The 71,774-nt window shown below is 44.0% G+C and overlaps 7 protein-coding genes across 7 annotated transcripts in view; 6 read left to right on the top strand and 1 right to left on the bottom strand.

Annotated features, from left to right (window-relative positions):
* Positions 1-479, top strand: part of LOC138350467 (pancreatic triacylglycerol lipase-like) — a 6,990-nt gene extending 6,511 nt beyond the window's left edge. The window contains exon 9 of the mRNA XM_069301394.1: positions 1-479. This exon is cut by the window's left edge and continues 11 nt beyond it. Within this exon, the coding sequence (XP_069157495.1) occupies positions 1-47 (47 nt within the window). The 3' untranslated portion in view covers positions 48-479.
* A 15,175-nt stretch (positions 480-15,654) lies between these two features.
* LOC138351780 (uncharacterized) lies at positions 15,655-16,068 on the top strand. Its single transcript, XM_069303784.1, has one exon. The coding sequence runs from the start codon at positions 15,655-15,657 to the stop codon at positions 16,066-16,068; it is 414 nt and encodes a 137-aa protein (XP_069159885.1).
* Positions 16,069-17,216: 1,148 nt separating this feature from the next.
* Positions 17,217-18,893, top strand: LOC138351765 (Kruppel-like factor 18). Its single transcript, XM_069303782.1, has one exon. It carries the CDS (start codon positions 17,217-17,219, stop codon positions 18,891-18,893), a length of 1,677 nt encoding a protein of 558 aa, XP_069159883.1.
* Positions 18,894-27,391: 8,498 nt separating this feature from the next.
* On the top strand, positions 27,392-31,695 carry LOC138350461 (pro-resilin-like). Its single transcript, XM_069301375.1, has 4 exons — positions 27,392-27,434; positions 28,286-28,534; positions 30,461-30,604; positions 31,188-31,695. Exons 1-4 carry the CDS (start codon positions 27,423-27,425, stop codon positions 31,248-31,250), a joined length of 468 nt encoding a protein of 155 aa, XP_069157476.1. The 5' UTR covers positions 27,392-27,422; the 3' UTR covers positions 31,251-31,695.
* Positions 31,696-42,501: 10,806 nt separating this feature from the next.
* On the top strand, positions 42,502-47,645 carry LOC123753204 (uncharacterized). The gene is made up of 4 exons (XM_045735194.2): positions 42,502-42,540; positions 43,730-44,950; positions 45,909-46,046; positions 46,430-47,645. Exons 1-4 carry the CDS (start codon positions 42,529-42,531, stop codon positions 46,499-46,501), a joined length of 1,443 nt encoding a protein of 480 aa, XP_045591150.2. The 5' UTR covers positions 42,502-42,528; the 3' UTR covers positions 46,502-47,645.
* A 527-nt stretch (positions 47,646-48,172) lies between these two features.
* On the bottom strand, positions 48,173-55,185 carry LOC138350459 (cuticle protein 19-like). The gene is made up of 4 exons (XM_069301370.1): positions 55,116-55,185; positions 50,883-51,119; positions 49,854-50,009; positions 48,173-49,339 (listed from the first exon to the last, which is right to left on the bottom strand). The coding sequence occupies exons 1-4, from the start codon at positions 55,173-55,175 to the stop codon at positions 49,283-49,285; spliced, it is 510 nt and encodes a 169-aa protein (XP_069157471.1). The 5' UTR covers positions 55,176-55,185; the 3' UTR covers positions 48,173-49,282.
* Positions 55,186-66,314: 11,129 nt separating this feature from the next.
* Positions 66,315-67,106, top strand: LOC123753203 (mucin-21-like). Its single transcript, XM_045735193.2, has one exon. The coding sequence runs from the start codon at positions 66,315-66,317 to the stop codon at positions 67,104-67,106; it is 792 nt and encodes a 263-aa protein (XP_045591149.2).
* Positions 67,107-71,774: the final 4,668 nt, after the last annotated feature.

The raw sequence follows: 71,774 nt of genomic DNA, 5'->3' as shown, positions 1-71,774 counted from the left end.
CGTACTTCCTGACCACCAACAGCGACCCGCCCTACGCTCAGGGGTAGATCGACGCCTCGCTCCTAGACGATAGATAAACAAGACTGTTGGAGCCACCAGTGATCGGGAGTGTCAAGCCCTGGCCCCCTCCAGCCACTGTTAACCATCGTCACGTCGCAGTCATTATCCTTCTTCGAGTACAATTTCATCATCCTTCCCAGTCATACACATTCTTCTCATAAATTATCAAAGTCCCCTGCAAGCCATTTTCCGTGTTATGATCTCTATAATAATTCTCTTTTGCCTTCATTCGGCTTCCAGTCCCTATAATCTACACATACATTTATCGCACTCTCTCTTTGTTACTGTAATCATCCCTCCTAGTTACTTTATTTCTCCATTCTTCCAATTATTTTCAGCTATCTACGTCAATCTTCTGCCTCCATTTAAACACTATACAAAATGTTGTTTTAAAGGATAATAAACACAAATGTTAATTGTATCCTCGTTTCTTACCTTGACGGCTTGAGACTCTATAGACGTTTGTGAAGCATCTCCAGTATGGATATTGGCGGACAACTACAGAAAATTAGTTTGGGCTGGACTTTCGCAGTCATTTGGACAGGACTTTCCAAGTCATTCAGGCTGGATTTTCCCAGGCACTTGGGCTGGACTTTGCAAGTCGTTTTGGTTGGGCTTTTTCAGCCGTTTGAGATAGGATTGCCTAAGTTTTAGTCTAGATATAAGTATCTTTCGCTCATTATCTCAGGTTAAGTACCGTTAGATCTGGTCAACAAATAGATAGGAGAGATCGAGAAAAACCTCGCTCTCGACTAGAGAGATCTCGACAATAGGAAATTAAATTATCATCTCGTTTAAAAAAATATCAATCATAGTCTATCATATAAAGTAACGTTTTCTATTATTTTTGCAATATTAGAAAATGGAAAGCTAAAGAATTTAAGGTAAACTATATATTACACTAAAACTCAATCCTATACCAGAATTTATCTGAGGTGCTACTTTCTCTCATGTTGCCTCGACGGGGACAGAAGGCCGGCGGCTTACCAACTATCCCACCTTGTCCCTGAAGATTTTTTCCAACTGGATTTGCTATCACTATGGCCTCTGGTGCGTATAAAATCAGTCTCTGACTCAGGTAAAAAAAAAACTCTATGGAATTCAGAGAAGTCAATTTTAGGAATCTAGTTAGCAGTGGTGGTAGGCCTATGCCAACGTAATATTAGAAGTACCTACGTAATAAATTGCCAGGAGAAAGCTGGACAGGTTGCCATATCCCCGCTTCCTCTGTTAATCTAACAGGAAAGAGGTATTTGGTGGCAAGTTGACTGTTGTGGGTGGCATCGTGAGGAATGGTCAGCAATGCTCATGCTGCGTTCTGAAAGTAAAGTCCAGTGATTGATCTATATCATTGAAGTTTGCATATTACTCATATGTATTTCTTCATGATGATCTACACACCTGTTTGCTAAGAAATGTACTTGAACATCACACTAGGATCTCAGTTTGATTCAGTAGCGTGTTTAGAAATTGTACCCACCAGCGACAGAGGAAAGAATTCCTTTTAAGGTGAGAGAAGGGGACCCTTTTGAGGGACTTTCTCAGGGACATTCTTCAGCAACAGAGGAAAGGACCCCTACTAAACGACAGGGCCAAGAGACCCTCCCAATAAGAGACAGGGAGGAATGTCCCCCCTCCTGAAGGACACACACACACACACACACACACACACACACACACACACACACACACACACACACACACACACACACACACACACACACACACACACACACACACGACGGAGTAGTTATGGTACTAAACAAAGCCCTACTCGAGGTGTCCTGAACAGATGCCAGCTGAGGAGGAGGCGTTATTTTCAGTATCCTGTAGAGGTCAATAAACCGTTCAGTGTCACCTGGTCACAAACAGACGCTCACCAAACAAAACAAACAAATACACTCGCATACGTGTATATACAGTATTAAAGAAAGAGACAAACAGACAGACAAACACAGAAGCAAAAAGCAAATAGTAAGTAAGACACACACAAGGACACTGACACATAAGGAAAAACAAAACAGAAACTAAGTACTGATGGCAAGATAACGAAGGTATTAACAGGAAGAGTATTTACAGTTTCCGTTAAAAGGTGTCACTTGCTAACGTAACTGCTTGCAAATACAGGGTAATGGTCCGTAACTCATTAACGACAGTCCGTTGTCGTTTATGTTAGCTCGGTATTTAGAGGGGAGGTGGAATGGGCTTTGGAGGGGCTTGGAGGGGGTTGGGGGGTTTAATGGACAAGATAATTTTCATTTTTTTAGCAAATGAAGGGAATGACTGCGTTAAACTTTGTGACTAAAAATGGATCCTTATTATGGTCCTGCAGCATCTGCTTCTCCCAAGTCAAGCCATCCTAACCACTTGGGCTGGACGGTAGAGCGACGGTTTCGCTTCATGCAGGTCGGCGTTCAATCCCCCGACCGCCCAAGCGGTTGGCGACCATTTTTTCCCTTTCCCCTTCACGATTCCCCCGTCTCATCCCACCCTTTTCCAGGGCCGTATAGTCGTAATGGCTTGGCGCTTTCCTTAAAAAATTCCCTTTTCTTCTCTCAAGTGAACCGGGTCCATCGCAACTACCACTAACTCAAGTGGACGAACACTCAAAGCTGATTCACCCCCAAGTGGACGAAAACTCAGAGCTGATTCACCCCAAGTAGACGAAAACTCAAAGCTGATTCACCCCAAGTAGACGAAAACTCAAAGCTGATTCACCCCCAAGTGGACGGTTCATTCACTACAGTCTTACCCAAGTGTAAGTGTCTCTATTCAGAGACACTTACACGTCCAAGTGGACGCGTCGTTTACGACTCCCCATTAGACTCACTTCGTAATTTTACGAGTGACGTTTAATGGCTCGTTGTGTCACAACACAAAGCCGTAAAACACACATTTTGCATTGAGATTCTCGAGTTTAACTGAAAGGTTATACTCGACCCCAGAGGCCAGGAGAGAGGGTGTACTCGACCCCAGGGAAGGGAGAGAGAGTGTACTCGACCCCAGGGAAGTGAGAGAGGGTGTACTCGACCCCAGGACCAGGAGAGAGGGTGTACTCGACCCCTGGGGCCAGGAGAGAGGGTGTACTCGACCCCAGGGGCCAGGAGAGAGGGTGTACTCGACCCCAGGGCCAGGAGAGAGGGTGTACTCGACCCCAGGGCCAGGAGAGAGTGTGTACTAGACCCCAGGGCCAGGAGAGAGAGTGTACTCGACCCCAGGGCCAAGAGAGAGAGTGTACTCGACCCCAGGGCCAGGAGAGAGGGTGTACTCGACCCCAGGGCCAGGAGAGAGGGTGTACTCGACCCCAGGGAGCCCCAGATACCGCTGGAAGGCTGTATTTAAACCTAAGAGCCAGATGGTAGGTCATACTCGACTCGAGGGCCAGCTGGGAAGCTGTACTCGACATTCGGGTCAGCTGGCTACCGTTATGTGACATGCAGTATTATTAAAATATCGGATCAAATGATAAAACAATGATGACGGCACATTTTAAACTGTTTTGTAGGTGGGGCTGGGAGTTGTATTCACCTAGTTGTGCTTGAGAGGGTTGAGCTCTGCTCTTTCGGCCCGCCTCTCAACTGTCAATCAACTGTTTCTAACTACTACTACTACTACTATTTTTTTTCCACACACGCACACACCCCAGGAAGCAGCTTCAAGTGTAGATATGATAGATCCCAGTAGGCTCAGGAACCTGTATACTAGTTAATTGACAGTTGAGAGGCGGGACCAAAGAGCCAGAGCTCAACCCCCGCAAGCATAATTAGGTAAGTAAACACTCACACATACACACACAAACGCACACACACATCTCTTTAGACTTCCCAAAAGCCTTAAACACAAACAGTTCAGCCCAAAAGGCTACGGTGAAGATCTTGAGAAACATAACCAGGAAGAAAACACTGAGGTGGGTGAGAAGGTACCTAACAGACTGGAGTAAGAGTCACAGTGAGAGGGTGAGAAGTGGGTCACACACAGTGTAACTAATGGAGTCTCCCCTCCTCCCAGGAAATAATTTCTTGGACTAAGGCTATATTTAATCTTTGTCTATGACCTAACTTTCTTGGGTTGAACCATACATACCAATACTTTCACACGACTCAAAATAAATGGCGAGGTTACCTTGAGGTGCTTCCGGGGCTTAGTGTCCCCGCGGCCCGGTCGTCGACCAGGCCTCCTGGCGAACCCAAAACTCCAAAACTATTTATGAACTTATTAGTTTAGGAACTGAATATTACGACAATGAAAATATGACAATACGAGAGAGGACATAACAGATAAATAAAATATTTAATATAAATGACAAAGTGGAAAAAAAATATATTGCAATGACGGAGGAAACTATCAAGGGAAATCGCCAAGCCCTTACGACTATATAGCACTTGGAAAGGGTCAAGATAAGGATTTGGGATGGGACGGGGGAAGGAATGGTGCCCAACTACTTGGGCGGTCGGGGATTGAATGGCGACCTGCATTAAGCGAGACCGTCGCTCTACCGTCTAGTACAAGTGGTTGGCAAATTACAACAAACAAGAGTAGAGTGGAAATGTAAACTAGACACACATATATGGGTCACCAGAGTAGTAGGAAAATGCAATGAAACAGACATGAAAGAGATAGTTGAATCCTCCTCCAAATACAAGCTTTAAAGGTATGGGAAAATCGGGTTCCTAGAGCTGAAACTCAAGCATATATTCACCAATAGCTGAGTACACTCGCACGGAAGCCATTCACCTCCCCCCCCACCCCTAGCATCAGACTCATCTTAGCAGTACTCATGTTCTCTAAGTCACTATTAAGATGCTGCGGATGCGAGACGTCAGGTTAAGATGCTCTGCTGTCAAATGTTTACGGCCTCTTGAGTAGGTTCATAAACTCTCAGTGGTCATCCCCCCCGACCCTCTGATCCATCCTCCGACCCCAGAGCAATGGCCAGACCCCCCAACCTGTCTTCAGACCAGGCTCGTTCAAGCAGCGACCTTTCCCCCAAAGACGCATTTATCAATTTTTACGTAATGGTCATTAACAATAAGTTCGTTCTCATATATTAAATTAATACCATATATAAAAGTTCTATGCTGAGTTAAGTGTTGGTTTGGCGTAGTTTAGGTTAGGTTAGGTTAGGTGTTTAGGTTCTGTTGATGATTACTAGTATCTGTAGTCGGGCGTAGCACGTATCTGTAGTCGGGCGTAGCACGTATCTGTAGTCGGGCGTAGCACGTATACAGAGCTGAGATTCGAACAGAGGTCGTCAGCGAAGAATTGTTTGAGAAATGATCGAACATCAGCTGTGAGTCGTGTGTTAACCGTTTTCCATTCATAAACAGGTGTTTTGGCGGCTTGATTGACGAGCGTTTAATCTTTGTTGATGAGGACGGGCTGCTGAGCCATGGTCCGACCCTGTGAGCCATGGTCCGTCCCTGTGAGCCATGGTGCGTCCCTGTGAGCCATGGTCCGACCCTCTGAACCAGGGTCCGTCCCTGTGAGCCATGGTCCGTCCCTGTGAGCCATGGTCCGACCCTGTGAGCCATGGTCCGTCCCTGTGAGCCATGGTCCGTCCCTGTGAGCCATGGTCCGACACTCTGAGCCAAGGTCCGACCCTCTGAACCAGGGTCCGACCATCTGAGCCATGGTCCGACCCCTCTGAGCTATGGTCTGACCCTCTGAGCCAGGGTCCGACCCTCTGAGCTATGGTTTCATGGTTCAACGCAGTTTCATCTCCTTGTTGTCTAAAGATCATGTCAGTGAAGGCTTGAGAAGCTGGTGTGTGTAAGTTACGGTGGTGTTCAATGGACATCCTGAGGAGTGAAGTGAGTCAACAATCACAGTGCGTGAGGGTTTGTGTAATTGTGGTTGTTTGTTATTGATCCTGGTTTAGAGGGAGAGAGAGAGAGAGAGAGAGAGAGAGAGAGAGAGAGAGAGAGAGAGAGAGAGAGAGAGAGAGAGAGAGAGAGAGAGAGAGAGAGAGAGAGAGAGAGAGAGAGAGAGAGAGAGAGAGAGAATATTTAACAGACAATAAACAAGCCCACGCGTGCACGCACGTGTACATTTATATACACGAGCGAACACTAAATTAAAAGAAAGATAAACAAAGCAACAGACACTCTACGAACCCAGTCACGTCTCGCTGGACTGGCCAGCAGGTGCCTGTGGGATGTGTGTGTGTGTGTGTGTTTCTCTTTGTTTGTTGTTTACCTTATAAAAGTTAATGGAGTTTGCAGGACCAGTCTCGAGCCCCCAGGGCTCCCTCCTTTCCCAATGGCGGTTGTTTGACGTACTGACGCCCCGACTCATTTGTTTCGTGCTAGTTAAACGTTGTTTCGTGTCAGTTAAACGTGTTTATGGCCGCCGTTCACTGAAAAGGTGTTTTGTCTTCCGCGTTGTTCATCTGCGCGTCTATAGCTTCCTTGCTAGTCGTCCAGGCACATGATTGTTCATACTCACAATAAGTGCATGAAATATACCAGTAGCGTACGTGTCTCTGGGACCCTCTCTCTCTTATTGTGGGTGATCGTGGTTAGGTCGGTAGACCTCCAGGGGTCGTGAGTTACAGGCCTTGATGGTACATGTGAATGAAATAAGAAATACATACATACATACATACATACATACATACATACATACATACATACATACATACATACATACATACATACATACATACATACATACATATGTGTGTAAATCACGATAATGAACACGTGATGAAAAATGTGACAATGTCAGACCACGGAGGAAGAATTGAAACAGGAATTTCCTTAAGTAATTTCGTATATTAATACATCTTCGGAATTCCTTCTGAAGCACTAACTTGCTTAGTCCACAAGTGAAGTTTAACAAACTTTAGACACCCACCAGTGGGCCTCGAATCCAATAAGCACAACTACCTTCCAGTAGCTGCCATAACCAGTACGCCTTAGTCCACTACACCAACATTAAGGGTCTGATGTTGGTGTAGGTCTATATAATATGTAGTGAAGATAGACTCGTATATTTCATTCACAACTCTGGGTTTTTATACACGATAAGAATAGCCTGTTATATCTCATTCACAGGCAGAGAGCCAGCACCCTCCCCCCACACACACATACACACACACACACACACACACATACACACACACACACACACATACACACACACACACACACATACACACACACACACATACACACACACACACACACACACACACACACACACACATACACACACACACACACACATACACACACACACACACACATACACACACACACACATACACACACACACACACACATACTTCTGTCAGTTCTCTACCAGGTATTGGTCCGCTGGGAGAGGTATACGTGACTGTCTCGACCCCTCGCTGACCCCAAACGCTGACCCCAGATCAAGAAGGGGGCTTATATGGTGACTATTTACCTAACCATAACCCTCCCCTCCCCCACACACACACAGACCCAAATAGACCAGACCTCTGAAAGCTTCGAAGACATGCTCTTTGTATCTTATCGTTGTCTCAGTTCTTAATGCAGCCTCCGATATTAATTACCACGATCTTAGAGCGTGTTATTCAGCAGCTTCCATGAAATGGTCCCATTAACAGGTCCCCAGCAACAGGTCCCACCAACAGGTCCCAATCAACACGTCCCATTAACAGGTCCCAATCAACACGTCCCATCAACAGGTCCCAATCAACAGGTCCCATCAACAGGTCCCTTCAACAGGTCCCATCAACATGTCCCCGTCAACAGGTCCTATCAACAGATCCCATCAACAGGTCCCAATCAACAGGTCCCATCAACAGGTCCCTTCAACAGGTCCCATCAACATGTCCCCGTCAACAGGTCCTATCAACAGATCTCATCAACAGGTCCCATCAACAGGTTCCATCAACAGGTCCCACCAACAGGTCCCATCAACAGGTCCCATCAACAGGTCCCATCAACACATATGACCATCTTGGTTATAGCATCTTGACACGTATCTTCAATATCTACAAATCAATGCCATTACTTCCTCAGGTATGCGTACACTTCAACTATTTTATTATCTCATGTTAAATAAAGACTTATCAAAACGTAATTTGATAAGAATCATCAAGTGAAGCAGAATGCATTTTAAGTAACTGTCTTGTAAATTTGGAGATTTTGCTGTTTGTGTCGGCGAAGCAGCTTCGAGTCGCGATTCATCAAGTACTGAAGGGTTCATTTACGAAACCTGTACATCTTACATCAATCATGGCGGCTTAGTCTGCACTTTATGAGCTCCGGAGCCCTATGAGGTTGTCAGTGACAACCTTGAGTCGAGGTCGATCTCACATGGTTTCCCAAGTCGTGAACGGTTTACTAAATACAAAGTCGCTATGATTGCGAAAAGATGCACAGTAAGCTCATTATCTCACTCACTAGCTCATAATCTCACTGTGGAGCTCATTATCTCACTATACAGCTCATAATCTCACTATACAGCTCATAATCTCACTATACAGCTCATAATCTCACTGTACAGCTCATCATCTCACTGTACAGCTCATCATCTCACTATACAACTCATAATCTCACTGTACAGCTCATCATCTCACTGTACTGCTCATCATCTCACTGTAAGCTCATAATCTCACTGAATAGCTCATAATCTCACTATACAGCTCATAATCTCACTGTACAGCTCATAATCTCACTGTACAACACATAATCTCACTATACAGCTCATAATCTCACTGTACAGCTCATAATCTCACTGTACACCTCATAATCTCACTGTACAGCTCATCATCTCATTGTAAGCTCATAATCTCACTGTAAGCTCATAATCTCACTGTACACCTCATAATCTCACTGTACAGCTCATCCTCTCATTGTAAGCTCATAATCTCACTGTAAGCTCATAATTTCACTGTACAACTCATAATCTCACTGTACTGCCCATAATCACACACACACATTGGGGGCCTGATAACTGAGTGGACAGCGCCCTGGCCTAGCGTCTTAGGGTCCGCGTTCGATCCCGGCTGATGGCAGAAACAAAATGGGCAGAGTTTCTTTCACCCGGATGCCCCTGTAACCTAGCTGTAAATAGGTACCTGGGAGTTAGACAGCTGTTACGGGCTGCTTCCTAGGTGTGTGTGTGTGTGTGTGTGTGTGTGTGTGTGTGTGTGTGTGTGTGTGTGTGTGTGTGTGTGTGTGTGTGTGTGTGTGTGTGTGTGTGTGTGTGTGTGGAGAAAAAAAGAGTTAGGAACAGTTGATTGATTGACATTTGAGAGACGGGCCGAAAGAGCAGAGCTCAACCTCTCGCAAGCATAGCTAGGTGAATACAACTAGGTGAATACACTCAACACCTTCAGAAATCCCATAATAACATTGCAGTTGAATTCGTGACAGAGTATAGTTTGAACTGGCCAGTAACTCTTGGTCGTTTGTTCTTCAGCCTCTACCTCCATTCCGGGTACCTTGAATTGGGTAGAGAGAGGGAGGGAGTGGAAGGGGAGGGAAGGATGGGGAGGGGAGAGGGAGGAGCTAGAGGGGAGGGAGGGAGGGAGGGGGTAGAAGGTGTTACCTAAGAAGCTAACTTTCCCTTGTAGGAGAGTGTCAAGGAAACCAACCGCCTACTCCTGCCTGATTCTCCTTAGGCGCAAGAAGATGGAGACAAGAAACGTTGTGAGAATACACCTAGTCCATTCCTCTCTCTCTCTCCCTCTCTCTCTCTCTCTCTCTCTCTCTCTCTCTCTCTCTCTCTCTCTCTCTCTCTCTCTCTCTCTCTCTCTCTCTCTCTCTCTCTCTCTCTCTCTCTCTCTCTCTCTCTCTCTCTCTCTCTCTCTCTCTCTCACATACACACACACACACTGAATGACTTGGCGATTACCAGGGATGATATATGTGGAAGCAAACTGGATACGGTTGAGGCTGTTGAACCAGACAGAATCTCATCACGGACCTGAAGCCCTTGTGTTACAACTCGCTGCAAATCGATGGAATTTGCAGTGAATTTGGAGGAACGGAAGCAGTAAAATTCAAACGCATGTGCTTTTATTCTGTGCAAGAGATGGAGAGAAGATGCTAGTTGCACCCCTGGGTTCAGATATGCCAAATTTGGCTTCAACATTTTTTTAACATCATTCCATAACCGGGACACAGAAATTAGGGTATAAAATTGTTGGAAACTGTTTATTTCTGAACTGCTAGAAAACCTTCGACACGGAACCTGCAAGAGCCCACAAACACACACATTCCTACACGCCCACACTAGGGTAATAGTCGAAGTAGCAATAGTATTTTTATTAGTTTTATTATGATTATGGTAATTATTATTATTATTATTATTATTATTATTATTATTATTATTATTATTATTATTCAGGCGATGAGTCACAATAACGTGGCTGAGGTATGTTGACCAGACCAAACACTAGAAATTGAAGGGACGACGACGTTTCGGTCCGTCCTGGACCATTCTCAAGTCGATTGTGATGAGGAGGTAGGGACAAACATTTGACAAACAGGGACAAAGACAGGGACAAACAAACTGTATTACATATTACTATCTCCTTCGGTGGTTATAATAGGAGCTGCCTAGTATGGGCCAATAGGCCTGCTGCAGTTCTCATTACTACTATCCCCTACACCTGACTTTCCTCCTCAGCTCTCTCTTGCCTATTTATTGCCTGTCCCTACCTCCTCATCACAATCGACTTGAGAATGGTCCAGGACGGACCGAAACGTCGTCGTCCCTTCAATTTCTAGTGTGTGGTCTGGTCAACATTATTATTATTATTATTATTGACATCAGTTGGAGCCGTGATGAGGATTCGAACCCACGTACACACTCCAGACGACTAGACCACGACATGGTATAAGGATTGCAACCTGGAGTTCGACTGAACACACAAGAGTTTGTGATTACTCTGTATTATTATTATGTATATTTATTATTCTTATCATTGATATTATTAACATTTGTATTACAATTTAAAATAATAATACATTAAAGTCAATGAGTTTCTCCTTTTTATATTACTTAATTATAATTATTATGCCTCGTAACTCACTAAAAAAACAGCAATATTTAAGAGAGATGATTGAAAAGAAAATTAATACGAAACTGGCGACCCTGGGTTGATTGATCGCTGAAGCAAGATATTTACTTATTATCGAAACAGCTTTCGGAATATTTCTTATGTGAGGCAAAGTAAATGGTATAATATGTGTGTGGAAGTTGGAAGTCTTATAGATGAATGTGTCTGTGTTTACTAGTTGTGTTTACTAGTTGTGTTTTTGCGGGGGTTGAGCTTTGCTCTTTCGGCCCGCCTCTCAACTGTCAATCAACTGTTTACTAACTACTTTTTTTTCCCGCACCACACACACACACACACCCCAGGAAGCAGCCCGTGACAGCTGACTAACTCCCAGGTACCTATTTACTGCTAGGTAACAGGGGCACTTAGGGTGAAAGAAACTTTGCCCATTTGTTTCTGCCTCGTGCGGGAATCGAACTCGCGCCACAGAATTACGAGTCCTGCGCGCTATCCACCAGGCTACGAGGCCCCTACTAGCCTCTGTGTGTGTGTGTTTGTGTGGCCTTGTTGTATGCTTGTGTGGTTGTGGGAGTGTGTGGTGTACTTACAGAGTTGTGCTTGCGGGGGTTGAGCTCTGGCTCTTTGGTCCCGCCTCTAAATTTCAATTATTCAAGGTCAAGAATCTTAGTGGGAAGAGGTCAATAATCTTACTGAAGATAGGTCAAGAATCTTAGTGAAGATAGGTCAAGAATCTTAGTGAAGATAGATCAAGAATCTTAGTGAGGAGTGGTCAAGAATCTTAGTGGGAAGAGGTCAATAATCTTACTGAAGATAGGTTAAGAATCTTAGTGAAGATAGGTCAAGAATCTTAGTGAAGATAGGTCAAGAATCTTAGTGAGGAGAGGTCAAGAATCTTAGTGAAGATAGATCAAGAATCTTAGTGAAGAGTGGTCAAGAATCTTAGTGAGGAGAGGTCAATAAAATAAGGTCGAAGGTCGACCCTATCTCTGTGACCCGAATATGCAATCTTAGAGACAAACTCCAAGCTTGGTATCTGTCACATATATTGTGTGTGTACTCAACTATTTATACTCACCTATTTGTGCTTGCGGGGGTTGAACTCTGGCTCTTTGGTCCCGCCTCTCAACTGTCAATCTACTGGTGTACAGGTTCCTGAGCCTACTGGGCTCTATCATATCTAGATTTGAAACTGTGTTTGGTGTCAGCCTCCACCACATCACTGCCTAATGCATTCCGTCTGTTAACTACTCAGCTGACACGGAAAAAGTTCTTTCTAACGTCTCTGTGGCTCATTTGGGTACTCAGTTTCCACCTGTGTCCACTTGTTCACGTACCACCCGTGTTAAACAGTTTAACCTTATCTACCCTGTAAACTCCTCTGAGAATTTTATAGGTAGTGATCATGTCTTCCCTTACTCTTGTCTTCCATTGTCGTGAGGTTCATTTCACGCAGCCTGTCCTCGTAGCTTATGCCTCTTAGTTCTGGGACTAACCTAGTGGCATACCTCTGAACTTTTTCAAGCTTCGCCTTATGCTTGAAAAGGTACGGGCTCCATGTTGGGGCCGCATGCTCCAGGAATGGTTTTACATATGTGGTATACAGGGGAGTCGGTCGGCCGAGCGGACAGCACGCTGGACTTGTGATCCTGTGGTCCTGGGTTCGATCCCAGGCGCCGGCGAGAAACAATGGGCAGAGTTTCTTTCACCCTATGCCCCTGTTACATAGCTGTAAAATAGATACCTGGGTGTTAGTCAGCTGTCACGGGCTGCTTCCTGGGGGTGGAGGCCTGGTCGAGGACCGGGCCGCGGGGACACTAAAGCCCCGAAATCATCTCAAGATAACCTCAAGATACAAGATTCTGAATGATTCCTTACACAGGTTTCTGTAGGCTGTTCTGATGTTAGCCAGTCTGGCATATGCTGCAGATGTTATTCTCTTGATGTGGCCTTCAGGAGACAGGTTTGGCGTGGTATCCACTCCTATCTCTTTCTCTCTGTCCGTTTCATGAAGTACTCCATCTCTCATTCTGTATTCTGTGTCTAGTCTCCTGTTTCCACTGCCTAGTTTCATTACCTTACATTTCCTCGGATTGAACTTTAGTAGCCATTTGTTGGACCATTCATTCAGTCAAGGTCATCATGTAACCTCCTACTATCTTCCTCCGTCTTAATCCTCCTCATAATTTTTGCATCATCAACAAACAATGAGAGGAACTATTCTATACCCTCTGGGAGATCATTTACATATATTAGAAACGCCACATAGTATTCACCTAGTTCTTCTTGCGGGGGTTGAGGCCCGCCTCTCAACTGTCAATCAATCAACTGTTACTAACTACTAACTAACTAATTCCCCCCCCCCTACCCACACACACACTAAAGTTGTATGGTTGTACCCAGATGAGCCACAGAGACGTTAGAAAGAATTTTTTCAGTGTCAGAGTAGTTAATAAATGGAATGCACTAGGAAGTGATGTGGTGGAGGCTGACTCCATACACAGTTTCAAATGTAGATATGATAGAGCCCAGTAGGCTCAGGAATCTGTACACCAGTTGATTGACAGTTGAGAGGCGGGACCAAAGAGCCAAAGCTCAACCCCCGCAAGCACAATTAGGTGACAATTAGGTGAGTACAGGAAGCCGCTCCGAAACAGGTGTCTAACTCCCAGGTACCTAGTTATTGCTAGGTAACAGGGGCATCAGGGTGAAAGAAACTTTGCCCATTTGTTTCTGCCTGGTCCGGGAATCGAACGCGGGCCACAGAATTACGAGTCCTGCGCGCTATCCACCAGGCTACCAGGCCCCCATGTGTTATTTTGTTATGTGTGTGTGTGTGTGTGTGTGTGTGTGTGTGTGTGTGTGTGTGTGTGTGTGTGTGTGTGTGTGTGTGTGTGTGTGTGTGTGTTTGTATGTGTCTGTGTATCTGCTTGTCTGTCTGTCTGCCTGTCCATCTATCTGTTCTCACTAATATGGGTTTGAAAAAGAAGTTTAGTGCTATGGTTCTTTTCTCCCGTTTTTGTCATATTTGCTTTTTAAATTGTGTATTGAGCTTGTTTTGTTAAGCCATTCTATTTATTTATTAATCTTACCTAAAAAATATATATTTTTGACATCTGAATATTGCATATTCATCTACCTGATCAAATTCTCATTAGAATCTGTATATTGTCTCATCTCTCTAGTTCTATCTTTCCTTCAGTATGGTGAGTGAGGTCCATTTCTGTCAGTCCAGTTCCGCCGAGCTGTCAGCTTAGCATAGAAACAAGCTTTGTTGTATATCCTTGAATCTTTTCTCGTTTTCTTGAATCTCTCTTGAGATGAGAGCTGCGTGCCGGGGCAGCATATGCTTAAGGGTAATCTCACAAAGGCTGTATATAGCACTCGGAAGGCCAAGTTCTTGATGGGTATGAGAATGTTGTCCAGTTTGGCTTCTGCCGGGGATGTTGGTCTCCAAATATGTGCCGCTGGTGATGTGCCAGGCTCTCTACCACCATTACTACCAATAAGTCTCTTCTGCTTATCCCTGATATCCCAGAGGGAATGTTCGATATCCCTGAGGGAATGTTCGATATTCCTGAGGGAATGTTCGATATCCCTGAGGGAATGTTCGATATTCCTGAGGGAATGTTCGATATCCCTGAGGGAATGTTCGATATCCCAGAGGGAATGTTCGATATCCCTGAGGGAATGTTCGATATCCCTGAGGGAATGTTCGATATTCCTGAGGGAATGTTCGATATTCCTGAGGGAATGTTCGATATCCCTGAGGGAATGTTCGATATCCCTGAGGGAATGTTCGATATCCCTGAGGGAATGTTCGATATCCCTGAGGGAATGTACACCCGTTGCTACAGTAACGACGTTGAGAGATGAGTTCGGGATCTTTGTCATGGCAGGGAGACTGCTCCGAGGTGGTGGGAAGCTCTCTGTTGGGTATGTTGTTGGCGTGTGGAGAAAAACAATGCGGTCGTCGTGATGTGGTAATTATAGAAGGTAACATGACAAGCGCGAAGGATCGCTGGATTGTTTCAAGCGGAGTATAGACACACATATTAAAGAGTTTGGCTGGATATAAATAGGAGATGCCTCGCATGGTGCAACTTACCACCTGCAGAGTCCATTATTATTTTTTTTACGGTTTAATGATCTAGGAGGACTGGTGCTTGAATGAACTGAGACAAAGCAGCACTTGCGACGAAGCAGATAAAATAAACTGCTATTTAGATGACATAATGAGATGAGTAGAAGAATACTATGGGGTGAGCTAACTTAATATTAATCTTTAAGTTTAGGAAGACGAAGTTAAAGGAGGCCTCGAAGCCGCTTGATTACACAGATAGAGGTAATTAGTGAGGGAGGATGATGGGCCGATAATTGGGATCCTCAACCCTTCCTCACTTTTTTTTATCTTGAGCTGGACCTTGTTTAGTGAGATTTGATCCCTCTCTTTGGTCACCCCTCGACACACCTACACACCTCCTAGACACACCTACACATCTACACATGCCTACACGCCTCCTCTACACACCTACACGCCTCCTCGACACACCTACACGCCTCCTCGACACACCTACATGCCTCCTCGACACACCTACACGCCTCCCCTACACACCTACACACCTCTACACACCTGCACGCCTCCCCTACACACCTACACGCCTCCTCTACACACCTGCACGCCTCCCCTACACACCTACACGCCTCCTCTACACACCTGCACGCCTCCCCTACACACCAACATGCCTCCTCTACACACCTACACGCCTCCTCGACACACCTACACGCCCCCTCTACACACCTGCACGCCTCCCCTACACACCTACACGCCTCCCCTACACGCCTCCTCGACACACCTGCACGCCTCCCCTACACGCTTCGACACACCTGCACGCCTCCCCTACACACCTACACGCCTCCCCTACACCCTCCGCCAGGAGTCTGGTTACCGAGGAAGGTCTCCCGGGAGCGCTCGAGCGAGAGCAGGATGAATCTGAACAATATAACCACAGGCTGGCGGTACCATATTGGTGCACCAGATAGAAAAACCAATATTTCCGGCTCCCATAAAAATATTAGCCAGGCAGGCTAAATTTTGTACCATTTGAACCACAAATGCTTTTTTCACGTATGCAAATATAGAAAATTTTACTTACAAAACATGTATTTTTTTCCATATATTATCCTTTATATAAATACTTATACAATCTAGATATAACTTCTGTATATTTCACTCAAAATAACACTTTCAGAGCCACAATATAAACAGATGTTCATGACACTTCAGTCCTTTATTAAAACATCCGTAAATATCATTATAGATATGATGAATACGTCATAACAGCTGCAAAAAAAGCTCGATACAGCACCATCATACCTCACTGTTCCCGATACATGTGTATCACTATTTCTCTCCATTCCAGCATCTTAACTAGAAGTAATTGTGATTCATTTGGATATAAATAATAAAGGGAACCAGGTAACAAAAGCTGCCGGCGAACTCGTCTATAAGGAGCTAGTCGAACTGTCACTAGTACACAGGTGTTGTGGGGAAAGAGGCGTTGATCATTCTCGTATCTATGTGTCTGTCTGTCTGTCTGTCTGTCTGTCTGTCTGTCTGTCTGTCTGTCTGTCTGTCTGTCTGTCTGTCTGTCTGTCTGTCTGTCTGTCTGTCTGTCTGTCTGTCTGTCTGTCTCTCTCTCTCTCTCTCTCTCTCTCTCTCTCTCTCTCTCTCTCTCTCTCTCTCTCTCTCTCTCTCTCTCTCTCTCTCTCTCTCACACACAACCAATTTGGGGAGGACGGTAGACTAAAGGAGATAGACAAACAGACAGACAGACAGACAGACAGACAGACAGACAGACAGACAGACAGACAGACAGACAGACAGACAGACAGACAGTGCTATAATCTTGTCTTCTCCAAGACAACAGATGTGATACTGTGTTAGCCACGCGGCCTCTGGGACACCCACCGTACACAGCGACCTTGTCCAACAGTATGTCAACCCGGGGAGCGAACCCGCTGTATATGTACACTGTCGAAATATGTACACTGTCGAAATATGTACACTGTCGAAATATGTACACTGTCGAAATATGTACACTGTCAACCCATTGTGGGCGAGGACCCACCATAGCTGATGGTGCTATATGGTAGTCTGCAGGCCTGCAGCACTTGTCATGCAGCACTTGCCATGCAGCACTTGCCATGCAGCACTGGTCATGCAGCACTTGCCATGCAGCACTTGTCATGCAGCACTTGTCATGCAGCACTTGTCATGCAGCACTTGTCATGCAGCACTGGTCATGCAGCACTTGTCATGCAACACTTGTCATGCAGCACTTGTCATGCAGCACTTGTCATGCAGCACTTGTCATGCAGCACTTGTCATGCAACACTTGTCATGCAGCACTTGTCATGCAGCACTTGTCATGCAGCACTTGCCATGCAGCACTTGCCATGCAGCACTTGTCATGCAGCACTGGTCATGCAGCACTTGTCATGCAGCACTTGTCATGCAGCACTTGTCATGCAGCACTTGTCATGCAGCACTGGTCATGCAGCACTTGTCATGCAGCACTTGTCATGCAGCACTTGTCATGCAGCACTTGTCATGCAGCACTTGTCATGCAACACTTGTCATGCAACACTTGTCATGCAGCACTTGTCATGCAGCACTTGTCAAGCAGCACTTGTCATGCAGCACTTGTCATGCAGCACTTGCCATGCAGCACTTGCCATGCAGCACTTGTCATGCAGCACTGGTCATGCAGCACTTGTCATGCAGCACTTGTCATGCAGCACTTGTCATGCAGCACTTGTCATGCAGCACTTGTCATGCAGCACTTGTCATGCAGCACTTGTCATGCAGCACTTGTCATGCAGCACTTGTCATGCAGCACTTGTCATGCAGCACTTGTCAAGCAGCACTTGTCATGCAGCACTGGTCATGCAGCACTTGTCAAGCAGCACTTGTCATGCAGCACTTGTCATGCAGCACTTGTCATGCAGCACTTGTCATGCAGCACTTGTCATGCAGCACTGGTCATGCAGCACTTGCCATGCAGCACTTGCCATGCAGCACTTGCCATGCAGCACTGGTCATGCAGCACTTGTCATGCAGCACTTGTCATGCAGCACTTGTCATGCAGCACTTGTCATGCAGCACTTGTCAAGCAGCACTTGTCATGCAGCACTTGTCATGCAGCACTGGTCATGCAGCACTTGTCATGCAGCACTTGTCATGCAGCACTTGTCATGCAGCACTTGTCATGCAGCACTGGTCATGCAGCACTTGTCATGCAGCACTTGTCATGCAGTACTGGTCATGCAGCACTTGTCAAGCAGCACTGGTCATGCAGCACTTGTCATGCAGCACTGGTCATGCAGCACTGGTCATGCAGCACTTGTCATGCAGCACTGGTCATGCAGCACTGGTCATGCAGCACTTGTCAAGCAGCACTGGTCATGCAGCACTTGTCATGCAGCACTTGTCATGCAGCACTGGTCATGCAGCACTTGTCAAGCAGCACTGGTCATGCAGCACTTGTCATGCAGCACTGGTCATGCAGCACTGGTCGTGCAGCACTTGTCATGCAGCACTGGTCATGCAGCACTGGTCGTGCAGCACTGGTCATGCAGCACTTGTCAAGCAGCACTGGTCATGCAGCACTTGTCATGCAGCACTGGTCATGCAGCACTGGTCGTGCAGCACTTGTCATGCAGCACTGGTCATGCAGCACTGGTCGTGCAGCACTGGTCATGCAGCACTTGTCATGCAGCACTTGTCATGCAGCACTTGTCATTGATTTCTTAGCATCTAACCACCAGTTACTTTTTCCATCGTACTTTTCACACGTCTTGCAAGTCCATGGTCTGATAACGTATCTTTATTCATTTTTAATAAAGTTTTATTAATATTTCTGATTGGTAAGAGCCTATGCAGTTCTTAAATCTATTTGATGGTATACCGGTAACACCATGTTAACTACTGGCGGAGATATTTATTATATTAGGTCCCTATAGCAGCTATTTGGAAGTTTGGTCACTTGTTAGGGCTTCAGGATGTCAATTTGTCGATGTCAGGATGTCATTACGTCCTGATTTATCAGACACAGCAACGAATCGTTGGCCGTACTCTGCAACCCACTCAAGCCACAAAGCCTGACATTCTGCAACTGAACCGTAAGAAAAATCGAAGAAAATCCTTTGTTTACAATCATTACCTGCCGGCCCAGGTAACTATTATAAAACACAATCCCGTCGATAAATCCCCACCGACGGAGAACAATAGGTCCAACAGGGGTTATAACTCATCAGCCCATAGCAGCTGTGGTGGATTAACTGCCCAAGTTATCTTGAGCAGTAAATCCTGGCACTGGCTAGGATTTAACTCCGCTCCGGCTAGGATTTAGGTAGCTAACTCCACCCTTTACGAGTTATCTTTTTTTTCGCCTTTAAGGTCTCGTTCGTTGATTTAGTAACGCAAGTGACCTTGGCTGGAGAGATAACTCTTAACGAAATAAAAATTATATCTTCGCGTCTGGAAGACAGGTGATCGGCAGGGACAGCTCTGAGCAACAATAAAGTAAGTAGGTGTAACCCTGGTTCTAAAACAGCTGATCGAGAGACCAGCTGTTAAATGTAAACAAACTTGGCGCCCAATCTGATTCAACTACTTAACTATCTCGTGCCAGTGACGAGCGCTTTAGAAACGACTTTCATATCACTTCGGTGTGTTCTACTCAGTTTTCTTAGTTCATCGGGAACATATTTGAACTGCGAAAACCCATTTCAATTCGTTGCAACTCTGCAGGATCATCATTGCAATCACCCAATAATTTCTTCCAGTTGCTTCAGCATTCTTCTCCAATCCATTCAGCATCCTATCCTATTCCTTTCCATCCCCCATCATCATACTCCAACCCTTTTCACACGCTTTTCTAATGCCATAAACACTCTTTCAGTGGTACTATTATCACCTTGCAATCCATTCACCACACTGTTATAACACGTTCAGTCTTCAGTCTTATAACCCTTTTTCAGTCCTTTCAAGTCTTAGAGTTCTTTAAGCAACCTTTACCACGAAACTCACCTTTCTCTTCTTCTCCTACCATCAGCCTCTTCCAGTTCATTATAATACTGTTTCATTTATTTCAATTACGCATTTCTATTCTTGCAGGTCAAGGAAGCCGAAATCTTCTAGTTCATGAAGAAAGAAGGAATAGTGGAGAATTGCTCATTACATACAAAATACTAAGGGGAAAGACAACGTGAGCAGGAGCATTATACTAATCGAGGTATATAATGGTAAAACTGGCACAGGAGAAAATTAGAAAGAAATGAGCATTAGAGATGTAGGAAAATACTGATATACAGGTTCATCTAGTTCGGAGGCGGGTTCCAGGAGATAAATCTCACTCTGTATTCACTGACAGGTAAGGAATGTGAGGTAAGCACTCTCCTCAAAATATAACTAAACATGCACGTCCAATACTTTTAACACAATCTTCTAATTCTTTAACACAATCTTACATTCCATTTTCTAAACTCCTCCAATCTTTTGAACGTGACGTTACAATCCCTAACATTCTTCGAATCTCCTCAACCTGCTTTTCCAAACTTCTCAATACAACATCACAATGTTTTCAAGAGAGAAAACAAAGCCATGAACATTATTCTCTTCCAGTCATTCTAAGACAATCATCCCGTCCTACTAACGCAATTCCTTCAACACACTCCAACCTGCCTTTGAAGAACATGTTCTGTTAATTGCAACACCTTCAATTCCTTGGCATTCTGATGCCCCTTTCTCCTGTTGTACACGACCCAAAGAATTCAGGAGTTCGAATACTCTGTCCCTCCCCCGTTCCATTTATCTTTCCCTCCTTTCCTAACGTGGTCAAGGCCGCTTCATCTCAAGTTTTGCATGGTCAAGGCCGCTTCACCTGAGGGGCAATTTTTTATTTCATTTCACTCGGTATCACATAATTAGCCGGTGTACAACTTACTGGAACAAGAAGAGTATAAATGAATAAGGCCGGCATAACATAGAACAAAGACACCACACTGCAACCAGGACAATAAAAACTGATTCAGCGAAATGAAACAAGAACAGCATAGGAAAGCAATTACAGCACACGGAAAAAAATGGGCCTCGCAAGGTGGACTGAAGTCCATTTCAGGGCTTTCATTTCAGGTAGGGGAAGGGTGAAGGCCGACTATAGTGTATCCCTTGCAGCGTCTCACCCTTTACAAAAATTCTTGCAACATTTTCTCAGGCTCTTTCTATCGAGTGAACGCCAGCTGGAAGCTCAGCAGTCGTGCATGGAGTCCCTCTGTATAACTGACTTACTTTCACTCCTTGTCCTTGATGGTGTAGGTGGTGCTGCTGGTGGTAGTGGTGGTGGTTGGTAGTGGTGCTGGTGGTAGTGGTGGTAGTTGGTGTTGTTGGTATTGGTGGCGAGCTTGTAGTGGTTGAACGTTGTTAATAATTGCTGTTTGTGATATTTGTAAGGGGGAGGGGGTGTTTGTGCGGGGAGAAGGGGGTGTGGAGGGCGGTGTTTGCGGTAGCGGGAAGGGAATTGTCAGGGGGAAATCGCCATGCCATTACGACTATTTAGCACTTGGAAGGGGGGTTCAGGATAAGGATTAGGGATGGGACGGGGGGGGGGAGAAATGGTGCCCAACCACCTGTACGGTCGGGGGATTGAACGCCGACCTGCATGACGCGAGACCGTCGTTCTACCGTCCAGTCCAAGTGGTAGAAAGAGGGTGTTACTCGTGTGGTAGTTAGGGTTGGGGGTGGTCCTGTGTTAGTGGTTATGAAGTGTCGTTAGCCGTCGCGGGCTGGCTGAAACACAGGAATACAATTCATGATGTCAGAGCGACAGTATTACCGAAGACATTGCTAAGATTATGTAGACGTTATAAACGCCACGAATTACCTAACCGCGGGAGAGGAGGAGAATAGAGATGTGAAAAGAAGAAGAGCACAACGAATGTAATCGGATAACATGATTCTTTCAGTCGCGCTTCCAGACCTCCCCCCCCACCTGGTGAAGGTAGTCGCGGCTTCCAACACACATTACTCCAACACAAACCTACCCTGAGAACTCTGACCCACCATTCCACCTCCCAGACCGCTGCCACGGGGACGGTCAGCATTCCCCAGATAACTGTCAGCCCTATACACCGCGTCTGGCGATAAGCTTAGGACCCGGCGCCAAGCCAGTCACGTTGTCTGGCGGTAACTTGAGGTCGACGGAGGAAAGCGAGCAGGTCGGTGGCGTTTATATCGAGGCGTGGAGAGGAATGTAGCGTTCCCGCTCCTCGCTACTTGCGTCGGTAGGAGAGAAATTTACGAAGCAATGGAGTGGCGGTGTTATGGAGAGAGAGAGAGAGAGAGTGAGAGAGAGAGAGAGAGAGAGAGAGAGAGAGAGAGAGAGAGAGAGAGAGAGAGAGAGAGAGAGAGAGAGAGAGAGAGAGAGAGAGAGAGAGAGAGAGAGAGAGAGAGAGAGAGAGAGAGAGAGAGAGACAGACAGACAGACAGACAGACAGACAGACAGACAGACAGACAGACAGACAGACAGACAGACAGACAGACAGACAGACAGACAGACAGGCAGACAGACAGACAGACAGACAGACAGACAGACAGACAGAGACAGGGAGATAAAGAGACTGAGAGAATTAGCAGGATGATCTCAGCATAATACCATCCCATTAGGTTGACCACACATTTCTGCAAAGCTCACGAGGAGAATCCTAAGGGATTATGGTATCCAAGATGGAGACCTCATCATCCCAATTTCTTTTTCGGAGAAAGTTCAACGCCGGGCCACTAAAATCAGTCCTGAACTAAGTCGACATCTCGTACCAGGAACGGTTGAGGGCCACAGGGCTAACAACACTACACACCAGACATGACAAGGCTGATCTTATCAAAACTTTTAAAATACTGAACAAATTGGAGGATATTAATCCAGACCACTTCTTCAAAAGGTCAGATGTAACACAATCAAGAAACAACTGTTTCAAGCACAACAAGACACAAGCTTTTTTACACCCATAGAGTTATAAATCCATGGAACCGCCTACCCGCCGGATCCGTAAATGCCAAAACGCTGTTAAATTCGAAAATCCAGCCCAATAAAATCTTCAGGACAAATAGGGGTTGGGGGACCTTAGACAAGCCGCCGACTTCCTGTACTCGTCAAAGCCTCTTGGAGAGGTAGCGGCCCTCAGGTAAATTCAGAAACGACAGACACAGAAAACCGAGAGAAAGACAGATGTACACAAAGAGACACAGTGACAGAGATACAAAGAGACAGAGAGAAAGAGAAATGCAGTCAGACGCGATCCCGCGGGCGATAACATTACGAAGGAGAGACAGACACTCAAGGAATGCCACACCAAGGGGACAGAAAGAAATATGAGGCGTCTTCTGACTTTAGATAAGGCAAGAGAGACAAATTTACCAGCCGGGGGATGATATGGGAAATATGATCGAGTAAATAACCTGAATCAACGTTGCCAACCATCAACGTAACGTTGATAGTTCTTAGATGGGTATTTGATTGTTCTTAGGCGGCTAGCACCTGATTGCATTTTTGGTGAGCAGCTGATTGCTCTTGGGTGGGTACCTGATTGTTCTTTGATGGGTACCTGATTGTTCATAGACGGGCAGTTGATTGTTCTTAGGCAGGTTCCACATTGTTGTTAGGCGGGTAGCTGATTGTTCTTTCATGCATAGTTGATTGTTCTTAGGTGGGTTGCTGATTCTTCTTCAGTGGGTACCTGATTGTTCTTACGTAGATACCTGATTGTTCCTAGGTAGGAAGCTAGGTGGTTGGTATTTTTTCAAGCTTCTAAACAATAAATTATAAATTTTATCTTGAATTGAACTATTCATGTGCAAAGTAATATTATGCTTGTTAGTGCGGAAGTTGATTGGACAAGGTTATCGGTCATTTAAGTCAAGTTTCAATACATAGAGTGTTATTAAGAGCTGTGATCCACCTTCTGCAAGACGAATGGGATGTTGCCAGCTAGTCGGGCCGACCAGCTGGACTCCCACCAGCTGTTCGGTTCGGTGGACAGTTGCCAGGTGGACATACTGCCCAGCTGGTTGACATACTGACCCGATTACCCCCCACTAAATCATAACACCTAAACGAGTTGAATCAGCATGTTATCATCTCCCTACACGTTTCACTTTCTTCATCCAGCATCGTTGGATGAAGACAGCTATAGCTGCCTCGGCGTCTTAATACTGTTATTATGATATCAGAGGTGTTGTTTTGGTGGCAGTTGGCACCCAAGACACTGACTGTAAACATGCGATAAGACGAGTAGGCAGCATGACGTCACAGCTAGTATACCCCCCCCCCGTCCTCCCACTCCCTCCGGGTTCGGGGTATATACCCTCTTCGTTCTTCTTCTTGGCATCATTATTTAGATTTCCTCTATTCCTTTCTAACCGTCTTGTCACTTATCATTGTCTTTGCTTGTCTGGGAGTTAGATATCTTATTTCGTAGTATGTTTACATTCTTGGTTTTGAAGGGAGGAGTTTGTTGGTCTTGGGGAGACGTTTCTTGAAGCTTATTATGTCTGCCCATCATCTCAGACCCTTACCTTACTTTGTGATGATTTCGGGGCTCAACGTCCCCCGCGGCCCGATCCTCGACCAAGCCTCTCTTAAATGCACTCTTGTTCACCAATCTGCACTCGTCCATTCGTTCAACATGGCCATACCATCTTGGCATTGTCTCCTCAATTGTGCTACTTACTAACTTTTTTCACTCCTGATCTCCCAATGATATTTTCATTCCTATCTCTCTATACATATTCCCCCGAACACCTGGGGAATGACGGTAAAGACTGAGAGGGAAATAAGTACAGAAATTGACGACGAGGAGAGAAATAAAATAGGAAAAAATGGGAATACAGGAAAGAAAGAACAAATATTGATAATAGAGTGTGAGGGAGAAGGGGTAAGGGAGCTGAGTAGAGGGTGATAGAAGGGTGTAAAGTGAGAGAGGAGGGGATGGGAGACAAGGATGAGGGTGAATCAGTCATCTACCTCAGAGGAGTCCCTAAGAGCTTCCCCGGACTGACAGCTTTGTTCTGTCTACTCGCGCTGGAATCATCTTCATCTCAGCATTTCTTGTGGGGGTTGATTTCTTATTGGCCCGCTGTGTAAACCATAAACCATAACGGTTTACACGCTCTGGGCCGCAAGGCAGCAGTATCACCAGCAGTAGAATTAGTAATAATAACTACATTAGTAGTTGTAGAAGTAGAAGTAGTAGTAGTAGTAGTAGTAGTAGTAAAGTAGTATTTACAGTAAAGGTGGCAGCAGCTCTTGGCATTAGTATAAATAATAATAATAATAATAATAATAATAATAATAATAATAATAATAATAATAATAATAATAATAATAATAATAAAATAACAATATTGAGAAGCTATCGTGACTCACCAAACTGTTATAGGAAACATTTGACAAGTGTGTCATTACTCTGGTTTATACCATGCCAAATCTTATTGCTTTAAAAATAGATTTATTTAAAGAGTCTAGAATTGATTTCCTATATGTAAAAATATTTATTTTTTTACGGAAAATAAATATAATGTGCAACCGAACTCTGACCTCACTTCAGGTCACTGCGTCACGTAACAGGATAGGAGAGAGCACATGATAGTATACCTGTATATAGGCTGAGTTTACTTAAGTCCTGAACTATGTCTGAGAACCAAATGCAACTTTCCGGTTCGTTGGTAAACTTTCGTGCTGGGGGTCAGTAACTCTCCCGCGACTGATTGGCGTCAAGCCCAACTGTAAACCAAAAGGTATAGTAGTAGTCTAAGTTGACCTACTTGTGCCTCGATTTATTCCAGTGAAAACCTGCGGTCGAGCAGAGTAGAGTTTGACGAGCAGTGAGTGACCTTCTGTACAGGACCACGAGACCGTGGGGAGCCTGCACAGGACCACAATCGATTGTATGGGACTATGGGATGTGACTGTGGGAGACTTTGGACCCGTGGGTGGGACTGTATGAGTCCATAGAATATATATGAGGTTACGTAAGACTATATGGGGCCGTGGGAGATTGAATAGATCCGTGTGAGACTACACGAGAACGTGGGAGATTGTACAGATCAGTGGGAGTTTGTATGGGGCGTAAATTAATGTGAAAAAGTGAAGATGAAAGAGGTTGTGTAAAAGCGTTGGGGTAGGGGGAAGTATAAGAGTGAGTGTGTGGGGCGAGTGTATGTGAGTGCGCGAGTGAATGTGAGTGCGCGAGTGTGGTGTATCACTAGATGAGTGTGTGTGTGTGTATGTGTAAAATTATGTGACAAGAGTGTGGTACAATAAGGGTAAGAACTTAGGAGTCTACAGCAGGGGTTTTTGGAAGTGTGTGAGAGTGTGTGTGAGTGTGTGTGAGAGTGTTTGTGAGAGTGTGTGAGAGTGTGTGTGAGAGTGGGTGTGCGAGTGTATAACATTATTTGTATAATTCTTAAACAGCAGCAAATACGGTTAAAACTCAGCAAATTAAAATCCGAAATGAGTAAACAGTCACGTATAAAGTTTTCAGTATGAAAATAAAGCACGAAAGGCCACAAAGAAACACAGAACACATAGCAACTACGCCATATACATCATCAAATAACTGATTTCCGCACGAACGGAGGATCGGCGTCCTGATTAGCCGACCAATCAATCAGAAAGCATATTTAAATTAGCCTCTTGATATACCCAAATAAAGAAGAGAATAAACTAATAATTTCTCCAACTTTTCAAGCATAATAATAAAAAATTTTGCTGTCAAGATGGTAGCGATGGTGCAATTAGTCACAACCAGAAAGGTAAACCTTCGGGAAAGGTGGGATATGGGCCCTCGACAAGCCGCCGGCTTCTGTCCTCATCGAGGTCACTTAGGGTTAGTGGCCCCTCAGGTAAAACAGGACATTACGAATATGTAAAACGTGTAAATCTTTCCTCGAGTGGGTGAGAATGTGTGGGCTGGTGGTGGGGGTGAGGAGGGGGGGGAGTTAGGGGGAATGGAGGGGGTGTTTATGGTGGGATGGGGGGGGGGTGGCAGTGGAAGAAGCTTCAATAATCAAGGACAGGAAAGCCACGCCTCCTGGGGGGTTAGCTTCGGCCTTCTTCCCTGTCTCTCCACTCCTTTCTAACCCATCTCTATCACCACCACTACCACCACCACCACCACAACAACAACCACGACCTGCTCTACCCTTCCTTCTCCCGGGTATATAAGAGTGTCCTTTCTCTGGGTTGGCATCAGTGTGGCCCGAGAACTCGTACAGCCTCCCAACATGGTGTCCAAGGTGTGTGTGTGTGGGTGTGGGTGTGGGTGAGACTTTGCGTTGAGCAGAGGACTCTCGGTAGCTATAGTAGGGAGCTACTCCGACGAGGTCCTCCCCTGTGACCTTCCCTGTGATAGGTTTTTGAGAATGTAACAATGTCTTAAATCTTGTATTGTGTTCGTCATGATAGATGGGACTTAAGAAATTCAAGTGTTCCTCTGTTCATTTAGTTATATTTGTTGACTAGTAAAGATTGAGATACTGGCATCTTCTAACATAAACTTTCAGGCCTTTGTTAAATCTTCTCTTAAGTGACTTAACGCGGGTAGTGCAGTGGTTTCACTTTTGACTGTGTATCACAGTGTCGGTTAAGTATGTACACTTTCCGCACAGTGGGCGCATTACTTAAACTAAATGTAGCGATAGTATTCTTATTTGATGTCAAATCTTCAATTTATTTTTACACTTGGCGGAGGCACTCATTACGTCCTAGAGGAAAAATAGGAGACTTCAATGCACCCGTAAGAAATGAGCGAGTATCATAATTTATATTCATTTTGATTTGCCATTTGTTATATTTCTAAATGTTTTAGATAACATTATACATCTCTGAATTATTCCACGGAACACAGGTACGTAGTCTCATTAAATAATTGTATTATTATTATTATTATTATTATTATTATTATTATTATTATTATTATTATTATTATTATTATTATTATTATTATTATTATTATTATTATTGTTGTAATTATTTTTTTTTTATTATTAATATTGCAGCTGAATATTCCAAGTACTTTTATTTTATTTGTTGCCGGACCGTTTAATAAAGTATTTTATTGATGTTACAAGCTTCTGGTGTTGTCCAGGTGACGTTGATGGTAGCGGCGATGGTAGGGGTGGTTGTTGGGGCGCCCCAGTATGGCTACGTTCCCCCTCAATCACCCTCCACCCTGTACGAGACCCCACAGAAACCCCCCACCTCCCTGTACGAGACCCCACAGAAACCCCCGTCTTCCCTCTACGAGACTCCGGAGCCAGAGAGGCTGTACCAGGCGCCCTCAGATAACATCCTCATCGCTCAGTCCCAGAACATCGTCCCACGAGTCGTCGATCCCGTGAGTGAGACTTGCAGAGATCAGATATGGGGAGAGGTAATGTAGCCATGAGATGATAAATATGAGAAACACCGTAGCAGGCATTTTGGTCCATTAAAGATGGGGATTGGCAATGAGACATTCTTCGTAATTATATATGTATCTAATCTATTCTTGAAATTCCCCCGTTTCTGTCAAGCCGGTGGAGGGAATTCCTTTCCTAGCAGACAACAGTAGTAGTGTGTAGAGTATAGACAGGGTGAATAGTCACAGTGGGTTATAATATGTGAAACCAGTGTGGATATACCCCATTGTGGGGTATAATACGGCAGAGTCTGCAGGTGGTGAGTAGCAAGATACGACTGATTATGGACGGGTTAACACTGGAATTTCGCCCTACGTAGGTAACTGGCCCAGCGTGTGTGTGTGTGTGTGTGTGTGTGTGTTGTACTCAGCATGGATATTCACATAGCGCCTCACGACGCTATGCTTGCTATATATATATATATATATATATATATATATATATATATATATATATATATATATATATATATATATATATATATATATATATATATATACGTTTCACTAATACCACTATTTAAATCTATCATTTTTACTTCCTTCTCCTGCCCTGTATGTTGATTTTTGGTTAACTTAAACCCGGTGTGTGTGTCCAAGATGGAATGCCTCCTGTGTATGCGAAGGAATTATGGTTTACAACTTTTTCGATAATGGTCCACGACGGTCCGAAACGTCGTCGGCTCCTCACCTTCCTGTGTGTGGTTTGGTCATCAATAACACTTGCCTATACTTTTACCATTACTGCCCGTTGTCTTTACTCCATCTCCTTTTAAGCTAATTTATCTTTGTCTCTGACAGCTCTCTGTTTGGGGGCCATACATGGCTCAACTTCTCTTCTTATATATTAAATGCAGTATTTATCAACTGCTTTTTCTCCTTCGCTTACTCCCTTTTCTCATTAATCATTAATATTATTGACATAATGTCATCCATCACTCTGTTAATGTCTCCGCTGAACACTTCAGTTAAGGTCATTTTACTTATTGACGTTCTTTCTTTTCACTTGTTCTTTGCATTCAACTTCTCTTGTTCTTTGCATTCCACTTTTTTTATTCTTTGTATTCCACTTCTTTTATCTTCTTTGCCAATTATATCTGTTTGCAATTGAATATCATTCTAAAGTTAGAGTAATTTAAGTCTCAGCATCCTAGGCATTACGATAACTTATAATTCTACCGGATGTCCCACGGCTTTGTGAGCCACGTGAATATCGACAAAAAGTCGAGTCTTCTCTCCAAAATCAAAAGAGATTTGATTTCTAATCTACATCAGCTCTTCAACCGCTTCATTCACCATTATATTGAATACAGTTCGAGTTTTTGGCCAAGTCAGCTGGTAATAAAGTTCTTGGCGTGATTTAGAGTAAAGATGTACATCTTTTGAGGTCACTCGACGCGTTGAATTGTTGAATCTTCAACAGTTTGTTGTTGTTTTAGATTTTGCTACTCAGGACTATAGTCCATGTAGCATGGGCTATAGTGAGCCCGTAACCCTTCAGCCCATTGCTTCAGCTTCTCTCTTTCATAAGTACTTCCATAACTCTGTCTTTCAGCAACTTGCAAGTTGTATGTCCCATTTTCCATTATGTTTATGGAGAACTCGAAACGGAGTTTCTATTCACAGCTGGTGTTTACCTGTTGCTTATAGCAACATGCAACCAATGTTACATTTTTTAATCCGTTTTTGGGTCGAACCTTCATCATATATTTTCCCAGAAATTTCTGAAACAAAAATGGTTGTGTATCAAATCTGTTGAACAATAGCTGATACCCTGATTCCATTTCAGTATTGGTCAAGTGTGTCTGGATGGGCAGTTTTCCGGTTGCACTGGTAAAATCTTCTTTAAAGATTATGTTTCAGCCGAAGCAGGAGGGAATGCCGTACGACTTCCAGTGGGACGTCCAGGACCCGGACAGTGGCAACGCATTTAGTCATGTGGAGAACAGCGACGGTCGTACTACCCAGGGGGAGTACCGCGTCCTCATGCCCGACGGTCGCACTCAGGTGAGTACCTGCGTCCTCATGCCCGACGGTCGCACTCAGGTGAGTACCTGCGTCCTCATGCCCGACGGTTGTACTCAGGTGAGTACCTGCGTCCTCATGCCCGACGGTCGCACTCAGGTGAGTACCTGCGTCCTCATGCCCGATGGTCGCACTCAGGTGAGTACCTGCGTCCTCATGCCCGACGGTCGTACTCAGGTGAGTACCTGCGTCCTCATGCCCGACGGTCGCATTCAGGTGAGTACCTGCGTCCTCATGCCAGACGGTCGCACTCAGGTGAGTACCTGCGTCCTCATGCCCGACGGTCGCACTCAGGTGAGTACCTGCATCCTAATGCCCGTCCGCCTTATTCAAGTATGTACACTGTAATATAATTCTTTCATCAATTTATTAAATGTAAAAGAGGTATGAATGAAGTTAAAATATCAAACAGAAGCAAGTGATTGATGAAAAATATATATAATTAGACAGACACCAATAAACAGTCAGACAGATAACCGGTTAAACAAGTGGAGGCCGCAAGATGACGGGTATGAATGAAAGTAATTCTCCTTTGGAAATGTTCGAATGTTCGTCTTATTTTCAGGTGGTAAAGTTCTTTGACAATGGCGACGGTTTCAACGCCGAGGTCACCTACGAGAAGAAGTAGGCGCAAAGGTGACGAGGCGATCAGGTGAAGAGAGGTGACAGTGGTGAGGTGACCAAATGCCTGAGCGACACAAGGTGACAGCGATAATACAGCGGCAGGAGATACAAGAATGATGAAACTCTGTCTCTCTCCTAGTTTGAAGCAGCGTTTTTGGACTTGACGCAGCATCTTCGGACTTGATGCAGCATCTTCGTGTTTGTCTCAACATCTTCGGACTTGATGCTGCATCTTCGGACTTGACGCCGCATTTCTCAACCTCTTGCCTCCTACCTTAAGTCATTATGCATTACATCTCACAATCTCAAGCTTTCCCACTCCGCCTGTGCTTACAGAATTGTATGGAACACTGAACACTGAACGTCTCGTTAAGTGGAACCTATGTATGAATGTATGTATATTGGTTGAATATAATTTGCTAGTTTCGTAATAAAATGAGCGCATATAATATGTATTTTTCATTGACATGTACCGGCTTAGTGTCTTCTTTTAATTATTACTTACTTACTTTATCTACAAGTAGAGTCTATGTTGTTCTTTCTAAAAACAACATTATTACTCATCTTGGGTTACGGTTAACCAACTCGTACTCCAGAAAGGATAGTACTAGTAATAATTATTTGGTCGAGAGTACCAATATGGAACGATAGACCACCAAAAAGGGGACTTTTGTACTTTTAATTTGATAGAGTTCGGAAAATAATTAGGTTGAAAACTAAATTTTAATATTCCTGGGTCACTTATAGAACATATATGTACCATGATAGGCCTAAGATAGCGTTTGTTAGGTGTAATATTGTTAGGTTAGGTTAGGTTAGGTTAGGTTAGGTTAGGTTAGGTTAGGTTAGGTTAGGTTAGGTTCTAGAATTATGTTGGTTCTACAATTATGTTGCGGTTAAAAAAAATTTCCAATGAGACCAAATTCAATAATACAAAACCAAGATCTTCTCACCGCCACCATACATCCACCATTATCTCAACACAATAGCCTCAGCATCACCTTCTCCTCACCAAGACTGCTTCACCATCACCATCCTCTCACAACCACCGTCCACTCAGGACTTATTCGTCACGACCTAATCATCATCTCATCACGATACCATCATCATTGTACAGTACTTAATCACCATCTGTAATCTCTCACCAACTACTACGATTTATGGTTATTGCGCTCTCTCTGTGTCTCTCTGTTTCTCTCTCTCTGTGTCTCTCTGTTTCTCTCTCTCTCTCTCTGTGTCTCTCTGTTTCTCTGTCTCTCTCTCTGTCTCCTCTCTCTCTGTCTCTCTGTCTGTCTCTCTGTCTGTCTGTCTGTCTCTCTCTCTCTCTCTCTCTCTCTCTCTCTCTCTCTCTCTCTCTCTCTCTCTCTCTCTCTCTCTCTCTCTCTCTCTCTCTCTCTCTCTCTCTGTCTCTCTCTCTGTGTTTCTGTCTCTCTCTTTCTCTCTCTCTGTTTCTCTCTGTTTCTTTCTCTGTTTCTCTCTCTCTCTGTCTCTCTGCCTCTGTCTCTCTCTGTCTCTCTCTCTCTCTCTCTCTCTCTCTCTCTCTCTCTCTCTCTCTCTCTCTCTCTCTCTCTCTCTCTCTCTCTCTCTCTCTCTCTATTTTTATTCACCTGTCTTTTATTTTTGTTGAAGTCAATTAAGTGTTTGGTTTTTGTAATATACTATTTATGGCTTGCCATAAATTATCTAACTTACTTTCTAGCAGTTTAGCGCCTGCTACCTGGACGGTCCGCAAGCAAGAAGTATTATTTGAAATTGTTATTCTCTTTTGTAAATGAATTAAGGAGCTTCTCAAATGATAGTTTATTTTCACATAAATTAAATAAATTCAATGCTTTTTAAACGTAGATTTTTTGGTCTGTCTTTGTCAAAATCTCTCTCTCTCTCACTCTCTCTCTCTCTCTCTCTCTCTCTCTCTCTCTCTCTCTCTCTCTCTCTCTCTCTCTCTCTCTCTCTCTCTCTCTCTCTCTCTCTCTCTCTCTCTCTCTCTCTCTCTCTCTCTCTCTCTCTCTCTCTCTCTCTCTCTCTCTCTCTCTCTCTCTCTCTCTCTCTCTCTCTCTCTTTCTCATTTCATGAGAAATGAAGCGCTTGAGCACGGCCTGAACCTTGAACGTATTGATCAACTTGAGAGTGTGTGTGTGTGCTAAGTGGAGGTCGAGTCTGTGGTCAACACTTTCCCGCCCCTCTTGTTGAAACATTTCACTCATCTGGTCCTCAACCTTTGTATACATCACCATTATCATTAGTCTCACCATCATCCTCATCATCAGTGTCAACCATCGTCGTCATGAGTGTCAGTCATCGTCATTATCATTTAAATCCTCATTATCATCATCATCATGATCATAATGACATTGTTGTTAGGGGTTTAAAAGAACAAACATCACTGAGTCAGGAATTCTGTTCTGTGTGTAGAGTTTCAACAGGTCATCTTCCCCCGGGGAACGTGTTATGGTGACACATTCCTGGGGGGAAAGAAACATTGTTTTGCTGTTGGTGTCTTGGGAGGTTTCCCCCCGGGGTTATGATGGAAACCTCCTAATGTATGACGAACAGTAAGTGACACTAACATGGCTGTAACTTAGACACCCCGGTCGAGCCGGTCGGCCGAGCGGACAGCACGCGGGACTTGTGATTCTGTGGTCCTGGGTTTGATCCCAGGTGCCGGCGAGAAACAATGGGCAGAGTTTCTTTCACTCTATGCCCCTGTTATCTAGCAGTAAAATAGGTACCTGGGTGTTAGTCAGCTATCACGGGCTGCTTCCGGGGGTGGAGGCCTGGTCGAGGACCGGGCCGCGGGGACACTAAAGCCCCGAAATCATCTCAAGATAGGGAGGTTTCCCCACGGGGTTATGATGGAAACCTCCTAACGTATGACGAACATTAAGTGACACTAACATGGCTGTAACTTAGACACCCCAGTGTCTTATCCAGTGTTCAAGAGAGAACTGGATAAGCACCTCCAAAGGATACCTGATCAACCAGGCTGTGACTCATACGTCAGGCTGCGAGCAGCCGCGTCTAACAGCCTGGTTGATCAGTCCAGCATCCAGGAGGCCTGGTCGACGACCGGGCCGCGGGGACACTAAGCCCCGGAAGCACCTCAAGGTAGCCCCCTCCAACCCCTCACAACTGAAAATAAAGAAAAGTGACGATTGACGTTTCGGGCCTTATCGATCCAGGACGGATCGAAACGGGAGAAAGGTCCCAGGGTAAACCCCCTCGGCTGGACAGAAGTGTTTGGGCAACTCTTTCTCTCACCTGATGCCTCTGTTTACCTATTTATTAAATAGGTGAACAGCGAGTTAAACTGCTGTGTGGGTTTTATCCTGGGGTAAGGTCAGTAGTTGACCTTTTGCAATATATAATTATATATATATATATATATATATATATATATATATATATATATATATATATTTATATATATATATATATATATATATATATATATATATATATATATATATATATATATATATATATATATATATATATATATATATATATATATATATATATATATATATATATATATATGCGAACAAGCCAGAATGGTCCCCTGGACAATATGCAACTGGCTGTGCATATATATATGCACAGTTATATATATATATATGTATATATATATATGTCGTACCTAGTAGCCAGAACTCACTTCTCAGCCTACTATTCAAGGCCTGATTTGCCTAATAAGCCAAGTTTTCCTGAATTAATATATTTACTATAATTTTTTTCTTATGAAATGATAAAGCAACCCTTTTCTCTATGTATGAGGTCAATTTTTTTTTATTGGAGTTAAAATTAACGTAGATATATGACCGAACCTAACCAACCCTACCTAACCTAACCTAACCTATATTTATAGGTTAGGTTAGGTTAGGTAGCCAAAAAAAGCTAGGTTAGGTTAGGTTAGGTAGGTTAGGTAGACGAAAAAAACATTAATTCATGAAAACTTGGCTTATTAGGCAAATCGGGCCTTGAATAGTAGGCTGAGAAGTGCGTTCTGGCTATTAGGTACGACATATATATATATATATATATATATATATATATATATATATATATATATATATATATATATATATATATATATATATATATATATATATATATATATATATATATATATATATATATGTGTGTGTGTGTGTGTGTGTGTGTGTGTGTGTGTATGTGCACTGGTAAATAGAGTTCTTAGTGATATATGCATATATATACACACAGGCAGCCTGTCCCTGACAAAATGAATTAAGAGAAAACTGAAAACATCTAAGAAAACGAAAATCCGTTTCCGCCTATTAATGGGTGACTCAAGGTTATTTGAATTGCTCATTTAGACGCATTTTTAAAAACGATTGCTAACTTGCTTCATCTAGATGAAAAACATTTACTTTCCTCACAAAATCAATAGGTGTAAGGCTGCTATATTTTTTTAGTTCGCATTTTAAATTGTGCAAATCATATTCATTACCTACATTGACAAAAATAATTATAAGTAAAAAATTTGATAAAAAGTCATTTATAAGGAATTATATGTACTTTCTTAATAGTATTTACCTAACAGTGACTACATGGAAGTGAGGTCTTCCTCTTTACATGTTTTACCTGTTGTACTTTTGTACCTGTTGCGTTATAATTTAACTTTCTTGTGATACGAATTCTTTATTTTATTTTCAGATATATACAAGAGTTGTTACATTCTTGTACAGCCACAAGTACGCGTAGCGTTTCGGGCAGGTCCCTGGAATACGATCCCCGCTTCGAAGAATCGTTTTTACAACTAAGTACACATTTTACTGGTGAGTTAAACAGAGGCTACAGTTAAGGATTTACGCCCAGTAAATGCTCCCCGGTCAGGATACGAACCCATGACAAAGCACTCGCGGAAAGCCAGGCGAGTGTCTTACCACTACACCACGGAGACTTTATCGAATCTGGCTTTTAACTTTTGATGGAAGAGGATTTCAATAACCTCTTATTTTCAGTGCATTCTTGCTCTACTTACTTTTACATTTAAAGCGACTGTCCTTGCCCACCTTGTCTATTCCCTTCTAGTATCTCGCATGTTTTGATCATATCCTCTCTGGTTTTTTCTCTCCCCTGGGAGAATAGGACTTAGTTCACTTGATCTTTTCTCACAGCTTAACACTCTTTGTAACTATACTCTCTGTGTACACTCTTGGGCACTCTGTGTAACTGTACTCTCTGTGTACACTCTTGGGCACTCTGTGTACACTCTTGGGCACTCTGTGTACACTCTTGGGCACTCTGTGTACACTCTTGGGCACTCTGTGTAACTGTACTCGCCACCCAAGTAACAATATCACATCAACCGGTTACAAATTCCCATACATTCAAAATGCCATTCATGTATACAAAATTCATATGCAAAGAACCACAGAGGCACTGATGCCTGAGAGCGTTCGTATCTCTCACCACATAACATAAAGGTTCAGCGTGTGATGATCTTATCTTGATATCCCTGAAGAGGTTGATGGGAATTAATTAAATCCAACACCAGTCTCAAGGTGTAGGTCATATTTCGAAATTGCCTGATATTATAGTATTTGTGTTTCTATTACGACTTTATCTTAGGTAAATAATGTACTGAAAATTGGTGAAAAATAACCTACCCATATATGTACAAAACACACATTTTTTTAATACATTCAAAATGCCATTCTTAATCCATATTTTATATTTGATTATTTCCTAAATGCCATATTTCAATGTCAATTCAATTTAAGTTTTTTTCCTAGTCAATTTTGAACGGTTTTGTCCTATAGTTCGTAGTCCAGGGATACCTGAACTCCGACAGGTATATCCCGCTTGTCTCTGAATATTTAGAGTGTACTTTCTTGAGCATAGTTTACTTTCTTGAGCATAGTTTACTTTCTTGAGCATAGTTTACTTTCTTGAGCATAGTTCTAAACTATGAATTAAAGTATACTTGCAGGGGGAAGGGTGAGGCACCCTGCACCCTCCCAGGTAGGGGGTATACCCGCCTCCCAAGTAGGGGTACACCCCTCACAGATATGAGGGAAGGGGGGGGGGACCTACCACTCACAGTTGGGAGTACTGTACCACTTAATTCACCTTCCCCATCCCCCCCCATCCCCCCCCCCATCCCCCGGTTAATAGGCCTCAAGCCCGTCAGTAAACCAAATCAAGGTTTCGTGTTGTTTACTTGATCTTCAAAAGCTTTTTACAGGTACAGGATTGGTAATTAATTTAAACGTAAGTAGGTGATGGTCATGCTGGTAAGGGTGACATTAACATCAGGGTGTGGTCGTGGAGTGTGGTGAGGGTGTGGTCGTGGAGAGGGGTCAGGGTGTGACGCGGCCAGACCTACCGGCGAGTGGTTTACAAAATCCGTAGTATTTGTATTCATAACGGGGGCAATAACACTCGCTTCTACAGCAGCTCTGGTAGACTAAATATAGTAGAAGTAGTGTATGTAACCCGGAGTTAACGGGGACTCTTAGTCTAACCTTCTCATTTTCTACCCTGATCCCACTCGTTCAAATAGGATCAAACTAGCAGACTTGATCAAATCTATATTTTTGGTCTACGTTATTGCTAATGATTTAAGAGCAACGTTAATTCCACATTGAGATAACGTTATCAACGCCAAATGAACGATGATTCAACATTAGTAGTATTGGATAGTGTGCCCCGCTGGAGGGAGGGAGGGGGGGGGGGCGTATCACAGGTGCTGCCGCAACTCTGCGGTGTGACCTGGCGGAACTAAACGCCAGTTGAGGGTAGTAATTACGGAACAGCAGACGCGGTCATTCCCAACAGGGCAGTAGCCATTGGCGAAGCTCTCGCTCTCAGATTGATTAAGTGATTGATGAAGATTAAGCCACCCAAGAGGTGGCACGGGCATGAATAGCCCGTAATCTAGCTCTCAGCTACTGGAGATCATATATAGCTGGTCCAGCGATCAGAGAGAGAGAGACACGGGCTCACCATAGCCCGTGCTTCTTGCCCCGCTCCTGTGCCAGGTAAGTTACGGGCTCACCATAGCCCGTGCTACTTGGAACTTGTTCCGAGTAGCTGAATCTATAACAACAACAACAACGATCAGAGAGAGAGGGGATATACACACCCCACACCCCTCTTCTCCCCCTTCCCGTGCTTCTCGGTGAGTGTATACCTTATGAGTTTACCTCTGTTGTGGATTATACGCAGGGTTAAGGTATTCTTGCTCGTTGGTCTGTAAACCTCAGTGTTATGTCCTTAATAACCCTCCAGAGGATGTACTCCACAATTGTAAACTGTATTTTTTGCCAGGTTGCAACATATATATATATATATATATATATATATATATATATATATATATATATATATATATATATATATATATATATATATAATAACGACACAAAACGAATCGTAGCTACACCTTGGCGTGGATTATATGGACTCGGTGAGGGAGCCGGTCGGCTGAGCGGACAGCACACTGGACTTGTGATCCTGTGGTCCCGGGTTCGATCCCGGGCGCCGGCGAGAAACAATGGGCAGAGTTTCTTTCACCCTATGCCCCAGTTACCTAGCAGTTAAATAGGTACCTGGGTGTTAGCCAGCTGTCACGGACTGCTTCCTGGGGGTGGAGGCCTGGTCGAGGACCGGGCCGCGGGACACTAAGAAGCCCCGAAATTATCTCAAGATAACCTCAAGCCTTCTACTCAATGACTGTGTTTTTTAGATTCAGGTAAGTAGTGAGTCTTACGTATGTTGATGGATATTTTCGTTGTCCTTATACTTCACAGCTATTTTTATTGACGTTAAAAAAATTTAAGCGTTTGAATTTTGTTTTTATTTTTGTATATTTAAATTTTTGATATCATATTCCTACATATAATAATCAGAAGACAGCAAATAAATCCAACATTCAAGAGGACAAGAATTGACTTAACTAAAGAAAACGGACTCGTTCAAGTAATAAACAAACATTTAACCTTTACGAGCTAATCTGGTTTTCACTTCATATGAGCTTAGTGGACGACGTTTGTGGAGCACCCACAAGTGCCCTGCCCTTGATGTGTGAGGCGCGGAGGTGGTGGATACTGTCAGAGTTTGTTGTTTTTGTTCTTTTTTGGGGTTGGCACTTCCCCTCACAGGTGAGGGGGTGTCTCTTCCCCTCACAGGTGAGGGGGTGTCTCTTCCCCTCACAGGTGAGGGGGTGTCTCTTCCCCTCACAGGTGAGGGGGTGTCTCTTCCCCTTACAGGTGAGGGGGTGTCTCTTCCCCTCACAGGTGAGGGGGTGTCTCTTCCCCTCACAGGTGAGGGGGTGTCTCTTCCCCTCACAGGTGAGGGGGTGTCTCCCCTTCACTTGTGGTGGTACATTCCCTTTTCAGACGGGGGAAATACGCTTGCCTCACAGGGGGTGGTACATTGCCCTCACAAGCGAGGGTACATTTGCCTCACAGGGGGGTGGTACACTGTCCTCACAAGTGAGGATACATTTGCCTCACAGGGGGTGGTACACTGTCCTCACAAGCGAGGGTACATTTGCCTCACAGGGGGTGGTACACTGTCCTCACATGTGAGGATACATTTGCCTCACAGGGGGTGGTACATTGCCCTCACAAGCGAGGGTACATTTGCCTCACAGGGGGGTGGTACACTGTCCTCACAAGTGAGGATACATTTGCCTCACAGGGGGGTGGTACACTGTCCTCACAAGTGAGGATACATTTGCCTCACAGGGGGGTGGTACACTGTCCTCACAAGTGAGGATACATTTGCCTCACAGGGGGTGGTACACTGTCCTCACAAGTGAGGGTACATTTGCCTCACAGGGGGTGGTACACTGTCCTCACAAGCGAGGGTACATTTGCCTCACAGGGGGGTGGTACACTGTCCTCACAAGTGAGGGTACATTTGCCTCACAGGGGGTGGTACACTGCCCTCACAAGCGAGGGTACATTTGCCTCACAGGGGGTGGTACACTGCCCTCACAAACGAGGGTACATTTGCCTCACAGGGGGTGGTACACTGCCCTTACAAGCGAGGGTACATTTGCCTCACAGGGGGTGGTACACTGTCCTCACAAACGAGGGTACATTTGCTTCACAGGTCCAGCGAGATAGATAATAGAGAGGGGGTGGTACATTGCCCTCCAAATATTCCAAATACAACAGAAGCTGATGGCAGGGGAAATGTCATTTAATTAGCACTAAAATCGGTTCATGATCTTTACATTAATGTCCCGTCAAAATAACTTGATAATCTTCGTCTTACGACATAAATTGATCCTGCATTAAAGCATTTTTACCTAAGGATTTCAAATGTTCTGATAGGACTACACATAAGGGGCATAACTGGCAAACCCCTCACAGTGTTCAAGAGAGAACTGGATAAGCACCTCCAAAGGATACCTGATCAACCAGGCTGTGACTCATACGTCAGGCTGCGAGCAGCCGCGTCTAACAGCCTGGTTGATCAGTCCAGCAACCAGGAGGCCTGGTCGACGACCGGGCCGCGGGGACACTAAGCCCCGGAAGCACCTCAAGGTAGCCTCAAGGTAGGTTCCCACTCCCTTTCTGTGCCTCGGGCCATGCCCTAAAAGTGAGTGATTAAAAACAACTGAAAAGTGTGCCGCCGCCATGTAATGCCTGGCGGAACACGTCCTGGAAACACTTTCCTGGAAAGGAAAGAAACAGGTCGAAGGGAATACTTCTGGAAAGGAAATATTCCAAATACTTCCGAAAGGAATAATTCAGTATTCAACTCTTTCCTTCCCACACTTGCCTATCTTCCCCGTTAGGTAGGCCTAGTAACGAGGCAGTAGTTTTCCTGGTGTTTGCACTGTGTGTGTGTGTGTGTGTATTTACTATTTGTGCTTGCAGAATCAAGCAATTAGCTTTTGGACCCTGCCTTTCTATCCAGTGTAATTTCCTCTATTATATCTAATACATATATTTCTAACACACACACACACACACATACACACAACACACACACACACAACACACACAACACACACACACACACACACACACACACACACACACACACACACACACACACGCACACACACACACACACACACACACACACACACACACACACACACACACACACATCCTCAGGAAGCAGCCCGTAGCAGCTGTATAACTCTCAGGTACGTATTTACTGCTACGTGATCAGAGCATCAGCGTGAAAGAAACTCGGCCCATTATTTCCGCCTCGGCTGGAAATCGAACCCGGGCCCTTAGAACTACGACCCCCGAGCGCTGTCCACTCAGCCACGAGGCCCCAAACCCCATGTGTAAGTGTGTGTGTGTGATCATCATATATTATCATATATTATCATATACCACTTGGTTAACTTGAAACAACACATGAGTCGGCTCAAGAAAGGTCATGCTTATAACAACTGACATATACCATGTTTTATAGGCGTATGACCCACAAGTTGGGTCAAGACAATGTTCCAACTGACCTTTAACGTGCCCCAGGAGTCTGTTCCAGGGAAGGTCAGAATGCAGTATACTGACATATACTATAGAAGTCAGAGGGGAGGAAATAATAATTACGGATCATCAGCACTGCTCACAGCCACACCTGCTGAGGCGTGCAGGTGTATAAATGTTGTGCTCAGAAACTGTCAATGTGGCTACCGTCATACTGACAGTAAATGACGGCGATACTAACAGTAGCTGTCATATAGTCAGTGAGTGTTCCCGTGACATGAGCAGCAGCAGCAGCAGCAGCAGCAGCAGCAGCAGCAGCAGCAGCAGCAGCCATAAAACAGTAATAGTAAAATAGTCGTACGAACAATAAAAGCGGAGATGGATGCAGTTTTAATCATGTAGATAGTGAAAGAAAATACCACAGATAACTACAGTGACAGTGAGAGTAACTTCAAGGTCCTCAAGCTGGAAAACAACATTGAATCATCAAAATCAAGTTTATCCCCCCCATCGCCTCCACCCGAGGGGAAAAAAAAAAAAACATGCAGATCTTTTGCAACAGAGCCACTGAACGACCTTAGGACTATCTAACCACGTCACACATATCACTATAACAAGTCCCTATTGAACAAAAGCAAGCGAGCATGATAAGAAGCCTCACAGTTGAACAATATTTACAAAATTTGCTTCACGCTGAACGCAATTTACAAAAAAAAGAGACGTGATAGCGGGCACTATTAAATATGTGAGGTTGAGAAAGTGTTGCAAGGTCAAGTTTCCAGGGGATATATGTATATATATGCGAGAGGATAGAGCCTCGAACAGCAGTTAGGCAGCAGCCACCATTCCATCATTATGTCTCCTGAGGTTTGTCTCTCAATATATACATATATATATATATATATATATATATATATATATATATATATATATATATATATATATATATATATATATATATATATATATATAAATCTTTCTTTACTTCTTTATTAATGTAAACTGATGACCTCTCAAGGGTTAGAAGCTGTCTGTCCTTACTATACTCTGCTATCTATTGCAATAAGTATACTTCCCACAGTGAATAACAAACCTGCCCTGCTTTAGTGTATGTAATACGTTGAGCTCTGGTTCGCCAGGCGTTTCCCCTGGCGGAGTGTGCTATAGTACGCCAGACGTACCCCTAGGGTATGGGGGAGAGACAGACTACTGTTCGCCGGACGTGCCCCTGAAGACTACACCACATCGTAGAGCAGAGAACATCGCCACATCTTCTCCTTATTAATGTTCATGATTTGTTCTTGTTGACCCCTGATGTTTACGGTGTGTCCATGATAGTAGAGTGAGACCTTCCATCCTCCCTCTGCACCCACTTTGACCCATGATAGTAGAGTGAGACCTTCCATCCTCCCTCTCCACCCACCTTGACCCATGATAGTAGAGTGAGACCTTCCATCCTCCCTCTGCACCCACCTTGACCCATGATAGTAGAGTGAGACCTTCCATCCTCCCTATGCACCCACCTTGACCCATGATAGTAGAATGAGACCTTCCATCCTCCCTCTGCACCCACCTTGACCCATGATAGTAGAATGAGACCTTCCATCCTCCCTCTCCACCCACCTTGACCCATGATAGTAGAATGAGACCTTCCATCCTCCCTCTCCACCCACCTTGACCCATGATAGTAGAGTGAGACCTTCCATCCTCCCTCTCCACCCACCTTGACCCATGATAGTAGAGTGAGACCTTCCATCCTCCCTCTGCACCCACCTTGACCCATGATAGTAGAGTGAGACCTTCCATCCTCCCTCTTCACCCACCTTGACCCATGATAGTAGAGTGAGACCTTTCATCCTCCCTCTGCACCCACCTTGACCCATGATAGTAGAGTGAGACCTTCCATCCTCCCTCTCCACCCACCTTGACCCATGATAGTAGAGTGAGACCTTCCATCCTCCCTCTCCACCCACCTTGACCCATGATAGTAGAGTGAGACCTTCCATCCTCCCTCTGCACCCACCTTGACCCAGTATTGTTCTTCCTGTTTCTCCAGGTGTGTTTGTTGATGTTGTTGGGGGCTGTGGCCACGACCGGCGTCGCGTCTGCCGCGAAGCTGCCCCTTCCTCAGGACTCCGGCCCTCCCTCGGACCTCTCCCAAGCCCCGGAGGAACTTGCCCCCGGTCTCGGCTCTCTGTCTTCGAACTTGTATGAAGCGCCGGTCGAACCACTGGTACCTTCGAGATTGTATGAAATTCCGTTTGTGCCAGCTGCCACTGAACCAGCTGCCACTGAACCAGCTGTCACTGAACCAGCTGCCACTGAACCAGCTGCCACTGAGCCAGCTGCCACTGAACCAGCTGCCACTGAACCAGCTGCCACTGAACCAGCTGCCACTGAACCAGCTGCTCTGTACGAAGCTCCACCTGCGCCATCCACCACTGAACCAGCTGCTCTGTACGAAGCTCCACCTGCGCCATCTACCACTGAACCAGCTGCTCTGTACGAAGCACCACCTGCGCCAACCACCACTGAACCAGCTGCCACTGAACCAGCTGCTCTGTACGAAGCACCAGCTGCGCCATCTACCACTGAACCAGCTGCTCTGTACGAAGCACCACCTCCGCCATCTACCACTGAACCAGCTGCTTTGTACGAAGCACCAGCTGCGCCATCTACTACTGAACCAGCTGCTCTGTACGAAGCACCAGCTGCGCCATCTACCACTGAACCAGCTGCTCTGTACGAAGCACCAGCTGCGCCATCTACCACTGAACCAGCTGCTCTGTACGAAGCTCCACCTCCGCCATCTACCACTGAACCAGCTGCTTTGTACGAAGCACCAGCTGCGCCATCTACTACTGAACCAGCTGCTCTGTACGAAGCACCAGCTGCGCCATCTACCACTGAACCAGCTGCTCTGTACGAAGCACCAGCTGCGCCATCTACCACTGAACCAGCTGCTCTGTACGAAGCACCAGCTGCGCCATCTACCACTGAACCAGCTGCTCTGTACGAAGCACCAGCTCCGCCATCTACCACTGAACCAGCTGCTCTGTACGAAGCACCAGCTCCGCCATCTACCACTGAACCAGCTGCTCTATACGAAGCACCAGCTGCGCCATCTACCACTGAACCAGCTGCTCTATACGAAGCACCACCTCCGCCATCTACCACTGAACCAGCTGCTCTGTACCAAGCTCCAGCTGCTTTATACAGTGCACCACCTGTAGAGCCATCTGAGCCGTCTGGCCTGTACCAAGCACCGTCAGCGCCTGTAAGTAAGCAGAGTATTGGTAGGGAGTTTCCCGTGGGTTGAAATTGAAATTGAAATAAGTTTATTGAGGTAAAATACACACAAAGGGATGAGGTAGCTCAAGCTATTCTCACCCCGTTCAGTACATCGTGTTAATACATACATAGACACACATCACAAACCATAAACATATTACCAAACATTCTGAGAGATAAACATCTAAACATTTCCTCCGTGGGTTGAGGGAAGGAATTCTAGCAGGAGGTGAAACCATTACTATTCTTCCCTAGCCGTCAACCATGTTTTCCCTGGGGCAGAGAAAACATGGTTGAAGGCTAGGGAGGATTAGTAATGGTCGTAGGTAGCCAGTTGCCATGTTGGAAACGTTCATATGAACACTTGCGTTGTTTAAGCGTAACATTTCCCTTATTTGAAACCTCACTATAAGCCTTACGTTTGGTTCTCAGCATTTTCTTGTTATAAAACATTTTTCTTCGCCATAACTATTGACTCCATTTTAAAGTGGAGTTAAGGTAGGGCAAAGCCTTATTAAGACTTATTAGGACCCTAACAAAGAAGAAAAAACTGTGAAGAATTACAGGTTTAGAACACAATAAGAAATTATCGTTAGATAAGGAAATATGTAATTTTTGTTTGTAATACTTGCTCTATTTGCCTCTATTAATGATATCTTTCCAATGCAGACGAGGAGTCACAAAAACGTGGCTGAAATATGTTGACCAAACCACACGTCGTCACCACGCATTAGAAAGTGAAGGGACGACGACGTTTCGGTCCGTCCTGGACCATTCTCTAGTCGATTGAGTCGTCCCTTCGTCGTCGTCCCTTCACTTTCTAGTGTGTGGTTTGGTCAACATCTTTTCCAGTATTCTGAAAACCCTCAGGAGAGAGGAGGTGTACACACGATTCTTGTGTACAATTGTGCAACAACGACGTTTTAAAGTCGTCTGCGTTACAGATGGTCGGAATGCCGTACGACTTCCAGTGGGTCGTCCAGGACGGGGAGAGTGCTAACGACTTCAGCCATGCGGAGAACAGCGACGGTCGTACTACCCAAGGGGAGTACCGCGTCCTCATGCCCGACGGTCGCACTCAGGTGAGTACCTGCGTCTTGATACCCGACGGTCGCACACAGGTGAGTACAACGTCCTGACGTCTGACAGTCGCACTCAGGTGAGTACTTGCGTCCTGATGCCCGACGGACACATTCACGTTAAAATGCCATCAATGAAAATTCCAAAAAATTATTTTTATCCATAATAGTGTGAACCAGTCTGAGACTACCATATCCTAAACAGTCTAATATATATATAAATGCAGGAGTTTCAGTTTTAATGTTCATCTGAGTGGTCGAGTCTAGTCACGAATTTCCATAGATGGTCTCATCCTAATAATAATATAAGCATATAGGCTTATATAATAATTATAAACATATAGCAGTTAAAAGTTCAACTCACTGATGCACTCTGCCTCACGCAGGTGGTGAAGTTCGTCGACAATGGGAAGGGTTTCCGTGCCTCTCTGTCTGTGACAGGGAAAGTGGGAGAGTGATCTGCTTTGCTCACCTGGATTCGCCTAACTGTTGTGAGACGCGCCCCCATACCGATGCTATATTCACATGCGAACTGATGCGTTCCGTCTGCGAAACGTTGAAAAGGTACATCATATGTCCTAATTCTTGCATGTGCATGTGTGCTATTTATTGCATGTGTGTATAATATGCCCTAATTTTTTTTTCTGAGGGATCTGCATTGTTTATTCAACTAATTCTACAATATGGTATACTTCCACAGTCGCTATATGTACTATGTACACAATATACACTGTGAAGATACCCCCACCCCCCCTAAAATAGATAATTGACATATACAGTTGAGATTGAAATTCAACGCTAGGTCAAATGTTAAAAAAATAAGGTCTGATATAATACTTTTATGATCTAGAAGTGATTAGGATTATTTTCTCAGCTGGTCCTTCTTCCATGTCAATATAAATCCAATTTTGATTTTTATAAGCGATACAGTTTACCTTTTTTACGTAAACTCTACAGTCTGTACGAGTACTGTTATTTTAGAGGTTACGTTGTATTTGTTACGTATATTCGTGGCAACGTAGCCTGAGCACTGATCTTGTCCTAGCCGCAAAGTGGGGAGTCAGGCTCGTCAAGGTGGTGAGGTGAAATGGTGACTTTAGCGGGTTTGCGTATGTAAACACACACATACACACACACACACACACACACACACACACACACACACACACACACACACACACACACACACACACACACACACAAAATGTCTTGTGTGTGTGTGTGTTGTGTGCCATAACGTTAGTTGGTAGGAATTCCAACTAACTCAGTGTTGTGTTGTCATGTAACTTATAAACGAGAGTAGGTAGGTAAACACTACTAAAATATTCACACACACACACACACACACACACACACACACACACACACACACACACACACACACACACACACACACACACACACACACACACACACTTTTTTTTAACCAATTGACTAATTAATTGTTGAATCGTCGTCATCAAAGTCAGGTCTTATCGAACCTAATAGCAGCTTTACCTATAACAAAATGTAACAATTTTGAAGAGCACGAAGAAGATTTTGTACATCTCGTGGAATAAGAATATTGACCAGCCTGGACAAAAATAAAAAGTTCCTGGATAATCTCAGTTCATTCTAGTCCTATGGATAGTAAGGGCAGAACCACAGATCAACGAATATGTCATGAGAAAAAAATATCTGGTTTAGAAACGGGAGATCAACAGATTTTCGACAGAAACCACTATGCACATTTTACTCAAGTCTCCTTTTTCTAATTCACGAAGGAGGTTGACAAACTCCATAATTTTTTTCCAGCGACTTTTGCACCTTGACCCAAAATAGATTTAAACAAAAAATTTGTGTTGGAAGTTAAAATATTACAGTTCATAATGAGTTATAATGTTTATGCTCTGCTATTATATCTCTCCACATTCGCCTTTCCTCCAACATCGGGCAAATGGAGCTCGGTGCTGCCGTGTTGGCAATTCACTCGACAATATATTTCAGTGATGAATTCAATCCCAGCGTCTGCAACACTGCAGCGGACAGCAAAGCGGCCAAGAGAGAGTTTTCCACTCTGTATGATACTTGCTATAATATTCACCTTCCGACCAATTCATTTAAACATGGAGGACAAAGAGACTTGGGTATTGACAAATACGACTTTTTTATTACATACAATGTATTGTATTGTACAATCTCGAAATGCTAAGGTATAATAAGATGTAGTGTAGAGACAGAAAAATTCAGAGGTGAAGTTTACAACTTAGATGAAATAAAAGTTTTTCTTAGGGTTTACAAAAAAAATATTATTGATTACCAAAAAAAAGTATAAGAATGAGGAACGCTTGCCACTGAAGATTACTACTTGCTGTTGAAGAACACTTTTTTCGCTGTAGAAAACTTTCCACTGAAAAATACTTGTTTCTATCTGAAATCTTATGACAGAAAACACTTGTTACTGAAGAAAAGATGCCACTGAAGAATACCTGCCGCTGAAGAACACTTGCCAGTGGAGAACACGTGAACACTTGCTATTGTAGAACTCTTGCCGCTGAAGAGTTTTGTAAATATATATTTTGTCAGGTATTAGTACATCATAAGCCACCTAATATATAAATATGAAAGAACGGTCGAACAAGAGACAAGTTCTGAAACAGATGAAGATTTTAGGTCCGGTAGCCCTGAATACCTCTTATGATTTTTACATTGTAAGTGTGTGATTTAACACTAATAAACTTTGAATGAGAAAATCTATACAAGTTTTTTTTTTTTTTAAAAGAAGCATCAAAAGTGTCTAATTCGAGCTGTAGAAAATATAATGAAAATATAATATATATTTTTTGTAAGAAATTATTCTGTTACGGTTTCAACTATGCATATATTTACAAATTTCACAATTTGAGGAGATAAGAATGGTCGAGGAGAGAGTACACGAGAGAGCAGAGAAAGTGAGAAAGGAACTTTAATGATTGGTTCGTAGGAATGGTCGTTCCAGGGTCGTTGGAGTGAGGAAAGAAAGCTCGTTGGCTCCGGTTGTCCATGTATCATGGTCGCCCTTGCGTTCTGAACGTTCGATTTGGAAGTGCTTCGGAGTTTACAAATTTATCGCAAACAGGATACATGTTCGGCAGCAAGTGTTCAGAAGGAGGGTCTCTAATGATCGGAATTATGGGATCCGAGGCACTTCGAAGTTCGAAATCAGATAACTGATCAATCAGATAGCTGATCAATCAGAGAGCTGATCAATCAGATAGCTGTTACACGTAGGTCACCTCGGCGTTGAATCCACCGCCGTTGTCGAAGAACTTCACCACCTGGGGAAAAAAAGAGACAATTAGGAACAAGATTGAGAATGGCACAGTTGACGAATGAGCCTTAATGATGGTCCTGAATCTTACGTATCAATAACTTCATCCGGCTGATTTCTCACGACATTGCCAAACTTTTTTTTTTATCAAAGAAATAATATGTGGGATATTTGACTCTCAAGAAAATATAAACACTCAGAAGTACACGCTTGAATACGATCGTCGGATATCAGGATGCGGTATTCACCTGAGTGCGAATGTCTGTCATCCAGACGCAGGTACTCACCTGAGTGCAACAGTCGGGCATGAGGACGCAGATACTCACCTGAGTGCGACCGTCGGGCATGAGGACGCAGGTACTCACCTGAGTGCAACAGTCGGGCATGAGGACGCAAGTACTCACCTGAGTGCAACAGTCGGGCATGAGGACGCAAGTACTCACCTGAGTGCAACCGTCGGGCATGAAGACGCAAGTACTCACCTGAGTGCAACAGTCGGGCATGAGGACGCAAGTACTCACCTGAGTGCGACCGTCGGGCATGAGGACGCGGTACTCCCCCTGGGTAGTACGACCGTCGCTGTTCTCCACATGGCTGAAGGCGTTGCCACTGTCCCGGTCCTCAACGCCCCACTGGAAGTCGTACGGCATCCCCTCCATCCCTGGGGTAGCTGGGGACTGAGGAAGACAGGTTGCTCTAAGTCTTGTGGTGCTACGTTTGGTTCCGTGTTTTCATGACCACCTTAGTTACGCTTTAAACATTTGACGTGTTATATTCAATACGCCTCAGCTTCTTAGGTTCTCACCTGATTTATATATCTGCCATTTAGTTCTTCAATACTCTCAAATAAGGCTACCAAGCTACCTATGTGTTAAACTTCTAAGGTTCTCATTGTCCTTCAATATTATCAACGCAGCATAAAAATAATTCTGGAAATTGACTGTTTTCTCTTTATTGATCACTTGGCAGTTTTTCGTGATTTACACACACACACACCGATATATATATATATATATATATATATATATATATATATATATATATATATATATATATATATATATATATATATATATATATATATATATGTATATTACATCTATATTTACATCTCCTATTTAGATAGGAGATGTCTCGTATGGGCCAATAAGCCTTCTGCAGCCTCTATGTTTCACCTCACATTTATCCCTTATGTATCCCCCCATGTTTTTCACCTTCATTATATTATCACCTGACCTAATGCGGGTATAAAATCAACTAGTATATATATATATATATATATATATATATATATATATATATATATATATATATATATATATATATATATATATAGGCCTACAGGGCCTTATCTATGCCATGTAGCCCTACGGATTCATGCATACTCTGCATACAGATTCTTATCTATCTCCCACATGCAAGTCCTATCCCGTATAGGAAACTGACCCCAGCTTCGTTTCCCATCATTCTCAACCATCACTCCGAACCCCTCATAAGTTAGTAATTCATGTAATAAGTTCTTCAGAGCAAGATATTATTGTGAGTTTTACCTTATAGGTCTGTGGGCGGATATTTGAGGCCTGTGGGGGTGGGTTGTAGGTCTTTGGGGGTGGGCTGTAGGTCTGAGGTGGTGGTGGGCGTGAACGAGGTGGAGGTGCGGGCCTGGGTGGTGGGCGTGGAGGTGGAGCGACGGGCGTCTCGTACAGGCCCGAGGGCGGCGGTGGGCGTTGGTAATTGTACTGTGGGTCAGCGAGAGCTACTCCAGCCACCAGGGTGAGGAGAACCAGCTGTGGGAGGATAATAATACTCATTATAATTATCATTATTAAAATCGGAAAAAAATGACAATCGTAATACTGTTATTACCAGTTGTTAATGGATGTATATATAATGTTTCCCATTTTCCCTTTCACGGACGCACCATGTGACGAGAGAAAACGGTGGTCGTATTGCGCCTAGGTCATGTGACTGGGTCAACTGACCTTACAAGTCGTGTCTGTTTTTCAGGTTGCTGATGTTTATGACTCGTGTGGTGCCATTTATATGCTGTTCTCGCTAATTATTCTACCACTCCTCCAACCCATTCATCCTTCCCTTTCTCGGACGGGTCATGAAATGGGGGTCTTGTATGCCTTCTCTGTGATTAGACAATGAAAGGCTGGAGAAGGGGGGTAGGTTTTTCCGGACACCAAGGCCGTGGTTCTTCTTGGAAGGTGAAGACAGAGGTCTTGTTTGTGTTCTTCTCTGCCGTTTTAATATCGTCGCCCACAATAAAAAACACATTTTAATACGTTCGTTACTTGGGATGCAATTCGCTATTATTACAACTTTTTTGTTGAGAAAGCATTCGAAACCTGTTATTTAATGAGCAGTATCTGGTGTGATACGATAGATTTTGTCCTCTAAAGTTTTCAGAATTTTGGTGTTTCTCTAAAATCACGAAAGGAACCTTACAAAAAACACTGATTTTATTATTTTGTAATAATAACTCGGTTGGAGCATTATGTGATTCATATCTTGTAAGTTATTGCTCATTGTCTGAAGCATTAGCGAGCCATCTCGCCTTTCAGTATGGTCAGTCTGGAATATTAGCGGGCATGTCATCCTTCAGTAAGGTCAGGCTGGAGCATTACTGTAATGGGAGACCAAACCACTCATCAGAAAATGATGAAACGACGACGTTTCTGCATTTTCTTGAGTGTGATTTGGTCATCAACTCTTCAGCCACGTTACCGTGACTCATCATTTGTAGTACGGAAATTATCCTAATGAAACAGGGTGATTGATCTATGGAACCAATTAAAAGGTAACACAATAGACGTGAGATCACTTCCCTGGGGTGACACGCAAGCATAGAGGGATTAGTTAACCACCACGTTCTTGTTAAATAAATTGGTAACCACAACATCGCGGATAAAACATTTCATTCACTAGGATCATCGGAGGCTGGAACCGCAGACCACAAGTTGGTAGGTCTGCGGATTGCTGTTTTTGTTGTTAGCGGTTCGAGGCTCCGATGGTTCAAGTGAATTAAATGTTATTATCCATACGTAATCAATACATCTTCGGAAGGATTCTTCTGAAGATGTATTGATTAATTCGAAAGTACTTAATGAATTTTATGCCTGATTTTTGTTCGTTGTCAGATATTAATTCTTATGTTACACATAATTTTTCTAAGCAGCCTAACCCACCCTAACCTAGCCTAACTTAGCCTAACCAAGCCTAGCCCAGCCTAGCCCAGCCCAGCCTAGCCAAGCCTAGCCCAGCCTAGCCTAATTTAATACCACGCATTAGGAGCAAGAACTACCCAGAAAAAAAAATGTCGGACCTAACAGCTTCCGGAACCCGCAAGACTACGAAATTTGATCCGATATTGGAAAGTTTGCTTAATCGTAAATAACGCGATTAAATACCAAATTAAATACTTAAATACTCTTATAAAATAAATTAAATACTCTTTGTATACTGCTATGGCCCAACAAGATGAAGGCTGCCGTGTCGTATATCTACCCTGGAACACAGACTAACAGCGTCGTTAGCCATCGACACAGTAGACTATACGAATGTAATTTTTCTGGAGATCATAGAATATTTCCAGACAGTTTTGAGTTTGTTACATGAACACACAAATGGCGGCGGAAAAGATTGCAAATGTTGAGAGTTTGCGAGCCGACAATTTCTATGAGAGTCCTGGGGCTAGATTCACGAAGAAGTTACGCAAATACTTACGAACCTGCACATTTTTTCTCAATCTTTGGCGGCTTTGTTTACAATTATTAAACAGCTAATGAGCTCGGAAACACCAGGAGGCTGTTTATATCAATATCAACAGTTGATTGGGAAGTTTTCATGCTTGTAAACTGTTTAAGAAATGTAACCAAAGCCGTCAAAGATTGAGGAAAGATGTATACGTTCGTAAGTACTTGCGTAACTGCTTCGTGAATCTGGCCCCTGATCTTGCGACACAGTACACTTCGAGTGTCCTGATCTTGCGACACAGCAAACTCCGTGAGTATTTTGATCTTGCATCAGAGCAGACTTCCCGAGAGCCTTGAACTTGCGTCACCCCAGATGAGACTGGTGCTCTCATCTCAAGATGCGGCAAACACATGACTGTTAAGAACTGCATTTCATCCGCATCCAGTCAATCCTCATGGTTTACCAAGAGGCAGATCAGAAGTGGCTTTTGCTTAGCCAAAACCATTCGAACCTGTAAACCCATTTAAGTACTAAAATACGTCAATATTGAGCTGCATTTAATTAGACGCTGTGGTCGATTACGTGCTAAAATTTCGGTCCATTAAGTGTGAGGACAGGTTGCTACAGGTTGTAGCAATCCGTTAAAAAAGCGACGTATTAGTCAAAATCAAAACACTGTAATTTTGACGTTTTCTCTACATTGGCCTCGATAGATTGTACGTTTCTGGCTAGGCAAAACAGTTGCATTGTTTACGGAGTGGCGAATCGTGATAATGGGCTGCAAAGTGAGCCTTGGGCTCACTTTGTGTAATGTGGGCTTTGTGTAACAGCCCTCGATCCTGTCTACGTGGTGCTCGATCCTGTCTATGTGTTTCTTTATCCTGCATACGTGGTTCTCGATTTTGTCTAGGTGGTTCCGGATTCTATCTACGTGATTCTCGATCCTCTCTATGTGGTTCTCGATCCTGTCTACTGGGTTCTCGATTTTGTCTACGTGATTCTGGATCCTGTCTATGTGGTACTCGATCCTGTCTATGTGATTCTCGATCTTGCCTAGGTGGTTCTCGATCCTGTCTAGGTGGTTCTCGATCCAGTCTACGTGGTTCTCGATCTTGTCTAGGTGGTTCTCGATCCTGTCTACGTGGTTCTCGAGAGTGATCAACGCGTTCAACGCCACAAAAGCAAAACAGCCGTTGATCTCGTTAAACTAAAAATTTAGCCTTTTTAAACAATATATAGCTTCATCAAAGAACAAATGGAATACATTTTTAGGCGTAAATAAAATAGAAAAATTAAATTAAGGTAATTCATTTTTCTTTCTTCTGTTCGTAAATGATTTACATAGAATTACAGAGTAACGTAGCTATGTTTTTCATTAAACTGTCAGACAGTCTCAAGTACTGTTAACTCGAATACACAGTTGGTGAATTCTTTCTCTGCTAGAGGTCCCCAGCTTCCCTGCCTTCCAATTGTACGACTCTTAGAAACCAGCTTTATCTGACTTCTAGAGACATACAAATTCCCCCGAGGCTGTTATCAAGCATCTCTGAGCCTTCTGATCGCTAGAAATGGAATTTAAACTAAACATTTCAGTCTAATCATTTTGTTATTCTTACCGGGATAACTGATGCGATATAACTATTTAATAAATTATATTTTAATTGTTAATATGACTATTTTCTTTATTCCTATTTATATATTTTTCATGGCAATTGTGTTCGATTTATAGTGTTAGTACTCTTAATCTAACCTTCTTTTTGCCATCTTTCTCTTATTTTAGTACTCCTTAGAGTATTATTTTGTAAGGGTATTATTTTGTAAGGGCAGCAGTGCACAGTATTATTCTGTGCACTGCTGCCCCATCTTTGCTATATCTTTAACATGAGTCTTAGAGTATATACTACCCCATCTACAGTACCGTTCTTCCCTCTGTCTATGCCTCACTCAGGTGAGCAATAGCTCTCCTTAACACTATCCTCCCTCCTTCCCTCCCTCTCGAGTCCCACTCACTCCCATCACACACAAAACTAGGTGAGTACACGCCATGGAACGACGGGCCAGACAAGCAAGGGACGACCTACCTTACAAGATGCCATGTTGATGCTAGAGAGACGATGTGGGGCCAACTGCACTCCTGTCATGGTGTCTTCCTTGCTTATATACCCCCCTATTCCTCCCCAGCACTCCATCTCTCCCTCACTTTCCTCCTTGTAAGGTGGTGACCTGACCTCCACCTTGGTGCTGCTCCGATCCGCCTTCTTCAGCTCACTTCTCAAACACCCAACCTGTTCCCACGAGCTGACAAATTTATGAATTAAAATAGTTCCACCAACCATTAGCGTACGAACCTATACGACCTCACCTGAGCTATAGAACCTGATGTTAATTCTTAAATTCCAGTGAAGCCATTCTGTTTGGACGTTGCAACTGATAGCCTCCAAATTGACTGTGAGATGAATTGAGAGGTCAGATCTGTCATCACCAGATGGTGATGACAGAGCAAAAGTTCAAATAAATAGAACTGGGCATAAGTTCAACCCTCTGAAACTGGACATAAGTTCTTCTATTAAGAACTGTATATAAGTTCATCCATTTAAAACTAGGCACAAGTTCAACCATTTAGATCTGAATATATATTTAACTAACACAACCAATTCTGTAGAAATGTTCCAAGATGATATCCTTTAAATAATCAAATTTTACGAAGACTTTGAGCGAATATGTTTTGAATTGTCTATAAAGTCATCCTTATCCAGTAGACAACCCCCCTCCCCTTTCCTTCCCTGTTCACCAGTACAGATATCCATTGAAGCTATTTGTTGTTGTTTTAGATTCAGCTACTCGGAACAAAAAAAGTTCCAAACAGCACGGGTTACGGTGAGCCGGTAGAGGACTTACTGGCACAGGAGATGTGTTCTATTGAAGCGTCTTTCTATAGCCAACGGGAACTGTTCAAATGGTTAGCGGAGACTGAGAATGATTCGTGTTACTGTTCAGGAGAGATCAGGAATGCACCTGCACATGAGACCTGGAATCATGAATTGATACGGGTCCAAGAAGTACCGGGATGCCATCTCTTTCATTACGTGTGGGTTGAGTTTTGTTGCTGCTCGACATTGTGATTGAATCCCTGTTCCTGGAATTATCTCACTGTCGTAAACTAAATAGGAGATCATTACAACCTCGTGAATAATTCCAGTAATTCCCAATAACTTGTGTTAGCGAGGCGTTCAAGACTCGGACCTCCCCTACAGTTCATCATGTGCTAATTGGGGCTAATTATCAGGAACTCTTCATACCTTCCGCTAATGATAGGTAAACTCCTCTCCAAGGATTCTAATTATCAAGCGACTATAATTATATTGCAAATTTGTATCTTTGAATTATCGCAAACCGACACCTGTAATTAATACGCAAAAACGCAAATTACGCCATTGATCACTGTCTATAATTTAGCTACATATGGCGCGAGCTTCAGCCATGAAGTGGAACTAATATGTGTCTTCTAGGTAAGGAGAAAGTGAATAGATATTTTGTATTTTTTCCTTATTTTATATACTTTATTAAGTAAGATATTGTATAATATCTGGGTGTAATATCCGGGTAAAATGTTAGAACCGACTGTATTGAATCAACCCGTTCTCGCAAATTTAATAAGTCAATATTGACTTATTAAATATGTGCATAGGTGACATACTTAACATAATAGTTTCCCTTGAAAAGCTTCATAGAAAACACCGACCTTACCTAACCTACTTAGTATGTTAAGATAAGCATCTTATTGCTTCGTAATTACAATTATTACCTAACCTATACCTATAATAGGTTAAGTAACAATTGTAATTACGAAGCTATAAGATGCTTATTTTAACATACTAAGTAGGTTAGGTAAGGTCGGTGTTTTCTATGAAGCTTTTCAAGGGAAACTATTATGTTAAGTATGTCACCTATGCACGCAACTAATAAGTCAATATTGACTTATTAAATTTGCGAGAACGGGTTGATTGAATTTATATATAAAACTTGTGGACTAAACAAAAAGATCGGAAATAAGGTTCTGGTTCTAGTCTTTACTGACTCCTCCTAGACTCAAGTTCAGTGGTTGTAGCCCCAAAACTCTCTCCTGCTGGTTCCAGCTCTAGTGATTTTGGTCCCCAATGCCGCCTAATGAGCCAGATCCAATGGTTTGTAATCCCCCAATGCCGTCTAATGAACTAGATCCAGTTGCTGTAATCTCCCAATACCGCCTAATGAGCCAGATAAATTGGTTGTAATCCCCTAATGCCCCCTTATGAGCCAGATAAATTGGTTGTAATCCCCTAATTCTGCCTAATGAGCCAGATCGAACTATTTGACCCCAATTGTCTTCTACTTGTGCTAGTTCGAGTGGTTGTTGCCCTCACTACCTCCTCCTCGAGCCAGTTAGGAGTGACTGAGACCTTGGCTATCACCCTCTGGTGACCATCCAATATTCTGCCACTGTTGTAAAGGCGTATTTAATAGTGACATTTCCCCAAAAGTTTCCTCTCGGTTAAAGGTTAATTTGGAATTGGGTGTTCTTGACCCTTATTTTGTTAAAAATATATTCATTGCTAAATATATCAATTCCATAATAATTTAACTGTTTGCGGTCGAGTGCATATCATAGACCACAGCACCAGCAGCAACAAGAGCTTACAGCAACCAATAAGAGCTTACAATACTACTGCCGAACGGAGGACCATCAAGAGGCCTCAGCACAATCATCAGAACCATCACCAACAGAAGCCTGTGGCTGTACTATCAGAAGCAAGACCAACAGGAGCCAGTACAGGTATCATTCGTAGATTTTCTGTTCAACGTCACAGTCAAGAAAAATGAAAGTGGGGAGATAGGGAGTGGAGAGGCCAGAGGTGTCTCTCAGTACCTCCAACCTGCCGTTGTGACGTAGGTCAATCTTCCTCCACCAACGGACAGGTCATGAGGGAGCGTTACTGGTACGCAAAATATTTGCGAAGCCTCTTTTTGTTTTCTTTCCATGAGAACCGGTATGTTTTCGAGAGATATCAGGGAAGTCTCCCGGTGTGGTATACTGCGCGAAGAAGCCACTTAAGTCGACGTAATGCCCCACGACTTCGATGTTAACTCCTTGTGAGTGCGGGTAAAAAGGGTTCGCTGCTGTTTTCCGCCCTCACACAGGCCAAAGCTAAACTGGTAACTTCTCACTATATACGTTGATGTCAAGTGGAGGAGTCCATTACGCCAGGGACCTCCATCCCTGATCCCGATTTCTCCTGCCTTAGTCCTGGGCAGCGCCGTGTTCCACATCCAGTCCTCCTCACCTCATTTACACCATCAATGCTCTCTCCAGTCGACTACGACATCTCGGTGTCATTTTTCGACTTATCCTTTCGGTATGAGGAAGAGTGATGAAACATATTGAGAGGAATGTGGCAGGTAGGCCTTAAATTGGTGTTTGTTAACAGGATGTAAAGAGCTTGTTGCTTATCTCGCCTATATGGGAGCCGGTGGCTGAGCGGACAGAACACTGGACGCGTGATCTGGTGGTCCAGGATTCGATCCCGGGCGCCGGCAAGAAACGATGGGCAGAGTTTCTTTCACCCTGATGCCACTGTTACCTAGCAGTAAATAGGTACCTGGGAGTTAGTCAGCTGTCACGGGCTGCTTCCTGGGGGTGGAGGCCTGGTCGAGGACCGGGTCGCGGGGACACTAAAGCCCCGAATCCATCTCAAGATATATCTCTTCACGTCGTTTATAGTGCATTTCCATGGTTGTTTATAATGAATTTCCAAGGATTTTTTTTTAGTGTATTTCTATGGTAGTTTATAATTTCCTTCTGCGTCACCGTCGGGAGAAGTGAAAGTGAGGTGTTGGGTTGTGATGGGAGATAGAGGTGTTTCTCAGTGGCTCCAACCTGCCACCGTGACCGAAGGGGGAATGGGAACCCCTTAATCCCCGGGTGAGGTCATGAGGGAGCCTTACTGGTGCGTGAAATGTATGCAGAGACCCTTTTCTTGACAGGGAACCCGGATTATATTCTTGAGACTTCAAGGACGTCTTCCGGTGCGGTATATACCGGGCGAAGGGAGCCACTTATGACAAAGCAATGTCCCGACTTCGACGTTAACTCCCTGTTGTAGGGGGTTGCGGATTCAACGGTGCTGTTCTCCCTCTTGACACAAGCTACGTCTACAGTGGTGGCTCCTCCTTGTACTTGTTGATGTCGACTGCAAGATTCTATTATGCCAGAGACCTTCACCTATGATCCTGATTTCTCCTTCCTTAATCCAGGGCAGCGTCGTGTTCCAGATCCCTGCCTCGTTGCCTTTCCTTCAGTATCTCCAATACACACACAGTCTTCATCAGTAAACAGACTACGTAAGAGAAATCAACATTTAATTATGTATAAAAAAAATAGGCTTGACGAATCTTAGTGAGGATGAATTTAGTTGGAATTTAGTTAGATTAGAAATTTAAAGCATTAGCTATTAATGGTTGGGGAGAGGGGGGATTGAGGGGTATGTGGGTAGATCCCGACCCACCTATGGTTACCTATGATCCTCCTTGAACGACTATCTGTCACCCTACAAAGTTTTGTTGAGGCTAGAGCTCCGAGTCTTCCACCCTCGAACTGGAAGACGGACAACCCAACAAACTGACATCGAGGCCCCCGACTAGGGCGCCGAGGCTCCTGACTAGGGGCGCCGAGGCCATTGGCTAGTACGCTGGAGTTATCTTCCCCGTCAGCCTCCGTACGAAGTGGAGATGGATGCCACGCTCCGCGTTGGAGTGAAGATGGATGCCGTCCTCCACGTGGGAGTGGAGGTGTGGCTCAGCCAGTGGACAAGTCCGACCCTAACCATAAGGCTCTACGCTGTTCGACCGTCACTTGAGGCGGACAACCTTGAAAAGGTATTAAATTTTAAGAGTTGATTTGAGCATCGACTTTTATGTCGAATATGGCCCGTCCTCCTCCCAGATCCCTTCCAATTGCTGTGTACTTATACTTCCATAGAAACAAAATGGGGTTGGGATTCGTTTAGTAGTGTTAAGTAAGAATTACCGGTGATGAGTTTTCATAGAAAAGTATAAAGATTTAATAAAGTAAAAAAAGGAAAATTATTTTAACCTCCAAGATTTTCATACCTCTGATACTTAAAGAACTCAAAGATTTCCACCCATTATATACTTTTAAACATTTTTCAAAATTTTCAATATGACACATTTTTAAAATTCATGAACAACGCTTCGATTCCTTTTCTAAAACTCTCGAAAAAATTATTAATAATTCTTCAGTTTTTTGTTTTTTTTTTTTGTTTAAGGTCGATACTTCCAAAGGTTTCTTAACTTTCAAGTCAGATTGTCGAGTCTTCCTTGAAAGTTGTCGTGTAAGGAAGTCAGTCTCCCTCTACGGCACTTTCCAGTATGTGGCCACAAATATGTTTTTGTGCTTCAAGGCATAAACATCAATTTTTTTTTGTCGCATATGTCTTGGTCCGTAATGGCGCCTGTTTTATGGGTAGTTTCAGCTCAAACATGCAAGTTTTGTTGCCTCATTAACAAAAAACTGAACCAAGCAGCTTTCATTCTTTCAACAACAGCCTTCAAACACACTTTTTTTCCGACTCATTTTAGTTGATTGGGAACGCAGAATTGCCAAAAAAAAAACAATATAAATGAATTTTGTGACCTTGTCACAAAATTAGACGAAACAAAGGAGAAGTTAATATGAACAAAAGCCGAAGGATAAGGTAAGAAGATAACAAGTTTTAGTAAAGAGAGGAAAAGAACAAAGATAATTAATAAAGCATAAAAGAGAACAAAAAACAGAAAATACCCTTAATTATTTTTACCTTACACTCTTCACTCCCTTATACACTTACTGTTGTGTCTAGTACTTGCCTCTCCCACTCTCCCCCTCACTCCAGCACTCTCCCTTCTTCCCAGCACACACCCCTCACGCCAACACAACCCCATTAACCCAACACAATGTGATAGCCAAAACAGCGGGGTATATAGTTTCCCCCCCTCAGAACCAATTAATCTCATCCAATAGATGACAGTGTTAAAACTAGAGAATGCTGAATGGAGTAAGCTCCAAGCAGAGCAGTGAGGTCAGGGTCCGTGTCACTCAGGCGCCCGAGTGTGGAATCACAGTTACATTGCCAGATTGGGAAGTTGGCCAAGCAAGGTCATCCAAGACACTGAAGTAATAATCCCTTTCTTCATGCTAAAGCGTAGCTTTGAGCAACGCAGGTGCCACGGTGGGCCCAGGTGACGGGTGCCACGGTAGCCCCGAGTGATGGCGTATAGTGTGCCATACGCCAGGAGGATCTCGCATGCATCGAAGTGCCGGTACATCAACTGCCAGGCACGACGAACTGACGTCGGTCTAGAATGCTAAGTCATTGAGTGTGAGGAACCGGAACCTGGAGGACTGGTTCTCTCAAGGAGACATATGTGGCTCGAGGAGCTCCCCAGCCTCTTTAACTGTTGTGGAGTTGAACAATTCAGTGTTGGTATGTGTGTGTGTGTGTGTGTGTGTGTGTGTGTGTGTGTGTGTGTGTGTGTGTGTATGTGTGTGTGTGTGTGTGTGTGTGTGTGTGTGTGTGTGTGTGTGTGTGTGTGTGTGTGTGTGTGTGTGTGTGTGTGTGTGTGTGTGTGAGAGAGAGAGAGTGTGTGAGAGAGTGTGATAGTCGTGTGAGAGGCTCCTACTATGGCATAAGAGTCTGGCCACTCCGTCCATCACCGGCTCTTGCCTTCAGGAACGGCATGTCTCCAGCTGAGACTAACCAGGGGTGGTTATATCTTGAAGTTATCTTGAGATGATTTCGGGGCTTTTTAGTGTCCCTGCGGCCCGGTCCTCGACCAGGCCTCCACCCGCAGGAAGCAGCCCGTGACAGCTGACTAACTCCCAGGTACCTATTTACTGCTAGGTAACAGGGGCATTCAGGGTGAAAGAAACTTTGCCCATTTGTTTCTGCCTCGTGCGGGAATCGAACCCGCGCCACAGAATTACGAGTCCAGTGCGCTATTCACCAGGCTACGAGGCCCCCTACGAGGCCCCCTACGAGGCTTGTGAAATACAACGTGCGATATAACATCAGATAATAATACAATGCAGTTATAGAATAAGAGGGTAAATATTAGTGTGAAGTTTCTAGCGTTGGAACACTTGTCTCCTTACTCCAACGCGAGCCCCGTCTCTCTCCCAACACTATCCTCTCTTAATGCAACACCCACTAATATTCCATTAGTCCCTTACCTCCCTTTTAAAACACCCTCCCCTCCCTTCACCCCCTTCCCTCACAACCATCTATCCAACTAAAAACTTATATGCTAACTACCTCATTCAGGTGCCAAGAATGGCAGCTTGCATTCGTTAAGTGAGGTCTGGTACATGAGGGAGTCAGGAACACCCGTAGGGCCAGGCTGGGTTATGGTAGTACACACACACACAGGCAACCTTGGTGGTAAATGCGTTACTTATATAGTCAGTCCGTCCTCCCAAGGTTTCCCAACGTCCAGAAAACAGTCAGTGTAAAGTGTCCTCTCCTAACCTACCACAGGACCTAAAACAGGAAACGGGACAGTACAACAGTACTTTCGCGAGCCGGTTCTATTATTTTCTAGTACCACAATTTTTGGCCTTATGTACCGCATACAAGCGAAATGCAACGTTTTTAATTATTGGACAGGTTGATTTAGAAGTGTGTGCTTTGCAGGATCGAGGATTAAGCTCTTGGACTCCGCCATATCAACAACCTAATGTATTGACTTAGTAGGTATGGAGGACAGAGTGAAATACAGATTATCCTGAGCATCGCCAGGTGTTCAGGATAGTTCAATATAAAGCAAATTAGTCACTGAATTTGCTTACCTTGAGGTGCTTCCGGGGCTTAGCGTCCCCGCGGCCCGGTCGTCGACCAGGCCTCCTGGTTGCTTCCACACATTAATCCTCTACGGTCGCTCGCCGACGTCTCCACCAAGGTCGTGAGAGACTGCGTCAAGCCTTTTCATTCACCTAGTCAAGTCGTGTAGGAGTAAAATAACATAGTTTGGCAGCAGGAGAAACATATGAGAGTGTTATAGTTGCGTGGTGCGTATACAGGTCAGAGGTGAAGTAGGTCAAGGGCAGGTGTTGGCTGCCATCCCTTCCACCCCTCTGTTGGGCGTCGCAGAAAAGATGGGACGGGCGCGAAAAGGCGGAGGAGAGGGGATGGAATATGTAGGGGAATGAGAAAGAGAAATATAGAGAGCAATTAATGAAAACGTTGGATGAATGGGGTGGGTCATTCGAAAACGGGAGACTGCCTTGTCAGAGAAAACGGGAGTAAAGCCAGGGGGTGCTCGTCAGGAATATATTTAAATTCGCTTCAGAGCGAGGACCGCCCGGTGCTTACCTACAGCTCAAGGATACCAGCCAACAGGGCGACCAAGTTGCGCAAAGAGCCTCGTATCCGCCTCGTCCTGAGTTACGAGGTCTCCCAGTTTTCCTGGTCTAGATCGGACGGGTCATCCTCGCCTTGTGTGAAAGTTGTATTGACACTGGCGTATGGCCCAGTGAACCTGCGCCCTCTGGGGAGGCCGGGGCGTGTGTACTCACCTAATTGTGCTTGCGGGGGTTGAGCTCTGGCTCGTTGGTCCCGCCTCTCATCCGTCAATCAGCAGGTGTATAGGTTCTTGAGCCTACTGGGCTCTATCATATCTACACTTGAAACTGTGTATGGAGTCAGCCTCCACCACATCACTTCCTAATGCATTCCATTTGTCAGCTACTCTGACACTAAAAAAGTTCTTTCTAATATCTCTGTGGCTCATTTGGGCACTCAGTTTCTACCTGTGTCCCCTAATGTGTGTGCCCCTTGTGTTTGTGTGTGTGTGTGTGTGTGTGTGTGTGTGTGTGAGAGTGTGTACTCACCTGTTTGTACTAACCTATTTGTGCCTGCTGGATCGAGCATTGACTCTTGGATCCCGCCTTTCGAGCCATCGAAAGCTGCCAAAATGACTCCGGTCCTATTTCTCTATCATATCTACTTTTAAAATTATGAGTAGAGTTTGCTTCCACAACCTGCTTCTTAAGTGCAGTCCATTTTTCCACTACTCTCACGCTAAAAGAAAACTTCCAAATATCTCTGTGACTCATCTGAGTTTCCAGCTTCCACCCATGTCCCCTCGATCTGCTGTTATTCCGTGTGAACATTTCGTCAATTTCCACTCTGTCAATTCCCCTGAGTATTTTATGCGTTCTTATCATATTCTCCCCTCTCCCTTCTTTTTTCTAGTGTCGTAAGGCTCAGTTCCTTCAGGCGCTCTTCATACCCCATCCCTCGTAACGTTAGGACGAGTCTTGTTGCTAACGTCTGAACCTTTTCCAGTTACCTTACGTGTTTCTTTAGGTGGGGACTCCATGATGGCGCGGCATACTCTAAGACTGGCCTCACGTATGCAGTGTAAAGCGTCCTAAATGCCTCCTTACTTAAGTTTCTGAAAAATGTTTCAACTTTTCCCGCTGTAGAGTACGCTGCTGTCGATATCCTATTTATATGTGCCTCAGGAGTTAGATTAGGTGTTACGTCCACGCCCAGGTCTCTTTCTCGAATCGTCACTGGTAGGCAGTTCCTCAGGTGTGTGTGTGTACTCACCTATTTCACCTATTTTTGCTTGGGGGCGTTGAGCTTTGGCTCTTTGGTCCCGCCTCTCAACTGTCAACCGACTGGAGTACAGATTCCTCAGCCTACTGGACTCTATCATATCTACATTTGAAACTGTGTATGGAGTCAGCCTCCACCACATCACTTCCTAATGCATTCCATTTACTAATTACTCTGACACTGAAAAAGTTCTTTCTAATGTCTCTGTGGCTCATTTGGGTACTCATCTTCCACCTGTGTGTGTGTGTGTGTGTGTGTGTGTGTGTTTGTGTGTGTGTGTGTGTGTGTGTGTGTGTGTGTGTGTGTGTGTGTGCTTACCCTGACAATGGTCACGGGGACGCAAGATCCAGCTCTTCATACCCCGCCTACTAGCTTTCATGTACCTCTTTTGATATCAATAAACTTTCCTGATTTTAAAATTCCTTGCTGAACCTGACTTTAAAGTTCTAGGTGAAGGTGGCTTTTGCGACATTTTCTTTCAGTGCATTCCCCTTGTTGACCACTTGTAAGGGGAACTGGTTTTTTCATACATTTCTTCGACTGATTTGCATTTCCAGCTTCCTCCTATGTCCTCTTGTCCTACTTTTCCTACAATTTAGAACGCTCACTCCTTGTCTGTCTTGTCCCTTCCTCTCTGTGCCTTGTATGTTGTGATCATGTCCTCTCTGCTCAGTCTCCTGCGTTTAACTCTTCACTAATTGTGTTGATTACAGTTGTGAATTTAGGAAATAATAATGAAATAAGAGAATATACACTGGCACTCGATGTTGTGTTAGCGTGGATTCTAACACTGGTACTCACGATGCTGTCCATGTTGATATCTTGTCTGTGATGGCAGGTCATGCTGATGGCAGGTCATGCTGAACTCTTCACTCTCTGTGAAAGCATCGGTCGTGAACTCTTCCGCTGGTATCTTGGGCTGCTCAGAAAATATATAGCGTGTGACTTATTGCATGACTTGCGACTGGGTCTTAAGAGGCGATAAGGCAAGTTTTATTTGCTGAAGATTTTCCAAGGACCAAAATTCGAAAACTTTAGTTATTTTTTTCTTCGGCAGACTTAAGAACATGAACTTTGCTGGTGTGCTATTGCAACGATCTTATTCAAGACGATACCTGTGGGTCATTTTCTTGCAATAAAATGGAAAGACCACCTGGCTACTGCGAATGGGAGGTATAGCAAGAATTATTCTCCTGAAGAAACAACGCATCTTTGCTATTATATGAAGAATACTCCAAGGAGGTCGTCTCTCTTTCCATCTCTATCTTTCGAGATTCTTCTCACCAGCCGGAACTGAAAATGTTTGCATAAAACATGATCCGCCCGCGCCATGGACGATTAACTCGACTTAAGATTCACAAGTTGCAACACTTAAGATAGAGTGAGAGATATTTCTGTTGTCTAAGTTAATAGAGAAGAGCGCCCGGCTAATAAAAAATACAGAGATGGGGGTTTCTGCACACACACACACACACACACACACACACACACACACACACACACACCACACACACACACACACACACACACACACACACACACACACACACACACAAGTAATAATCTTATTTTTTTTTAATTTTATCCTTTACCTCTTGAAAGATAAAGTTCAGTTTGGTCTGACAAATGGCTATTGAAGTTGATATAAAAATACTGGCTAGTAGTGGTGCCACGGTGGCCAGTAGTGGTGCCACACTGGCTAGTAATGGTGTCATATTGGCTAGTAATGGCACCACAGTGACAAGTAATGGTGCCACAGTGGCTAGTAATGGTGCCACAATGGCTAGTAGTGATGCCACACTGGCTAGTAATGGGGCCATACTGGCTAGTAGTGATGCCACACTGGCTAGTTATGGTGCCACACTGGCTAGTAATGGTGCCACAGTGGCTAGTAGTGGTGCCACAGTGGCTAGTAGCGGTGTCACACTGACTAGTAGTGGTGCCACACTGGCTAGTAGTGGTGCCACACTGGCTAGTAATGGTGCCACACTGGCTAGTAGTGGTGCCACACTGGCTAGTAATGGTGTCACACTGGCTAGTAGTGGTGCCACACTGGCTAGTAACGGTGCCACACTGGCTAGTAACGGTGCCACACTGGCTAGTAGTGGTGCCACACTGGCTAGTAGTGGTGCCACACTGGCTAGTAGTGGTGCCACACTGGCTAGTAGTGGTGCCACACTGGCTAGTAGTGGTGCCACACTGGCTAGTAGTGGTGCCACACTGGCTAGTAATGGTGCCACAGGGCCGTTGCCCGGCCCTGTGGATGTTCCAGAGGGGGCCCCTGTGGTGTTGCCTCCTGACCTGTCACCTCCTGTGGTGCCACCCACTGGGTTACCCCCAGCTGTGTTGCCGGCCCCCGTGCAGCTGACCCGTTCCAGGGGGTATGATTGCCCGTCCGAAGGGTGTCGTCCCGATTGAGGATCTGACTGCTTTTTTTTACTACTCCCCGGCCGCCCGTCATGTGGGAGCGGGTGGCGCCGCTTCCCCTTTGCCCAAATACTATTTGGGTTCCTCGTGTGCGTACCTTCGTGTCCGAGGTTCCGGATATTATGGTGCACCCTTCTGAGCGTTATCCTCATGATGAGCAGCCTGAGATGTGACTGCGGAAGTGTTCGAACGTCTACAGTTGTGAGTCGTGTGTAAACCGTTTTTCATTCATAAACAGGGGGTTTGGTGGGTGCATGGAATCACTTTTGGGTTGAAACCGAAACTGAAATCGGTTTCAACCCTTTTATACTGTCGTAGCTCAGTCGATTAAGGCAGTGTCTGGGATGCTCCCGGACGCAGGTTCGAATCCTCGTCACGGCCCTTGTGGATTTGTTCACTTTTGGGTCTTCGTTTGGAGGACGGGCTGCATTAGCATCGTGGAATCGATTCATATTGCTAATATGAGCCGCGAGTCAGGCAACTCTGAGTCCTCAACTCTTTTGTTTACATATTATTTTCATCTTCGGGAAGGTGGTTGTCAGGTCTTTCATATCTTTTGACAAAGATAAGTCTTGGAGATATGGCGAATAAGTCTTGGACTTATTAGAATATATAAATATTGTTTTACAACTTTAAACGTTTGCACGTATAGAAAAATAAAGATTACATCTATTATCTTGTGATATTTGTCCTCATTAGTAACGTGTTTTTATATACCTACTATATAGATGCCACACTTGTGACAGGTAAAAACATTCTTTTTTGGAAAAACAGCACCATTTGTTGCACGTAAAAGCAACACATGCTATACTAAATATGTTATGATTTCATTTCAATCTTTTCAATTGCATTGATAAAATAAATTTTCATAGATTTCGATTTATTTTCATTTTGATTGAATTATTTTGTGTGACATTGCGTTGGAATTGAGCTGTGTTGTTTACCATACCGTTCATCTCTTGAGTATAGTTTATTTTTTATATTATCGTTGTTTTTCATTTCGTTTTTTTTTTAACTGTTCTTATTTTTCAGTGATGGGAACATCAGTTCATTTGGGAACACATCGGACGAGGGAGGGTGGGGGGGGGGGGAAATGGTGGGGGATAACGAGGAGACGGGAGTGGGAAATGGTGGGGAGGACGAGGGGACGGGGGAGAGGGAAATGGTGGGGAGGACGAGAGGACAGGGGAGTGGGGGCTGGTTGGGAGGACGTGGGGACGGGGGTAGTGTAGAATAGTGGGGAGGACAAGGGGACAGGGGAGTTGCACGTTGCTGTGGCTCAGCAACATGTATGCATAGCTGAGCCACAGCAACGCGTGGCCGGGTACAGCTAGTTACAAATAAATTCAGATGAAAAAAAAGAGTAATTTACATACGAACATGAAACTAATGTCCACGTTCTGTAACAGACTTCCCAAAAATCCTCAAAGAACAGAACAGAATGCCTATACGATATTTAGGAAATGAAAACATATATTTTGTAAATTTGATTGGTTTTAATACCAATTGTAAATACGTATGTTAAGAGAATATCAACTCTAGCCTACCACTCACGGACTCAGGAACAAGCAGGCGCCCTAACAGAGCCAGTATATCTTTCGAGCGTTGACCCGTGATGACCTACCCTGGACAAAGAGAATCCCTTTACGAGCGTTTATCTCAGCCAATTAAACACCTGGCCTGCAGTTGAGCCATGACCTTTGACGTCATAACGCAATCCGTGACTTTAGGAAGTGGTTATGGCGAGATTTGTTGGCTATCGGGAGGAAATTATCTGGTGGAAGAACCAAGCTATTACGACTATATAGCACTTGGAAGTGGTCAGGATAAGGATTTCGGCTAAGACGGGAGGGAATGGAATGGTGCCCAACGCCTTGGACAGTCGGGGATTCTACGCCGACCTGCATGAAGCAAATCCGTCGTCCTACCATTTGCTGTTTTAGATTCAGCTACTCGGAACAAAAAGTTCCAAGCAGCACGGGCTATGCTGCAAACCCGTCCTCACACTAGGCTGTTTCAAGCAGCGGCCATCCTCCCCAGACGCATTCATCAATTTTAACATACTGTGTATTAAAATTGGGTTTGTTCTCATATATAAATTAATATTATTATACATAAAAATTCTATTAGGCGTGAGTTAGGTTAGGTTAGGTGTTTAGGTTCAGTTGGTGATTATTTGTATTTGAAGTACGGGGGTGAAACATTTATAGAATTGTGGTTCGAACAGGGAACGTGAACGAAGCACTTGTTTCGGAAGTGTTCGGGAGTCGTCAGTGTCGAGTCGTGTGTAAACCACTTTTCATTAAAAACACAGGGGGTTTGGCGGCTGGATTAACGAGCTTGGATCTTTTCTTGCGAGTACGGGCTGTCTGGTGCAGCCCGTCCTCTCATACAAAGATCGTTCGTAGTCCTAAGGATCCAGGTTCGATTCCCGGTCGAGGTGGAATCAAATGGGCAGAGTTCTGTTCACCCTGATGCCTCTATTCACCTAGCAGTAAATAGGTACCTGGGAGGTAGATAGCTGCTACGGGCTGCTTAATGGGGATGTGTGCTAGAGAGAAATATATGTAGTAGATATACAAGAGAAAGAAATAGATTGGTTAGAAAGGCGGAATCGAAGAGCCTAGAGCAGCAAGTTTTTTCTTTCAGCACCTCAGTGTCGCGGTCCAAAGGGGTAATGCCCGCTGCGTCCTCGGTTCCTGCCCAGCGTCGGAGGAGTTCGAAGAAATCTACAGCCTCTAGGAAACAAGCTTCCTCTTATGTTCTCTTAATGTTAATTTTTTGGTAAACAGTCATATATGTAACTGTATAACCTTGCATAATAAAGTGCAAAAAAAAAGTGGGTGATAGGAGAAGTGAACACTCATACGTATTCAGAATTAAATGGCAAGTTTTTCTCTGAATGCTCTGTGTTCCCTTCTTTGAGGCAATCGTATCGTATCGTAATCGGATCGTATAGGCAATAGCTCAATTCTGCAGACACAAATAGTAAATAGTAAAATACACACACACACACACACATACTCCACCTCGTTAATACACCGACAACTAGAAGCGACGAATATCTCATACAGGAGGCATTGGATAACAGCTGAGGTATCCGCCTTATCTGAGCAGTAAATATCTACGCCTGAAATGATCCTGTTATCTGGACGTCCGGATACGTAATTTGATGCTCTCATGCCAGAAAGAAGTGAGGACATTTGTCTTGCTAATACTTAAAGAGGAGAGGGTGAGAAGAGTGTGTTCTTATCTCTCCTTCTCATCCTTCCTGTTTTATTTTATTGTGTTGTTTATTCTCTATTTCCCCTGTCTCCTTCCTTTCAAATATTTGTGAAAATAACTAAATTGGCTTCTTATACATTAAGAAAAACTGTTTACTTGGCTTGCTTTGATTTAGTATGTTAAAAAATAAAATTGTAATGGGTTAACAATAATTAAAAACAAATTTAATACAGTAAAAATGTAATTTTTAATGCTCTCGCGCGTTGTATGCTTGCTCCAGAGAGCTAGTTCTGGAGCATAGATGCAAACCTCAGGAAGCAATAATCAAAACTCAAACCAAACCATCTACCCTTTCTTTCTCAGTGGAAAATAAGGCTAAGTTCAGTTTTCCATGAAAGATCTCATTTGTGAGTTTTGAGATGTTAAACACCCTTAGGATCTGGTAATGAGAGACTTAGACGAGAGAAGCTAATTATCTAGCAGGAAGTACTCGTAACATCTGTCGTATGGCATATAATAATACAGTATGTCATATAATGACATACGGTAATAACTTATAATGCTAAGAATCTTACCTCCACGTGTACATAGCGTATGACTTATACGCTATGGTATTCGTGCCTTGACTTGGATGGGGAAGGGGGGAATAGGATTTATATTTGATGCCTTCGTAAAGTATACATAGGGTACTCTACCCTAGGGAATAGTACTACCCTGGGGTACACTACCCTGAGGTACAGTACCTTTAGATACTTTATCCTGAGGTAAACTATCCTTGGGTACAGTACTCTGAGGTACAGTACCTTGGAGTACATTACCCTGAGATACAATACCTTGAGGTGCAGTACCCTGAGGTAAACTACCCTGGGGTACAGTACCTTTGGGAAAACTACCCTGAGATACAGTACCTTGAGGAACACTGCTCTGAGGTACAGTACCCTGGGATACAGTACCTTGAGGAACACTGCCCTGAGATACAGTACCCTGGGATACAGTACCTTGAGGAACACTACCCTGGGGTACAGTACCCTGGGATACAGTACCTTGAGGAACACTGCCCTGAGGTACAGTACCTTGAGGAACACTACCCTGAGATACAGTACCCTGAGATAAGGTACCTTGTGGTACACTACAGCGAGGTACACTTGCGTTTATGATGTGTTCGTGTGAGAAACCATAGTTGATGGCAGTCTTGTGTGTTCTGTTACTTACAATTTTTTCGATGAATTTTGTCTATTATATTTAGATGAATTTATTATATATATATAGATTTTCATACATTTAAATTTGTTACAATTCCCTAGAAGACTCGCTATGTAAAACTTTAATTTTTAGGTATCATTTGTTTTCACATTCTTTATGAACCCTGTAATATTTTAAATAAATGTTTACGCATAGATTAATTTGCGTTTTCACTATAGTCAGCATACAATC

The sequence above is a fragment of the Procambarus clarkii genome, chromosome 5 (assembly GCF_040958095.1).
Source record: "Procambarus clarkii isolate CNS0578487 chromosome 5, FALCON_Pclarkii_2.0, whole genome shotgun sequence".
Classification (NCBI taxonomy): Eukaryota; Metazoa; Arthropoda; class Malacostraca; order Decapoda; family Cambaridae; genus Procambarus; species Procambarus clarkii.
Note: the sequence above shows the minus strand (reverse complement) of the source record. Positions and strands in the feature narration are given on the sequence as shown.

What these genes read in the sequence shown, in the direction of transcription:
- LOC138351765 (XM_069303782.1), top strand. Translation starts at nt 17,217, where the DNA reads ATGGTGCTATATGGTAGTCTGCAGGCCTGCAGCACTTGTCATGCAGCA.
- LOC123753203 (XM_045735193.2), top strand. Translation starts at nt 66,315, where the DNA reads ATGGCTATTGAAGTTGATATAAAAATACTGGCTAGTAGTGGTGCCACG.
- LOC123753204 (XM_045735194.2), top strand. An exon ending in ACCAAGCACCGTCAGCGCCT is followed by an intron (nt 44,951 to 45,908) that starts GTAAGTAAGCAG and finishes TCTGCGTTACAG; the next exon opens with ATGGTCGGAATGCCGTACGA. An exon ending in TGCCCGACGGTCGCACTCAG is followed by an intron (nt 46,047 to 46,429) that starts GTGAGTACCTGC and finishes TGCCTCACGCAG; the next exon opens with GTGGTGAAGTTCGTCGACAA.
- LOC138350461 (XM_069301375.1), top strand. An exon ending in TCCCACGAGTCGTCGATCCC is followed by an intron (nt 28,535 to 30,460) that starts GTGAGTGAGACT and finishes ATTATGTTTCAG; the next exon opens with CCGAAGCAGGAGGGAATGCC. An exon ending in TGCCCGACGGTCGCACTCAG is followed by an intron (nt 30,605 to 31,187) that starts GTGAGTACCTGC and finishes TCTTATTTTCAG; the next exon opens with GTGGTAAAGTTCTTTGACAA.
- LOC138350459 (XM_069301370.1), bottom strand. Translation starts at nt 55,175, where the DNA reads ATGACAGGAGTGCAGTTGGCCCCACATCGTCTCTCTAGCATCAACATG. An exon ending in TCCGCCCACAGACCTATAAG is followed by an intron (nt 50,010 to 50,882) that starts GTAAAACTCACA and finishes TGTCTTCCTCAG; the next exon opens with TCCCCAGCTACCCCAGGGAT. An exon ending in TGCCCGACGGTCGCACTCAG is followed by an intron (nt 49,340 to 49,853) that starts GTGAGTACTTGC and finishes TTTTTTCCCCAG; the next exon opens with GTGGTGAAGTTCTTCGACAA.
- LOC138351780 (XM_069303784.1), top strand. Translation starts at nt 15,655, where the DNA reads ATGCCTCCTCGACACACCTACACGCCTCCCCTACACACCTACACACCT.